Raw genomic sequence first — 72,089 nt, forward strand, 5'->3', positions numbered from 1 at the left:
CTTCCTGCCCCGAAGGCATCAGTAAAGAATCTTGGGGTGCGCATCGAACAGAGATTAAACATGAAGGAGCAAGTGTCTCAAATGGTTAGCTCTTGCTTTCATGTATTAAGCCTTTTGAGGCGCGTGTTTCCGTTTCTTTCTGATCACACACGGAAGACCCTTGTCCAGTCTCTTGTCATAAGTCGACTTGACTATTGTAATGCCCTACTGATATAGGCCAATGAGGCTGCACTGGATCGTTTGTAGGTAGCGCAGAACACAGCAGCGTGTCTGGTATTGAATGCCCCCCACAGATCTCTGTCGAACTTGCTATTGCAGAAACTGTACTGGCTCCCGGTGCGCAAGCGAATATCATTTAACGTCTGCTGCATTACTCACAAGACAGTATATTGCAACGGGCCAATATATTTGACGGAGAAGCTGTGTCATTACACTCCCCTTAGAGACCTGCGATCCAGCTCAAAACCACTTGTTAAAGTTCCACGCATCCACAAAGCTAGGACCGGGGGGAAGGCATTTTCATACCTTGCCCCTCGGAACTGGAATTCGCTTCCGTTAACACTGAGGCAATGCACAGACTACCTCCACTTTAGAAAGTCCTTGAAAACATTTTTATTCTAGTTGTCTCTCTTAGCAACGTCTTCTTTCCCTACTTGTCTGCAAGCGCGGAGATACCCCTTCGTGGGTGATTCAGGCGCTGTATAAGCAAATAATTAAAAAATAAATATTTATTCATACTCCTATGCTGGAGTGGCGTACGTTGGAGCAGCCCACTCCGCTTCCGCTTCTGGGGGGGACAACACAGCTACATTACCGAGATCTTCCCCACTGCCTGAGGTAACATGGTTGCGTCCACTGTGCACTACACTAAAAGTATCAATAATATATCTCCACATGGAGAGGTTTGCGCTTTGCATAGTGAGGTCTGTGCAGCACATGAGCGTTACACTTTGCATTGTGTGCTTTATCAGTGATGGGTGACTTGCCTCCTTCATATATAGTTGGTTGCTCATCTCCCAACATTCAGCTATTGTGTGGCTGAGGGGCATGGTGTTTTGGGAAGGTCCGTTGTTCTGTTTTGTGCTGCCTCGGTGGTAGTAGGGGGGGTGGTCTGGGGGGAGGTTCTGGTGGTGGTGGGGCTGGGTGTTGTGGCGTTGTTGGGTGCCGGAGCTGCATGATCAGTAGCTGTATCACGTGTTGGTCTTTAGATGTGGCTGTGAGTTGGGTCTAATTCACGGAGTAGATAGTCAACCTCCTTACACCAGTTAAAGGTTGAAGTTAATTTGTTACTCCTAACTCAGCTTATCGCCTGCTTTTTGGATCGCATTGCAGATTTGGCTGGTTGTTGAAAATATGGGGAAGTGGTGTTTTCGTGTTTTTTTTCCACAGGAGCGTTAGATGTGGCTCTTGTTTGTGGTTATTTTGTTGGTGTAAAGTATTGATGGAAGAGTGGTGAGATTTGCAGTTTTCACCAAGTTGAGAATGGGATGATAATTAAAAAACACAGAAAAAAAGATAGGTTTAATGAACGTTCTAAATAGAAATTAGCGTTTAAAAAACCTTTGAAATTCACTGAAAAAACCATAGGTTTCAGGCACGTTATAGTTAGAAATTAGCATTTAAAAAACCTTGGAAATTCACTCAAAAAACCATAGGTTTCAGGGACGTTATAGTTACTTGGACATTTGACTCATATAAAACCAGAGAAATTCGCCTGTTATAGTTAGTTGCGCTAACTATAACTCGCGCCCCCGCAATGCACTGCTGATGATGTCACATATTACATCACTCATGACATGGTCAGTGACATCACTCATGACATCACTGATGACATCTCAAATGACATCACTGATGACATCACTGGTGACATCATCCACGTGAAAATCAAATGCACCTGATCAGACCCTAATATAACACTTGATACACCCAGTCTAAAATACAGACTATAATTTTCGAAACCGTGAACACAGCAATACCAGTTAGTGCATATCCACTCTCTAATTTGTAGGTCTACACACATCCATTCATTCACCTATACACTCACTCATTCATACAGTCAGCCATCAATACAGCATTATCGTATCCAGTCACATATCTATACAGACACTCACACACTGCCTCTCATTCTTAGAGTTATGCACACACCTAGTCAGTAATGTAAATAATCAATAACACTTTTATTTACTCACCTGTACAGTTATACATATACCACATCACTTATTTAAACATATACTAACACATACTTACACTCTAATACAATAACTAATACAAGGACACACTGATCCATACAGACACTCTCACAACCACTCACCCTCACATATAGTCATTTATACAGTCCAACATTCATATATACTGCCTTTCACATATGGAGTTACTCACATGTACCACTGAGGCATCCATTCACTCACCGAGACACTCATACACACACTCACTCAGCCATACAGACCTTCACAGATACAGACTTGAACACATATACCTAGTGAATGAGCCACTCACACATCTATTTCTTTCTTTATTTATAACATTTATTAAGCGCTACTGTTACCCGAGGGTGTCCTGGCGCTGTGTGAAATCTACCCAAGGCTCAACACCGAAGTGAAATTATTCTGTAAACAACCAGGTTTTCAAAGCTTTGCGAAAAGTCAACCGGTCGGTCAACCCTTTGAGGTGTAATGGAAGATTATTCCAGGCTTTGGCTGCATTCACTACAAAGCTTCTTCCACTCCAGGAGGCCTTTTTTACCAAAGGCACATAGACCTGCTTAGCTGCAGATGAGCGTAGTGATCTAGTAGGAGTGTACCAAAATAGCCGCTCTTTTAAGTAAGCTGACCCTGTTCCATGAATCGCCTTGTGAACCAGACACAAAGCCTTAAACTGGGTACGCTTTCTAACTGGCAGCCAATGAAGCCTCCGTATCTCCTTAGAGATTGATGCATATTTAGGGGTACCTGACACTAACCTAGCGGCAGCATTCTGCAGGAGTTGCAACCTATTAATTATTCCTTTCTGGATATTGAGATCCAGGCTGTTACAATAATCCAGCCTAGACATAGTAAGTGCTGTAACGACTGTTTGGTGACACTTTACAGGTAAGAGCGGGATACTTTTCTTACAGGACCTAAGAGCAAAGGACGTAGCGGAAGACACTGAATTTACTTGGTCTCTAAAACTGAGCTTATGATCCACCCACACTCCTAAGTTTTTTACCTTCTTGTTTTGTGCGGGGAGAGGACCCAAGGTGTCTGGCCACCATTCAGGGTTCCAAACAGTAGGATCGTTACCAAAGCATACTACCTCCGTCTTACTGGAGTTCAATTTGAGGCAGTTTTGGGCCATCCAAATCCCTATGGCGTTCATACAGTCCCTAAATCGATTCGCCGTACTCCGCCACTCATCTGTTTGTAATGAGACGACGATTTGAGTGTTGTCCACGTAAGAAGTCAAACTAAATCCGAATGACTGAAAGAGGGGCGCCAAACAAGACATATAAACATTAAATAATGTCGGGCTTAGAGAGGACCCCTGTGGGACCCTACAAGGTAAAGAAAAGGACCTGGATGAATATTCCCCTAAAGACACTAACTGACTCCGATTTGTGAGAAAGGATTTCAGAAGTCTCCATGCAGAGTCCTGAACTCCGATCTCCCGCAGCCGGTCCATCAACAAATCGTGGTGGCCTGTATCAAATGCTGCCGAGAGATCTAACATGATCAGAGCAGCCTTGCCCCTTTTATCTAAAATGGTTCAGATCTCTCCAGTAGATTTCAAAAGAGCCGATTCAGTGCTGTGGCCTACTCTAAAGCCATGCTGGGGTAGGGTCCAATGCTTGCGTCTTCTCCAGAAAGAAACTAAGTTGCTTATTTAAATTCCTCTCAACAATTTTTGCAGGTAAAGGAAGTCTGGATATAGGCCTGACTCTGTTGGGGTCTTTTACATCTAGATTCGTTTTTTTTTAAAAGAGGCAAGATAGAGGTTTTTTTCCATTCTAATGGGAAGTATCCTTCTAAATACAAAGTATTAAAAATGGGGGTCAAAACTCGAGAGATCGGTTCTGCCGCTAATTTTATTATTAGTGTCGGACAAGGGTCAGAAGGGGAGCCAGATTTAACCCACATAAGAAGATTAAAAGTGTCAGTAACTGTAAGCTGGGCAAATTGATCCAGATGAGCTTCCTTTTCTGAAATTAGGTCATCCGTATTGCCCAGCGTCCTCTTGGATTTAGCATGAGAGAAAGTGGAAAAAATGGCATTCACTTTCTCATAAACAAAATTAGCCAATTTGTCACAAAGTTCCTGACTTGGTATGGAAGTAATAGCCACAGGAGTAGCCAGACTGGTGACTGTGTTAAATAATTCCCTTGCTGAGTTTTTTGCGTTATTGATCTTAATGGAAAAGAATGTTGCCTTAGCATTATGGATCAGCTGTTTCTACTTAGCAAGTCCACATTTGTATTCCTCCTTATCACAATCCATATAATTATTTCTCCATTTTCTCTCCAATTGTTTGCAGATCAATTTTTGATCCCTTAAATCCTGTGAATACCAAGGGGCGGAGGGTACCTGTCTTGTAAAATGGCACATTTTACTAGGAGCTAGTTTTTGACCTGCTTCTTCTAACCAGCTGGAATAAAACCGCGTAGCCTCATCAAGGTTACTAGGGGGCAAGATTAGGGTCTTGTTGAAGACCTCGGAGAGATCTCCAGCCGTTAATTTGTTCCATGCTCTTATCAACAGTTTAGTTTTCATTGGCTTCTGAGAATGACGCTCAGGGATAGTAAGGTTCAATAGAACCGCTTTGTGGTCAGACCAGAGTAGCGGAAGGATAGACTTAACTTGCAATTGTGGGTTGTTAGAAAAGATCCCATCAAGTGTGTGTCCTGCCTGATGGGTCACACCAGTCACAAGTTGCTCTAGGTTATTGCCCTTCATCAAATCTAACAATTTGGCTGTGTCCATCTATGAAGAGAGTCGCACCCCCCACCCACCCACGCAGACACTCAGGTACTCATACAGGTACTCAGACAAGCAATGAATAGCTCATATATATCCTCATTTAGTTGCTAACCAAACCATGGAACTGCTTACACACCAACTAACAACCTAAACTGTGTGAATGTCTATATCAGTCGCTAACACATGCATTAAGCAAGACACAATTAATTAGTCAGTTATACAGTTAGTCACATACCTACTTAATCATCCATCCTGAGTCTTATACACTCATTCATTCTTCAATACACCTTGGCATATATATATTTAAAAAACATATTTAAACTTTACAGAAACACACATTCACTGGGTGATGTCATCAGTGATGTCATTTGAGATGTCATTTGAGATGTCATCAGTGATGTCACTGACCATGTCATGAGTGATGTAATATGTGACGTCATCAGCAGTGCATTGCGGGGGCGCGAGTTATAGTTAGCTCAACTAACTATAACAGGCGAATTTCTCTGGTTTTATATGAGTCAAATGTCCAAGTAACTATAACGTTCCCTGAAACCTATGGTTTTTTCAGTGAATTTCTAACGTTTTTAAAATGCTAATTTCTAACTATAACGTGCCTGAAACCTATGTTTTTTTTCAGTGTGTGTGTATATATATATATATATATGTGTGTATATATATATATATATTATCTACTGGCGGTCGCCAGTAGATAGTTATAGTTAGGACCGTGTTTCCATAGGAAATCCGCAACATTCTATTTCGAATAACTTTGGCGCCGGTTGACGAATCCTTGCAAAATTTTCAAAATAGGTGGGGCGCTCCGCTCCGCTCCTACCCTGAAAGTCTCGGGGTGATTCGTCAAGCGGGGGCGGAGAAAAAAGGGGGGTCCCAAAACACGTTTTCCCCATGCATTTTTCCATAGGGACCTTTAGTCCAAGGTACAGCCCGAACGGCAGAACAGAATTACTTGAAATTTGGCAGAGGTAGTCCTCAGGTCAGGGAAGTGCCTTTTGTAGGTCTGGTGTCCATCTGTTCAGTAGTTCCTGAGAAAATCAAAAGTAAAATCATATATATATGTGGGCGGAGTCTAACCACACATCTCATCCTGAGATCTGATTGGCTGTCAGCACTTCATCCAAGAAGTGTTGGCAGCCATCTTGGGACCAATATACATGATAGCACCTCATTAAAAAGCATTGCAGTTAATAGAAGGTTTTAAGACTTTAGTTACATTTTAAATCATTTGTTGATGGTACCATACTCATTTTAGGAATTGTGGTATGTTCTAAGGTGATTTCACCATGTGAAAAAGCCTTCTGCTGGGATATCATGATTGAGAGAAAAATATTTTCTCGTGCTTTTCCCACAGAGGTTTGGAAGGTGATCTATAAGCTAAACTGAGAGCATATTTTCTGTAAATTCACATTATCTTTCTCAGTCATGTAAGAATGAAGTCTGACATTCTCAGTAAAACATGTACATCCAACAAGGGCAGAGACTGTCAGTTGATTCCTTTGTGTTCTACTGCAGCTTCCCAGAGTGTTCCAAAGAACAACTAGAGCGCTAACAGTCCTACTTATGATAAACGTATGGCACACCTGAAGCCATCTTGCTTGGATTAAAGTGGCAACTCTTAAAACATTTAATTTAAAAAGGAACAACATGAGGGGGTTCATTTTTCCATAAAAAGTATGATTAGTGCTGCAGAAAGAAAAATTAGGGCACATTTTGAGTGACTTCTCAAATCCTCTTCTATTTCATTAAAAAATTCTGACATGCAGACTGAAACATGCACTTTCAATATCAGCAGCAGTTTTCCCTGGTGAGCAGTAGCTTTACTACAGTGATCTAATGAGCAAAAAGAGTGCTAACATTCTGAATTTATGGCAAATGTGTGACACATCTATATGCCTTCTTGATGGAATCAAAGTAAAAAACTGAAAGTATTTCCGACTGAGGAGACTACAGTAAATGAGGAAATTAGGAAACTTCATAACAAATAAGTCTCCCAAGATGGCCACCAGAGACAAAAGACCCCAAATGTAGCCCAAATATCACCCAGATGTAGCCCAAGTATAGCCCAATGACAGAATATCCCAGAGTGTTCTTAAAAACAACTAGAGCGCTTACTGTCTCCATTATGACAAAAGTATGGCACACCTGAAGCCATCTTGATTGGAATAAACTGGTAACACTTAAAACATTTAATTTAAAAAGGAACACAATGAGGGGGTTCATTTTGCCATAGAAATTATGATTAATGCTGAAGAAAGAAAATGAGGGCACATTTTGAGTGACTTCTCAAATCCTCTTCTATTTCATGAAAAAATTCTGACCTGCAGACTGAAACATGCACTTTTAATACCAGGAGCAGACTTCCATAGTGAACACTAGTTTTACTACAGTGATCTAATGAGCAACTAGAGTGCCAACATTCAGAATTTATGGCAAATGTGTGACATATCTGAATACCTTCATGATGGAATCAAAGTAAAAAACTGAAAGCATTTCCTACTGAGGAGAGTGCAGTACATGAGGAAATTAGGAAACTTCATAACAAATAAATCTCCCAAAATGGCCACCGGAGACAAAAGAGCCCAAATGTAGCCCAAAATCACCCAGATGTAGCCCAAATATAGCCCAATGACAGAAGTGTGCAAAACACTTATTATTTTGTGTTTTTGCAGTGTTATATAGTGCAGACTTGTCAGGTATTAGAGTGCTTTACACGAGCATTGGTTACATCACACAAGAACAAATTCATTTGGGTTGTAGACATGGGGAGACTAAGTGATTTGACCAGAATCACAGAATGTCGAGCTGAAGCAGAAACTCCAACCTGGTCCCCAGTTGCAAAGTCTGCAGTTCTGGAAGTAACACCACATCCTCTCCCCTAAGTGCAACATTTAATCAAGTGGTCAACTGGATAAAAAAACATAAAGATAACAAATAATTTAAAAGTGCTTTGTCGCTATTTGAAAACTCAGAAAATATGTCCTTATTTTAGTCTTTTAGAGCACTAACTATAATTTTGATGCCAATAAGACACTCTCATATATGTAATTTCTAAAGGAAATGCTCTAGGTATTACAGTTTTGATTACATCAAGATGACGTCAGGCGTTCCACACTTTTGTAATAAATATAGAATGTTAGCAATCTAGTTGTTCATTAGGATACTGTTGAGAGGCAGAGGCCAGGGGCACGGACTCTGAAAATTGAAGGCAGGTAGGAGGGTGCAAGGCAGCAATTTAACCACACTGAGCAGGCAGGAAGGGCCGTGGCAGCACGACAGACTATGGAGGGCAGTGGAAAGGGGGGCAGGGGCAACAAACCAACAATACAGGACTTGCAAGAGAGGCTGTGGCAATGTAATAGACCATTGTGGGCAGAAGGAAGAGGCAATGGTAGTACAACCATACATGCCAACAGACCCGATTCAGCCAGGAAACGTCCAATGTTTTTAAGCTCAAATGGGCTTTATTTGATCTGTCTCCTGTCTACAATCTCCTCTTTTTCAATGTAACTCAAAGGGGAAAATCAATACCCCAGTTTTTTTTCAAAATCTCCCTCTTACCAAGTTCAAAATGTTCGCAAGTATGGTACATTGGATCATGGAAGGAAATGGGGTAGGGACATGGACTTGGATAACAGAGGACAGGAGGGACATGGAGAGGTGCACCAAACTGACCCTGCAGGGCAGGCATCAGGGTTTGCAGCAGCACAATACACCACACAGGGCATGTGGGACGGGAGTGCAGCACAACAATCCATAGAAAGCAAGAGGGAGGGGACAGGACCATGCACATGGACAACAGAGAACAGAGGGGCAAGAGGCAATGGTAGCTAGCTGACCATAATGGACAGACAGGAGAGAAAGCTGCAGCATAACAGACCATAAAGGGCAGGAGGGACGGATCAGGGGCATTACAATGGAACAGACAAGCCAGGAGGCAGGGAGTAGGGGTCTGCACATGTAAACAGAGGGCTGGGGGCAAGGGGGCAGGGCAGGAGCAGCAAGATAGCCATGGAGGTCAGGCAGGATGGGCACTAGAAGCAAGACACACCATGAAGAGCAACAGTGAGACTGTGATGGCATACACACAGACCATGGAGGGAAGGTGGGAGGGGGTCAGGGGTAGCTAACTGACCACACAGGGAAGGTGGGAGGGGCCATGGCAGCACAGAAGACCATGCATGGCAAGTGGGAGGGTTAGTGGCAGCACAATGGCTATGATGGGCAAGAAGGAGGGTGAAGGGGCATGCACAAAGGACGATGGAGGATAGAAGGGAGGGTCAGGACCTGTGCAAAGACAAGAAAGTTCAGGGGAAGGGGCCTCACAACAGACCACACGGGGCAGGCAGGAGGAGCAGTTGCAGCACAACAGACCAGGGAGGGCAGAAGGGTGTGGCAGTACAATGGACCATGTGGACAGGAGGAAGAGGATAGGGGCATGGCATGTGGACAGGCAGGGTGGAGGTGGCAGGGACAGGTTACAGTCATCTGACAATGCTAGGCAGGTGGGAGGGGAGTGGCAGCTCAATAGAACACTCAGAGTAGATAGGAGTGGCAGGTCCATGGAACATGGTGGGCAAAAAGGATGGAGCAGGGGCATGCACAAAGACATCGGAGGGCAGGGGGAAGGAGAATAGGGGCAGCAAGCTAAGCACAGAGTTTAAGCAGGAGGTCAATGATGGGACATAGAATTGGGCAATGGAGGGCAGGAGGAGTGGACTGGTACATCATACTAAATTGAGGGCAGTGGCAGCACATCAGACCATGCATGGCAGGAGAGGAGGGAGGAGGCTAGTCCATGGATTCACACAACAGAGGATAGGGAGGAGGGGGATGGGGCAGCAAGCTAACTGTTCAGAGAAGGCGGGTATTAGGAACTTTATGGTTGTTAAAACGTGTGTCTGTGCGAACTACTTAATATAAGTATGCAGCATAATCTCACTTTTATTCAGGAAGAAGAGGACGTTTGTGACAGTGACTCCGGGCTCACTTGGCAGAAACACCCCCTGACCCTCCACCCCCTATCGCAAAATGTAATGCCCGTGAAAAGGGTAGGTGAACACAGTGTTATATAGAACATTGTCCTGAGAGCACGATTGAAAATGAAAACTAGATATAGTGTATGGTATAAACTATGCACCAAAAAGTGTGATATAAGATGAAACGGGCGTGAAATATAATATGCAATACATTGTGTGCAATGACAGATTCATTGGAGAGCGCGAGATAGCACAGGCACTAGCGCGTGCTATGCGATATGCGCCTTGGAGTGTAATATGCACAGGGCAGTGTTGTGTAACCTAACTAGTCTCTAAAGTTGTAATATAAAATATGTGCTGGGGAGTGTAACGTTGCATATGCACTGTGACAAAGATATGGATCCCAGATTGTAATATGTATGGCATAGCACTGTGCGTTATAACATAGGCATCGAGGAAGGCACGTTAGATGGGGCAATATAACCCGTGCGAAGACAAGTGTGGCATGACATATTCACGGGGTGGTGTTACAGTGCACATGGGCTAGAGAGTGTCATAGCATATGCACTAGCTAGTGGAATACAACACAGAGGTGTGTGGCACTCAGCAGGCAATGGTGGGTGTAACACAGCATTGGGCTCTGCCAGGAGCGCGCTGTGACTCAAGTGATGTTCGTCCCCTTTCCAGAGAGTAAAATAAAAAGTATTACACATCCGGCAGTGGATGTGTGTTTTATTAATCGTGAGGGGGGTTTCTTGCATAGTTTTGGTCGAATTTTTGTCGAATCCCCTTTGAATGGCTTGGTGTGCATGTGTATTAAATGTGCCCGTCAATAGCTACCCATGTTTGTATAAATAAACGACAAGGGTGTCTACCGGGATTAGGCACGGTAGGGCATCAGACATGTCAGAACTTCACTAGTGGTGTAAATACATTCCACGTGGATTCATTGTATGCATAGTTGCCTTTTATGTTTAAAACGTTTTTATTGAAACAAAACAAACCATGGGGGAGGGGGATAGGAGGTTAGGGTACACTTAATACAATCAAAGAAAAAAGGTGCAACTCAAGAGGGTTAGCGATGGATAGCTCGATGGGCCAGGGGAAAAGCACAATAAATGAAAGGCTAGAAATGCAAACTGTGGAATCCCTGCGTGCATATCCAACACCCCAAATCTGAGCAATGAAAGCCAGCAGCAACTCGACAAAGCACAATCCACCCCCCCCATCCCCCATCCCCCCAGTAAAGAAAGGAAGGAAAAAAAAAAAAAAACACAATACCCCACCCCCCCGTCCTATGGTCCCGCGTCAGATTAGTCCTCACCAAGAAGCCCCGCACCCCACCCCCCCCCCCCCCGGAGGCCCCTGTCTCACATGTAATCTAGTCCGCCGGGATCACCGGCGGCGTCAGCCTGAGAAGCCTAAGATACCTCGGACAGGTGAGCTCCCGGAATTCGGTGGACAGCAGCGCTAGAAAGGGTTGCCACAGCTCTTCAAATTGGTCTATTTCCCCCGCCACCGTGAGCGACAGCTTCTCCATTCCCAGCACATGCCAAAGCCTATGCAACCAACCCGTGATGGAGGGGACAGTGTCGGTGCGCCAGTGGATAAGGATGTTCTGGACCGCAGACCCCAGCGCAATCGCGATCTGCCTGCCCCTGCGGGACTTCAGTGGGTACATTAGGTCATTGGGGAGGCCCAGCAGGACATACGCCGGGAAGCGCGGCAGCTCTATCCCAAAGTGCTTATCCACCTCATCCAAAACTTCCTTCCAGTAAGCGGTCAGCACGGGGCAATCCCAAAGAATGTGTGAGAGGGTACCCTCCTGCCCGCAGCCCCGCCAGCACCCCTTGTCAGTGTGTTTATGCATTTCATACAGTCGCTCCGGGGTGTAATACCAATAAGTGGACACCTTAGTGAAGGTCTCCGTGAGGCCCGTGTGATATGCAGAGTGCCGCGCCCGATACGCAATTTTGTCCCATTCCTTGTGGCTGAGTGTCCTACCCAATTCCCTGTGCCAGCGCTCCCTCCCCGGATTGTAATAGTGAAACGGCGGGGGTTGTAGGTACTTGTACAGATCGGTAATTAGCTTAGCGTCGGAGGTCCGGGTAGCCAGCCACCTCTCATACGGTGTAATTTGACGAGCAGCGGTGTCACGCACCTGGGGCTGGAGGGCCCAATGCCGAACCTGCATGTAGCGCAATCTGTCCAGCTCCGTCAGGCCGAACTCCTGGCGGAGTTGCTGAAACGGAATCACTCCCTCCGGGCCATAGATCTGGAAGAGCGCCCTGCAGCCCGCCTGCACCCAATGGGAGAAAACTCCCGGCTCCATCCCTGGGGAGAAGTCCGGGTTGCCCGCTATGGGTGTGAACGGTGAAGGGAAGGTGGTGAGGCCCCGAGCCTCACAGACTGCGTCCCACACCCGCAGGGGGACCCGCGTAATAAAAGAAGCGTAAAGGTTAGGGGGGCGGTGCGCGCGACGCAAGAATGGAACCTCTTGTAAAGTGCGGCCCGCCACTGCCTGGTCTTGAAAGAGCCAGTGTTTGTCGGACTCCCACCTGCTCCACTCCACCAAATATCGCAGCTGTGCCGCCTGAAAGTACTTACGGAGGTCTGGAATACCGAGGCCCCCCGCCTCCGGAGCAAGCGTGGAGAGGACCCTCTTCATTCGTGGCTTGCGGCCCTGCCAGACAAAGCGGGAGATGTCAGCCTGCATTTGTCGTATCCAGCCCACCGGGGGCTGGAGAGGGAGGGCCCGAAAAAGATACAGTATCTGGGGCAACACCGTCATCTTAACCGCCGCGATTCGCCCCAACCAGGACAGTAGGCCTTTACTCCAGCGACCAAGCTCCTCCTTGATCTTCCTGCTGAGGGAGGCATAGTTAGCCGTAACCATCTCCGGTAATGTGGGCGCCAGCAGAATCCCCAAGTATGGCACCGTGGAGGAGGACCACTGCATGGGGAAGAGTCGCTGAAGGTCCCTCCTGGTGTCCGCAGCCAGGGACACGTCTAACGCCACCGACTTGCTCATATTCATTTTGAAGCCGGCCACACAGGCAAAGGCGCCTAGTTCCTGGAGGCAAGCAGGCAGCGACCTCCTAGGGTCGTCCAAGGTCAACAGGACATCGTCCGCGTAGAGACTGACAGTGTGGACATACTGGCCCATCCGGACCCCAACCGCATCCGGGTTATCGCGAATCCTCTGAGCAAACGGCTCCATGTAGAGGGCAAACAAGAGCGGCGAGAGGGGGCAGCCCTGCCTCGTGCCGCGTTCGATGGCAAATCCACCAGAGCTGCACCCGTTGACCCGCACCGACGCTGAAGGATGCTTATAACAGTTGAATACCATGGTGCGGAACTTATCCCCGATTCCCAATTTCTTGAGAACCAGCTCGAGATACGGCCAGTGAACTCTGTCGAAGGCCTTCTCCGCGTCGACGGACAGCAACATCCGCTCCCCCGGGATCCGCGAGGCCTTCTCCAGAACATGCGCCACCCGCTTGGTATTGTCAACCGTCTGTCTCCCGGGTACAAAGCCTGCCTGGTCCGCCTCCACCAATCCGGGGAGGTGTGGACCCAGCCTGGACGCTAGAATCCCTGTGTACAACTTGAGGTCGACATTTAAGAGCGAGATGGGTCGATACGAACCGCAGAGGGCCCGGTCCTTCCCAGGTTTCGGAATTACCGCGACCGTCGCTCTCAGGAGATCCGGTGGGATGGCTCCCGATTCGGAAAAGGAATTAAATAGCCGAGTAAGGACAGGGGCCACAGCCGTGCAAAAAGTCTTATAAAACAAAGACGTGTACCCGTCCGGGCCCGGGGCCTTACCATGCTTCAGCCGCGCGATAGCGGAAATCACCTCCTCAACATGGATATCCCGCTCTAGGTGGTCCGCCTGAGCCGGATCCAGCACCGGAAGGGTCACCGACTCCAAGTAGCCTTCGGCGTCCCGTGGCGAGGAGGGTTCCTCCGCATACAGCGCCTCGTAGAAGCCGCGGAAAGATTCCGCTACCGCTGAGTCCCCGGAGACTACCACCCCGTCCGCGCCCACCAGTTCCCTCACGACGCCACGCTGCTGCGTGACCCGGAGCCGGTGTGCTAGAAGCTTGCCACATTTGTCCCCCCCAGTGTAGAAGGCATGTTTCAAGCGCAAGGCGGCATACTCCGCCCTATCAAGATCCAATGCCGACAGGAGCTTCCTCGCAGCCTTCAACTGCCTCCACACCCTTGGCGCCCCCGTGCGGCGGTGGACCTGCTCAAGCTCCCGGACCTGAACGGTCAGCTCGTCCCTCTTCCGTTGCCGCTCCCTATTTTCGGCTGCGGAGATAGAGATAAATTCCCCCCGGAGGACTGCCTTCAGTGCCGCCCACTGTGTCGCCTGCGAAGTGTCGGTGTTGCTGTTGTGAGTTAGGTAGTCCTGTATGACCTCCCCAATACGCTGCACGACAGACTTTTTGTGTAAAAGGGTATCCCGGAGGCGCCACACCCCCCGAGAGGGGGAGGCCGCCGGCCACTGGAAAACGCCGGTGACTGGTGAATGGTCAGACAAGGTCAGGACCCCGATGTCCGCCGCCGTGGCAGCGGCATGCATCGGTCCACTCACCAGAAGGTAGTCCAGCCGTGAGTAGGTTCGATGTGCGTGTGAAAAGTAAGAGTAGTCCCTATCCGTGGGGTGCATGGAACGCCAAAGGTCGTGTAAGTCCATTTCCGCAATCCGGGCCTTCACAGCCTGGGACAGTTCCCCCGTCTGCGGGAGGCGCTGCGCCGATCTGTCCATCACAGAATCGAAGACAATATTAAGGTCTCCCCCCAAAATGACGTGGCGGTCGGGGGAAGCAGTGACATCCACCAACACGGAGTCTAGGAAACGCTCTTGGGCTATAAACGGAGCCGACCGTAAACGCTATGCCCCCTAAGCGCATGCGATACGCAAGAAGCCTCCCCTTCTGTTCAGCACATTTATACAAAACCTCCCCCCTAAAGGAGCTCGCTAGAAGAATAGCTACCCCCGCCGTCTTGTTCGCTGCCGAGGAGAAGAACTGGGTAGGGAACTTAGCAGAGCGCAGCCTATGGCAGTCCCGGGACAATAAGTGGGTCTCCTGTAAAAGGCAAATGTCCGCCTGCGTCCCCTCCAGCAAAGATAAGATCGCTCTGCGCTTCACGGGGTTATTCAGACCCTGAACATTAAGGGTCACTACCTTTAGGGCCGACATTCCTCTCGGGGATCGGGAGCGCCATGCAATGGGCAGGGGATCAGCGGGTGGGGCGCGCGGGGCAGCCGCACAGGACAAGCCATAACATACCAAGCGTGGGCATGGACAACATCGGACGGGACCTCCCCAACCCCAGAACAACCCCTACACCCCCCCAAAACACATCGTGGACGTCCAGCCACTCACCTCCAGCCGCTCCCCCCCAACCCCCCCGCCCCGCACCCAGCATTTAAAGAAGCTAAAGGCATCTCCCCCCGGAGTGAGTATTAGGCCGTCAAGGCCACGCCGGTGGAGCCGGCCGAGTCCCTGGCCGCCGCCCTCAAAGCGTCGGCCATGTCCGCCCTGATGGTAGGGGAATCAGGACGCCCTGCGCTGGCCGCTGATCGTCGCCTCGCCGACCTCCGCCGGCTCCGTCTCTCCGAGGCCCTCCACGACGGTGTAGCTCCTTCCTCCTCCTCCGCCGCCGTAAGCCCCAAGACTCCACAAATGTCCTGCAAGGAGCGTAGCTGGTGTAGCACCCCGTTCCATCGAAAGATCAGGCGGAAGGGATGACCCCAAGAGTACGGCGTCTCGTGTTCTCGCAAAAAGTCAGTGGCAATCCTGAAGGACCTGCGTTTCTGCAGCGTGATGGCGGAGAGGTCCTGGTAAAGCGCCACCGGCCGTTCCCGGAAAGTCAGGGGCTGTTTCCTGTGGGCCTCAGTCATGATGCGTTCCTTCAGCGGGAAATCGGGCAGGAAGGCCAGAATGTCCGGTGGAGGTGCCGATGATTGGCGCTGCCGGCCAACCCTATGTGCCCTATCAATGCGAATGGGGAAGTCCGCAGCTTCCCCCAGGATCTCTCGGAACAGGTCCCGCAGGTAGCTCCCCAGATCGGACCCCTCGTCTGCAGTCGGCACACCACGCACTCGAATGTTGTTCCTCCGTGATCTGTTCTCAAGGTCCTCAGAGTGGGCCTGGAGCTCAACACACTGCTCCCGGAGGCGGAGAACGTCCTGTTGAAGGTGGACTATCTCCTCCTCCCGGCGTTGGGCCTCCGTCTCCACCGTTTCAACGCGCTCGCCAAGGCCCTCCACTTCCCTGCGCACTTCCCGGACCTCGCTGGCCACCTCCCGCTTCAGTGTCTGGAAGTCCTCCCTGAGGGAGCTCAACAGTTCCTCCATAAAGGTCCTCGTGACGGGTGGTTCCCCCCCAGTCACGTCCGCCGAGGCCTGGGAGGTCCCCGGCGAAGGCTGTGTTCTGTCCCGTAGTTGCTGGGCCCTGCCAAGCATGTCCGGCAGGGTGCGGTCCCCCTTCTTCGAGCCTCCTCTTCCAGACATCGCAAGCACTACGGTCGGGCACTGGTCCAGCCGCCCCAGGGATGCCCAGCTGCTGGCAAGCACTCGACGTGGCTGTCCCCACCACAAGCAGGGTCGCTGCGTCACAGGTGACAAAATGGCGGCCCAGCCCGGTCACCGCCAGCCGCGGGTGCCCATCCGAGACAGGAATGGAAGCTACAGTGGGGGGCTCCTCATCAGCACATCCCCAAAAAAGTCAGCCCGGCAGCAGCGGCGGTCACATACATCCGCCAGCAAGGGCTCCGGCGAAGGCCAGCACCACTGATCCCACGGGGACAATATGGCGGCAGGGCGAGGCAGGGCAGAGCGACCAGGCCCGACGACACCACCGGGGCCCCCAAAACGCACAGCAATCAAATAGGTTCCACCGCCGGTTTCAGTCTGTCACACGCAGGGGCCCAGATGGTCCGACCCCAACAGAGAGTCCGCCGTACTTCGGCCAAGGGACAGGGGCCTACACAGTGCGAAGTGTCGCCGACACAGGTCTGAGTGCCAAAGCACCCGTCCCAAGTCTTCCGCACCGTCGGGTCCCCTCCCGCAAGGCTCCTTCACCCTCCGTCGAGCGACGGGCCAGATTCCCTCCAGATCGCAATTTTCAGCACCAGGCCCAGCCGAGGCGCCCGGACAGCACTCCGATACGCTCCGCCTCTCAGGCCCTCCTTCGAGCTCGAGCTCGATCGGACTTTTTGGGGGCCTTCCCCGAGGCGATCAGAACCAAAACGGCAACAACGTGCGCACCAGGTGCTCCGCCACGCTCCTCTTCCACGCTGAGCCTCAGCGGGGGAGAAAAGCATAAGAAAAGGGCTCAAGCTTGGCCGGGCCGGAGGAGCTACGGGAGGAAGCGTCCGCTCACCCCGCCATCTTGGCCACGCCCTCCGCATAGTTGCCTTTTAATGAATATCACGCAAATCGTCATGGTGATAGGTACGTACGGTTTGTCCAGCATGTCCTAGGTGTGTCTATAAATATATATTTTTTTAAAATAATAAAAAACAGTGGCGGCCCTGGGGATTGGGGTCAAAAAAATATAATTAGGAGACAGGCCCTGGGGGATGGGGTCATCAGGGCCAATAAATTAGAATAAGAAGGGCAACCACACAGCCCCCCTTCTTAAAAAAATAAAATAAATAAAAGACTGGCATCGTGCCGGAGGCGACGCCCCCTCCTTGCAGCACTCTGCAAACGCGCCCCCTGGCGAGTTGTAAGTTGGGGAATTAATTCCTCTTCAATACTGAGGGGCCCTGAGGGCCAACAAGCCCAACAGGCATCTCCAGTATGCGCCAGGGAGCTGCGCTGCAGACAGGTGTTCTGAGGCCAAGCCCCTTTTTACACCTCTCTGCAACGCAGCTCTGTGGCGCTTACTGGAGGTACCTAGTGGTCTAGTTTGACCCTAGGGACCCTTAGGATTCAAGGGGACTTAATCTCTCAACTTAGAACAGCCACAGGGCGCGTTTACACAGTGGTGAAGGGAGGGGACGGGGCCTGAGGTGACGTGTGCAAACACGCACTATGGCACGTTTTAAATTGGGGATATAATTTCCCTTTAATACTGAGGGCCCCTGGGGGCTAACTAGCCCACCAAGTGCTTCCAGTAAGCGCCACTGAGCTGCATTGCAGAGAGGTGGTCCAGGCCGTGCCACTTTTTACACCTCTCTGCAACGCAGCTCTGTGGCACTTACTGGAGGTACCTTGTGGGCTAGTTGGACACTAGGGACCCTCAGGATTCAAATGAACTTAATCTCCCAACTAAAAACGGACACAGGGCGTGTTTACACAGGGCGTGTTTACACAGTGGTGAAGGGAGGGGACGGGGCCTGAGTTAACGTGTGCAAAAACGCCCTGTGGCCTGTTTTAAGAGGTAGTTTTAATCCCCCTGCCCTATTATATACTAGGGGCTTACAGAGGAGGTCATGCTAATCACAGGGGGACCCCAACGCATAATGTTCCCTAGTGTATGTAGGTGTTTTCACTGTATTCTAAGTGTCTTTTAACATAGCACTGGCTCTAGGACTGGTTAGTCAGACTCAGTTACCACCAGTATCCGTCTGAAAAAGTTGAGGGTACAGGATGATTTTGCAACAAGGCTTCTTTCTGCTCTTCTTTTTGTTCTTTCTGCACGTTATCCTTCTTCCTGCACTTTTCTTCGTCTTTGAGGACTTCTGTTGCTTCTTTCTGCACTTTTTTTTTCTTTCTGTGCATTTTTTCTTCTTTCTTCACATGTCCTATCTCTGTAGGCATAGTTAGAAATTAGCATTTAAAAAACCTTTGAAATTCACAGAAAAAACCATAGGTTTCAGGCACGTTATAGTTAGGAATTAGCATTTAAAAAACCTCAGAAGTTCACTGAAAAAATCATAGGTTTCAGGGGTGTTATAGTTAGCTGGACTTTTCACTTGTACAAAACCATTGAAATTCCCCCGTTATAGTTAGTTCAGCTAACTATAACTCGCGCGCCCGCAATGCACTGCTGATGACGTCACATATTACATCACTCATGACATGGTCAGTGACATCACTCATGACATCACTGATGACATCTCAAATGACATCACTGATGACATCACTGATGACATCATCCAGTGAATGTGTGTTTTTCTGAAAATTAAATATGTTTTATATATGTATATCTCAAGGTCGATGGAAGAATAAATGGGTATATAAGTGTCTAAATGGATGATTTGTTTTTGAAAAATTGATTGTGTAACTGATTGATTAAGTGTATCATAGTGAATACATGGCTTAGTGAGTAATGTTTAAATATGTAAATATCTGTATCAGTCTCTCACTTTGTGTATAAGTGGCTGCATGGGTTGGTGAGTATCTACATGGGTGTCTATATAGGTTATTAGTTGGTTTTTTGAGTATCAGTCTGAGTGTCTGCATGGTTCGGTGGGGGGTATTACGTAGTGCATAGTTGCATGAATGAGTGACTCACTGTTTGTATGTGTTGAAGACAGCATGTGTGCAGGACTGTATGGGTGGATGAGTGTGTGTATGGGTGTGTTAGTGAGTGAATGACTGTCTCAATAGTGTCTTTATGAGTAACTACATATGTTTTAAACTAGTATATGTGACTATTGGTGTATATAAGTGAGTATATGTGAGAGTGAGAGATTGAAAGAGTTCCTGTATGAATAAGTATGTGTTTCTATAAGTGATTGTTTAAAAGACTAAGTATGTGTAAGTTTCCGTAGAAGTAAGTGTGGTGGTGTGTGTATAACTGTATATGCAAATAAATGTATGTTTGATTCTTTATTAGCATGAGTGACTATGTGTGTGAGTAACTCTATGGATGAGTGGCATTGTGTAACAGGATGTATAGGTGTATGAGTACATATGATGAGTGAGTACATGTATGAGTGACTGTATAGGACTGTTGGTGAATGAGTGGATGTGTATGTGGATCTTAGAATTACTGAAGAGGTTGTTGTAACTGGTATTGGTATGTCCATTGTTTTGAAAATTGTAGTCTCTATTTTTGAATGTGTGTATCAAAGGTTATATTAGGGTGAGAGGAGGTCTGCCACTCTATCACAAGGATGATGTCATCAGTGATGTCATCAGTGATGTCATTTGAGATGTCATCAGTGATGTCATGAGTGATGTCACTGACCATGTCATGAGTGATATAATATGTGACGTCATCAGCAGTGCATTGCGGGCGCGCAAGTTATAGTTAGCTGAACTAACTATAACGGGGGAATTTCAATGGTTTTGTACAAGTGAAAAGTCCAGCTAACTATAACACCCCTGAAACCTATGATTTTTTCAGTGAACTTCTGAGGTTTTTTAAATGCTAATTCCTAACTATAACGTGCCTGAAACCTATGGTTTTTTCTGTGAATATATATATATATATATATATATATATATATGTTTGCCATGTTGTATCCAAAAACGAAAGAGCACTCCACTGCGGGCCACTTGTTACAAAGCTTTATTCATTTGCAGGAGCAAAGCCGTTTGAAGTTGTCAGACATTCAGTGCCTAACGCGTTTCGAGTCTCCTGACTCTTGATCACAGGCTTGTAGCGGCATCACAGAGCAAGAAGCATATATATTTATATGTATTTCCATAGGAAAAGTGCTGTTTGACTTGCTTATAACTTTGGCTCTATATGACAAATCTTCACAAAATGTTCCCAAAAAAGTGGCACGGTTTGTTTAGTTCTGCAGGGAAAGTGTCGGAGTGATCTGTCAAGTGGAGGCCGAGAAAAAGGGAGAGGGCAAACAATGTCAGTTTCCCATGCAATTTCTCATAGGGATTTTGAACATGAACATGACTACAGCCCAACCTACTGGATGGAATTACACCAAATGTGCCAGAGAGGTCCAGAAAGAGCCCTTTTTGTGATTTGATGTTAATCCATTCACTAGTTGCAGAAAAAATAAAACTGTATATCTAGGGATGCGGACCCTCCACGGATCCCCCGGGTTGGATTTGTGAAGTCATGCACCACCATCAACGCCGAGATTGGCTGAGCACAACATAACCAGGAGTTTGTGGCTGCCATTTTCAGTATCGGAGAACGGTCCCAGGGTCTTAAACGTTTTCTGCAAAAATTATTAAAGGGGGCAGGGTAGAGGTACCCTGACCCATGTGTGTGTTAGAGGAGTGTCAGAGGGGCATATGTTGGGTACAAAATTGAGTTATGTCAGGGTTTCTTTTTGCACTTCAGGAATCCGTGGATGTCCCACGAGGCTCAACGTGGCCCCCATGTACATTTGTGACAGATCAGAGAATTGTGACACACTTTGGAGAAAAAACACTTTAAGGCCCACTCAGATACCCTCACAGGTACCATCACACCCATTGAGAGACATGCACAGGCAGTCACACATTCACACACAGAGCAATGCAGGCACTCTCAAACCTACTCCCAGACCCACATAGACACTCACTCACACACTCACAGGCCACCACAGACACTCAGTCACCCACTCACAAACCTACTTACACCCACTCACAGAACCTCTCAGAAACACACAGGCCCACTCACACACCCACACAGACACTCACTCACGAACATAGACACTCACAGATCCACAGAGGCACCCACAGAACCACACAGCGACTCAGACACCCACTCACTGACCTATACATCCACTTACACACCTACTCTCAAAGGTTACAGGTGACAGTTAGAAAATACAATTTAAAAAAAGTAGAAACTCACTAAAAAACCAAAGGTTACAGGGACGTTATAATTAGGAAATAACATAAAAAAATTGTTGAATTCACTAAAAAAACTGAAGGGCACAGGGACGTTGCAGTTAGGCTCAGCTTTCACACACACACAAAACCATAGAAATTCAGCAGTTATAGTTACCTGAGCTAACTATAATTTATGCCCCCCTCAATGCACTGCTTATGAACTCAAGTATTACATCACTCATGACATGGTCAGTGACATTACTGATGACATCTCAAAGTGAATACCACTTATGAGTGGTAGTAGGTAAGGAAAAATAGTAATACGTTTAAGATTTTTTTTTTAAAGTACTGTGTACGGTGGTACTACTGGTAGTACCAAAAACAACCCTTAAAAATGTTTTAATGTGAAAATACAATATAAGTCAGTATATTTTGAAAATATGGTGTGCTAAAGTGTATTTTCAAATGTCAACATATTTTTAAATATGCTGAAATAAGTATACAGAGTAAGGTGCTAATTGCTAAATATTACTGCACTACTAAAAAAACGAATGTCGTTCTGCGTCGAGTGCTAACAAAAATATAGAACATTTTTGAAACAAAAATGGTAATCTTAGAAAATAGTTTTTGGGCTGGGTACTGCTGTAGTATAATGCTACTACCTATTTATTAAAAAAAATAATTAAGAAAGTTATAAATATTTGGCACTACCTATTACAACTTTAGCAAAGTGTTACTAAGTAGGGCAAAAATACCAAAGCAAATACTTACCTATATATTGGAAGGCATAATGCAGAACATGGCCAAACTGTACCTAAAAACAAAATGGGTTCCTTTCACTTTTGTAAAGGCAGTCATTAGCCAATCAGCTAATGATTTCTGATCACTATATACCATGGTAGTACAGTGAAATAAACCCATTTAAAACAAATAAATTGCAAACTGATCTCACAAAGTTAAAATTATGTAAAACGTATAAATTAGTTACACTACTTACCTGCGCTACTCAAAATAAGACTCTGCACACCATCATATGTAATCAGGCCTGGTTTAAGAAAAATCTGAGTAACAGATTTTGAAATACGCAAAAGAATTTAATTTTTTGTACAATACATGGAATTTAAGCACCTCTTTGGACCCCCACAACATTACATATTAGAATATATATTTAGCAAATAAAAGATTGACATCTTTAGACACCATTTTATGCTACATTTTCTTTCAGTCACACACTCCACTTTTCGATATTTACAGTATGCTACTCCACTTAACAATGCTACAGTATATGCCACTTCATTGTACGCTAATACACTGTACCTTACTCCACCCTACTCCACCTAACTGCCAGTTGCCATTTAAATGCATACCACTAGACTTTACGCTATCATACTGTTCCCCACTATATTCTAACAATGCCACTTTGCTTGATCCCCTAAACTATGCTGCTCGCATCTCAACACTATCCCACTGCACCCAATGGCAATTTACACTATTCTAATAGATGCTATTCCACTATGGCCCACTTGATGCTTCACCACTGGAGTGTACGCTATTCCACTGTCCGCTACTACACTGTATGCCACTCCATTATCCTTAAATGCACTGCACGCCACTGGACTATACCCCATTCAACTGTATCTTATTTCACTTTAGAAGGCTAGATTCTGTGCTACTCCACTAAACCACACAACTATACGTCACTACACTCTACACTTCCATAATTAACCCTATTTAGTTGTACTACACTGTTCTGTACACTACGCCATTATATGGCTCTCCACTGTACATCTGCCCCCTGACCCAGCCGCTCCCATCTCCCTGCCTCTGCTCCCGCCCCCCTCCCCTACATATGGCAACGGCTGCGGGAGGAGCGCGCATGAATCCTTGACCTACGGGCCAAGGCCAGCACTCTCCCCAGCAGCTCAGCCTGGTTGACGACCGCACTAACATCTGAGTCCTCCACCGAGCAGGGCTTGAGCCAGCAGCCCGTCAGTGCGCAGCAGGTTCGCTGTAGGCTCTCCCGGTATTTTTCCCCAGGTTTCCACTGTTATTTCTTTTTCTTTTTTATTATTGTCTCTGCTTAGTGTGCCCATAGTTGTTGTTCTGCTTCTCCCCTGTTCCTGCCGCTGCTGCCCCTGCGGCTGCTGCTGTCCTGCCACCAACCCAGCCGCTCCTGCCTCTGCCCTCCCCTTACATATGGTGATCACTGCGCGGTCGCACACAGCGGGCGTGCCACTGGTGCGCCGAAGGCAAAGCCCGTCCGTGCCTGGACTGCACCCAGCGCCAGACCCCTGGCCCCCACGAGAGACTCGACACCAGACGCCTCTACGATGCCAACTTCCTCCACGATCTCAACGCGGCCGATCTTCCAACTGTTTCCAGGCCACCCGAAGGTCACCAACGGACCCTTCTCCTGCCGAAGCTGCAGCTTCACCAGCCACCGAACACCTGCATGCCCTGCCCCATCCACCAGGGCAGAGCGCAACCATCTCAGATGCATACTACTCAACACCGGCTCCGTCCACAAGCATGCCATCGAACTCTGAGACCTACTCGACTCAGCCTCCCCAGACGTCACCTTCCTGACGGAGACCTGGATGAACCCCTCCTCGGCGCCCGACATTGCCATAGCCATCCCGGACGGCTACAAGATCACTCGAAGGGACCGCACCAACAGACCAGGAGGAGGGATGCCATCGTCCACAGGAATACCATCAGAATCTCGACCAGCACCGAAGACACCTCCAGCGCCGCCGTACACCTGCACTTCCAGATCCACACCGACCCCAACACCACCCTCAGAGGAACCCTCATTTACAGACCCCCCAGACCACGACCACAGTTCAGCGACTCCATCTCCGACATCGACAGCACACACGCCCTTGCCTCCACAGACTACATCCTCCTCGGAAACCTAAACTTCCACCTCGAGAAGGCCAACAACAGCAACTTCATCACCCTGCTCAAAAACCTTACCAACCTCAGACTCAAACAGCTCGTCATGACTCCCACCCACTCCACCGGACACACGCCCGACCCCATCGCCAGCAACCGCATGACCTTCAGCCACACCACCGAGCTCCACTGGACCGACCATCGTTGTGTCCACTTAACCTTCTAGAAACCCACCACCACCCGCAATGGATCCCCCATCGCATCTGGTGCAAGGTCACCAAAGACCAGCTAATCACCACCCTCACCCGAGACCCACCAACCTACACCACTGACACCGACACAGCCACCTGCAACCTCAGGCAATGGATAGAGGACTGCACCAATACTCTTGCCCCAATCAAGGAACCCTCAAACAAACGCACCGACAAAAAGGTCAGCTGGTTCACCACCGACCTCCAGGAAACCAAGCGGACCTGCCGAAGACTAAAGAAAAAGTGGTGCCATGAACATACACAGGACAACCACGCAGCCTTCAAGAACGCCAGCCGCAAGCACCACCAACTCATTCGAGCCACCAAAAAGTCCACCTTCAAGGAACGCATTGACAACAACACGCACACCAGCAAAGAGCTCTTCAACATTGTGAAGGATCTCTCCAACCCCTGCTCCTGCTCCAACGACATCCCGCAGTCACAAGACCAGTGAGACTCCCTAGCCACCTTCTTTCACCGCAAGATTGCAGACATCCACGACAGCTTCAACTCCCTGAACCCTCCGGACAACCACCGATGCCGCAGACTCACCGCCCCCAACCACACCAACCCCCTCCTCTCCTGGACCCATGTCAACAATGACGACACCATCAGAATCATGAACACCATCCACTCCGGCTCACCATCAGACCCCTGCCCTCATCACATCTTCAACAAAGCGAGCTCCATCATCGCACCCCAACTCCAGGAGACCATCAACAGCTCCTTCGAGACTGCCACCTTCCCGGAAAGCTGGAAGCACGCGGAGATCAACGCCCTACTCAAGAAACCCAAAGCATACCCAAAGGACTTCAAGAACTTCCGGACCAATTCCCTGCTCCCATTCCCAGTGAAAGTCATTGAGAAGATCGTCAACAGACAACTGACCCGCTTCCTCGAGGAGAACAACACCCTGGACCCATCCAATCCAGTTTCCGCAGCAACCACAGTAACCACAGCACCAAAACTACCCTCATTGCTGCCACCGACGACATCAGGACCCTGCTGCTTAGCGGCGAAACCGCAGCCCTCATCCTCCTGGACCTCTCGGCCGCCTTCGACACCGTCTGCGACCACACCCTACGTACACGCCTCCATGTCGCAGGGATCCGCGACAAAGCCCTGGACTGGATCACCTCCTTCCTCACCGACAGAACCCAGAGGGTCTGCCTCCCACCATTCAGATCCGAAGCCACCAAGATCACCTGTGGCGTACCCCAAGGATCATCCCTCAGACCAACCCTTTTCAATGTCACTGCACCCCCTCTCCCCTCAGTACTTTGAGACCCTCGCGGGTGAGTGGTGCGCTATACAAATGATTGATTGATTGATCTGAGCACTTCAAGCAACTAAAGTACACATTATTACACTACACAATACTAAATTATATGGTACTCCACTGTATTGCACTACAGTTTATGCTACTCCAGTATACACTATTGCACTGGACCTCATTGATCTTGTCCCTTCTGTAGTTTACGCCTACTGCTCGGCAGCACTCCACTGCACGCCACTCATTTTTACGCTACTTAACTTTTCAACAGTACACTGTACAACACTCCACTTTATGTAAGCCCAGTGTACACCCTTATGTTCTCTTTAAATGAAACAATAGTTGTGACAAACTCATGCATACCTGTCTGAGCTCCAGGTCTGGATAGGATTTCAAATGATCTACACAAGGCGAATCCTGAATTGTGGGGTCCTTATATGAATTTACTATCAAATACAATCCTCTCCGGCATTGATATTCCTACTTCATGGAAATTACTCGAGATTATTCCACTTTAAAAGAAGGGGGATTGGTCTAACCCAGGAAATAATAGGCCTAGAATTCTGATTGACTCTCTACAAATGATCTATTGCAAACAGGTATTGGTACTTTTTGAGGACTGGATTAAAGAAGAGGATGTCCAGTCCGATTTGCAGGCGGGCTTTAGAGCCAATGTCAGTACTATTAACCAGGTCTTCCATTTTCCATGGATTTACTCGAAAGAGCTAATAATGAACAGGGGCAAACTCTTTGTTGCCTTTGTTGATTTATGCACAGCCTTTGATAAGGTCCTCTGGGGTAACCTTTGGAGGTTGTTGGACGCAATAGGCTTCCCTGCTCCTCTTCTGAACATTCTGGTGAGATTGCATACTAATAATTTTGCCCAAGTAGGATGGGGGGAGCATTGGCAAGTGACCAAACCCATCAGGGTAAATCATGGGGTTAGGCAGGGGTGAGATCTCGCCCCTACCCTGTTCACATTATACACTAATGGGGTGATAGAGTACTTGAATAGGGATAGGTGTGATGCACCAAAACATGGGGGGGGGGAGGGTGCTGGCTCTTCTCTTTGTAGATGACACCCTGTTGATATCTAAGTCACCCCAAGGGCTCCAGTAGTTACCAAACACTTACAATACCTTTTGCGATGAGCGGGCCTTGGAGCTTAATAGCTCCAAGACTAAGTGTATGTTTTTCTAAAATCGAAAGGTGACCTACTGCAAGAGACGTTTGCTAGTTGGTGATACCCCTATAGATCTGATGGACGACTTTGACTCTTTAAGCATAATACTTACAATGAATTCGAGCCTAATTTGAGCTTGGCACCGCATCTCGAAAAGACACATGTGTCCTTAATCCAGCAGACAACAAATTTAGCTAAAATTTACAGAAGGACAACTTCTAGAAGGGTGTTCCCAGTCCTTGAGATCCATAACACCAAGGCTTTGGGGTAGGTGATGAATGGAGCTAAATTTTGGGGTTGTATGAATACACACAGCCTAACAGTGAAGCATAGGTTTTTAAGATTCTTACCTAACCTTCCATTGAGTACTCCTTTGATCCCTGTCAAACTGGACCTGGCTCAAAGAACATTCTTCCTTAAAATTAAAGAAAGACTCCTCACCTTCTGGCATTGACTGTAGTCCACCTCAGCTATTCAAACCTACCAGGTGGGCCTAAGGAACCTTATGGCATCCCAATGTGTTGAACAAATCTTCTGGTTTTGAGCCATTAAGGTACTCCTTCAGAAATTGGGGTTAGAATCCTATTGGTCTTCACCCGAAAATCTGTGCAAGATCCCTCGAGGATCAAAAAAAGTAATTGGGAGTTCGTAGCTGTTGAATCTGTGACAAGGTGTAAATGAAGGCTCTCATTTGCCTTTATTGATATAAAACCATGCATGCATATGAGCCGACTATCGATGAAATAGTTCCTGCCACACCACAAAAATGGTACCTTCTATTTAGATACAGAACTTTACACATTGAAGAGTTTACCACTAAGTGGCAAGAGAAGGATGTAGCCGATGACTAGTGTGCAGTATGTCAAGGGGGCTCCGAAACATTGACACACATGATATTATTTTGTTCATTTTATCATAACCACAGGGTAAAGTAGATTGCTCTTCGATGCAGGACTCTGGACACCAGGCAGTATTTAGAGGCATTCAGAATATTGTGCACCAATACAAGTATTTCGGTGGTCTTTGGTGTGGCTAAATACTTTATGGCCCTATGGATTAGGTGTACCAAGAATATATAAGGTAGGTACTAAATGATACTGGGACAGTGTGCAGGCGAATTGTGAGCATCCTTTTGATCCAATGTTTAGTCTGAGCGCAGTGGGGGAGGTGACGAGTTTTACTAGCTAGCAACGCATTGGTCACTTAAAAAGGAAATGATCTGTTTATTATTGTCGCAAGAATGGCCTGTGACACTGTCAACTCAAAACTACACTGTTTATTGGAATAGTGAACATCCTTCTGATCCAATGTTAAGTCTGAACTAAATGGGGGAGGTGAAAATTTTGACTAGCCACAAATTCATTGGTCACTTTAAAAGTAATTGTAGTCCATTTATAATTCTCACAAGAATGGCCTGTGACACTGTTAACTCAAAACTATACTGTGTTGGGCATCCTCTTAGAGCTATTATATTGTATGATGCCATCAAGGTTCACCTGTCTCAGTGTTGTCATGAATCATTTATCGGCAGGGGCCTTCCTTTTGAACAGGTTTTACCCAAAATGTGTTTTGCTGCTGGTTTTTATCTTTGATATGGCTATTTGAGATTTTATCATACTGTACTTTTAATGTAATTTGATTGATTTGAATGTGTATTATTTATTCATGTGCGACAACCTTAGTGATTGAATTGAAGTTTATGGACTGAACTATATATCACTTCAGTGTACCCCACTCCAGTGTACACTATTTCAGTTTACCTCACTGCACTGTACGACACTCCACTACATGCCCCTCCACTGTGTGCTATTTCAGTACACAATATTCCAATATATTCCCCTACACTGAACAACCCTCCAGTGTACAGCACTATACTGTATGCCACTACAGTGTAAGTGAATATATTCTACAATATTTACACATTGTGAAATCCACTTTATCACACTCTAGTGTAGGCTATCCCACTGTATACCACTACCCTGTACACCACAACAATCTGCCACTCGAGTATACGCACTCTATTGAATATGAATTTACTGTACGCCACTCCACTGTATGCGACTCACTCAACGCCACTCCACTGTATGCAATTCCACTATACGCTACTCCAGTAAAACTAGTTCCACTTTACTCCACCATACCAGTATATACTGCACCAATGTACACTTTACAAAACTATTCACCACTATATTGTACCACACTCCAGTTAATAGCACTCCACTCCATTAAACTAAAGAGTATGAATATTAAAACATTTTTAATAAGCTTATTAACACTACTAAAATGTACCAATACAAACAAAGGTTAAACATAAGTTATAGTTAGGAAAAACTTTATTTATGTTTGATATACAAAGCCAAATTAAACTCCACAAACATTAGAAACTCTAAAATAATAGTTATCTGTTAATTTCATGATATCTGCAACACTTACGTACTTATTTCTATCCTACTCGTGCTAACTACACTTTAAACTAAGCAGCTGATGGCAGCCCTGAAAACCCACCCTCATTTGGCATTGAAGTTAAGGAGGCAAGAAGCAGTATTTATCAATCTTAGAGGAGAAGAGATTAGGAATAAAGCATGGGAAGATCTTGCAAGTGGCAAAGAAGTCCAGGGACAATTCAAAGTTCTGGGAAGTTGTCAACTGGCTCTTTATTGTATAGCTAGATGCACCCAAAATTGAATATTTAATCACAGTGGATTCCTGGGTGACTCATTTTACAAAACAAGTGTCACCAGAAAATCTGCCCACTAACATAGACTTAGACCACAACTCAAATATTCAGTACCCTCATGATTTTCCAAGTCCTATTAATATCCATGAAGTGACTTTAGCCATTCCAAAAATGTATCTCCAGGAAGGCTCCTGACCCGACGGTGTCCCATCTAATATTTCTAAATCTAATATTATTATGTGGGTCCCCTTGTTAACAAAGGATTTTAGATCTGTTGTGTCAGGCCCCATTCCTGATTCCTGGAGAATGGCTTTAGTCTCTATCTTTAAAAAGGGGGATAGATTCCAGCCGACAAGCTGATTTTTTTTTGGACTCTAGCACAAGGTTTCTGGGTCGAGTTCTATTGGACACGACGCAGGACTAGAAGATTGGGCTGGTGAAAATAATGTTTTGTCTGAAGCTCAATTTGAGTTTAAACCTGCATTGCCACTGTGAAACAGTGCCTAAACCTCTATTTCATAGCAGGGAAATATGGATGTGTGAAGGAATCATGCATGTGTTTACCATGCATGCCGGCTTCACATGGTCTTAACCACGCAAGTCCTAACCACGCACCCTTCTCAAAACCAACCCCCATAATAACTTCCCTGCCCACAAACCCTAAAAACTACCCCGCTCTCCCCTAAACCCTAAAAATTACCCGACCCAGAGCCCTAAAACCTACCGTGCACTCCAGCCCTAAAAAGTATCCTGATCCCAGCCTCCCACCCTGAGCCCTAAAACGGCCCCTGCCCTGAGCCCTAAAACTACCCCCTTCCTCCTGAAAACCACCCCTCCCATGAACCCTAAAAACGACCCTGCCCCCCAGCCCTACAAACTACCCCGCCGTCCCAAATCCTTGAAAACTACCCCACCTCCCCAAAAACCCGGCCCCAGCCCCACTCACCTCACCACGCCCTCTCCCGATCCTTCCTGCTTCTGCCCAGCAGCAGCTAGACCATGCACTGCCTTAAACACGCATATGTGTAGTGAAGGTATATGTGGCGTTAAGGCAATCGTGGTAGCACTTGCGTTTTTGGAACACTCATGGCTCTGCCCACATTGTTCCGGCTGTTTCCTGGGAAATATGTCAGGGCTAATGTGGATTCCTTATATCTGCCCTTTATCGATTTATCAAGTGCCTTTGACTTAGTGCACCATTCCAAGCTATGGAATACGATGGATAGGATGGGTGTAGAGAAATAACTCCTCATCCTTATAAGGTGCTTAAACCAGGCTCTCACAGTGAGGGTTTGTTATAATGTCTCAGGTGAATGCTCCCTTCATATCAGCTCAACCAGTGGCGATAGACAAGGGTGTAGTTTGGATCCTTTCTTTTTATTTCCTGGGATTAATAAATATTTCGTAGAAAATGGAAAGATATGCCACGTATGGGAAATAAATCAATACCCATCTCATTACCCTCACGGTGCGGTGCTTGTTGCCTGCAGGGCAAATAGCCTACGTGTCCTCTTGTTGCCGTACTCGGTTGGCATGTTTGGCGGTGTCGGGTGAAATTTGTGGAGAATGATTACCAAGCGTTATTAATACCGGCCAGACTGAGAAAATTTGAGAACTTAATAGGAGCTTTTGGGACTAATGCCGCCTATACAGAAGCCCTATGTGGTCCCGAATTATCACCACAGATTAAAGGACTTTACACGGAAGAGTTAGCCTTGAGGAAGTCGCGGTACTATATCCCTTTGCGCAACGAAACACGTGTTGGCTGTTGGAAGCTGTTGTGAAGGCCTACGTGAATAAACACTAAAGAAGAGAGAAAGGATTATATTTGTGTCTTAATTTGTTACACATTGTCAACTGTGTTGTGTTTACTAAACGTGAAAACGTTATCTTTAATTTACGTCTGCTGGGGAATGATTTCTTGTTCTTAACTTATATGAACGACTTGTACTTGCAGGTTGATTTCTCAAAATCCTATATTATGACTTGTGACTGTCCAAGTATAAAGCACAAGGGTTATGTCATGCGGAGACACATTTAGTAAAGGTAACATCTTTTAATTATTTAGGAATCCTTTGCCACACATCTTTAGCTGGACTGCACTATTAACTTCAAGAATGCAACATTTTAATAGGAATATCGAGCCCATATTTAGATTTGCACATAGGTTAAAGCTCAAAGCAATTAAAGAAATGCTAGGCCTACAGAAAAGCAAATGCACTTCGGCAGGGGTATATGGTGCTGTTCTATGGGGCTCCTGCAATGCGTGGGCCCTTCAATCTGCTGAAAATCACTTTGTTTAGACTATTTGTCAGTTTCTGGGGGTACTGCCACTTTTATATGTCATGATGAACTTGGAATGTCATACTTTGAGGTTTTGATTGGGCTTGCACCACTATTATTGTGGATCAAATGTTTAGGGAACCCAAGAGGCTGGCTTTGTTAGAACCTGATTACTGATTGTTTGTCACTTTATAGGGTAGATATGATCCCCTGGTTCTCTTATTTGATGGAATCTTTGAGACTCTAGGCCTCTCGAAATTACACAAAAAAACATAAATCTATGCTTAAGCATAATTACCTGGTTAAACAGCTTTATTTAAACCACTGTGTAAATTTACTCCTATAGAAGGCCCAGTTTAAGGAAACTATTGTCATGTCCTCGTTAGTGTCAACAACGACGAGCCAGAAACCCTGTTTAGAATGGACAGGGCCGGCTCTAGTGCTGTTGGCGCTCGGAGCGACAATCACTTTTGTTGCCCCCACATCCAATGACCGCCTCCTCAGATTCCCTCACACCACCTGCAAAAGTGCCCCTTATCTGTCCTATCATGAGATATTGCATATACAGAGTCCCCCCTGAGGTCACAGCGCCCCCTCCACAGATCAGCGCCCAGTGCGGCTGCACCAGTGGCACTGCCCTAAAACTGGCGCCAAGAATGGATCATAAACTCTGCTTACCGCTACTACCTCACACCTTTTAGGTTAGGCACATTGCACTTTAAATTCTCTTTTCCTCAGTCAGGGGTCAGGCAATATTATCTACCCTGAGCTGTTGTGCTAACGTTTCCAGGCAAAGCTCAAGTCACTTTATATTATTCTGCTCTTTCTACTCAGTCCCTCGGACTTTATTTGGGGTTCCCATCTTACAAAAGACAAAACTGAGACATCACAAGGATGGGCTTGTGCTCCTGCAGTGCCTAGGATTGTTAGACATTTGCTATGCAATTTTAGACTTCATTAGATTGCCTTTTATTATTAAGAAACGTTATAAATTGTAAACAGTTCTGATATATATCCCTTGTGAATTGTGCTTGAGCATTTTAATTCACACTGTAGGAGACTGTGTTTGCTGAAATGCTATTTTTTTGTGTATGTTAGTTTTGATGGTCTGCTTTTATGACTTCGGCCGCCAAATAAAGATATTTTGAGTGAGTGAGTTACCAAATATGTACACAACATTAAATTCTGAACTATGTTTCTCACATTACACTGAATTTTGTAACTTTTACAGCTTTTAATTTTGAACTCTTAACCCGTTTTCTTTGCCTGAGACGGCCTTCATCTCCTCTTACCCTTGAAGCTATTTCCTTATAGTCAGCCGTTCCATTCTCTTTCTATGAGTATCACAAAGGAACACGCAGTTCAGATGAAGGTCCTGTGCTTCCCAGAAATTGTCCACTTGGTATTCCATGGTCACTCCAATCCTGTGAAAGGGCTCTATCTATGCTGGAAAGGGAGGAGATGCAATGGACTAGTTAAGCTCATTCTATGTGGGTCTCAACATAATAGAAGAAAATAATTCCTATTGCAAGTTTGTATTTGTATTTTAGGTGAAGAAATAGGAACCCATTAGATCTACTAGGTTAAACTTAAAGTGTGCTACTGCTGTTTTTAGGTTTCGCCTGCACAGCTTATTAAATCTATTGTATTTATAATATATAAACTTTAAAGGGGCTTACATCTCACCCCCTTGCTTTCCTTACTTTTCATTTGTTCCTGTGCTTGCAACTTACTTTTCCTCCATTTCTATTGGCTGTAACATACTGTTTCCTGTTGTTTCTTGTGAACTTCTCTCATCAGCTTCCTGGCACCAAGTAATGTTTCCGTTGCTTCTGAGGTCTTTGGCACAACATCAACATTGCTGGCTGTGAAGTGTCCTCTCATTACTGGAAAGTCACCCCTTCCTTAGCACTCCCCCCGAACCCCTTTAAACAAACAATGAATCTTCAGTTCTTAATGTACAGTTGTGTGATTTATTTCTTCAGGATATTTTATTTTCATAAAAAGAAACTGTGAAAAATGTCATCCCGCATACATCCAGGAAGTCACAATGACGTAGGCACCATGTGATAACAGCGTCTCATTTGTGGTTGTTCTTCTAATAGCAATCTTGAACAGCAGCTCTTAAGAGTGCAATCTGTGACTCAAAAATGTGTGTGATTTTTAAAGGAACGTTAAGGTTGATGACTTGCACGGCAACAAAATAACCGTAAAAGAGTTGTAAATCTTAAACTTACGCTATGGACCCTGCAGGGTGTAAGCAATTTACTGTTCAACTTAAAACAGGTCATGTTGCTTTTTTGTGTGCAGGGACCACATTGTAATCCACTACTCGAGATCAACAAGTCCATTTTGCCATCAGGTGCTTAAATGTGGACATTTATCATTTGTTTTTCGTTTAAGGGCTTTATCATATAAATGCTTCATTTTACACATACATTTCTTTGAAGGTTTTTGGCAGGTATCTAGTAGTATGTAGCAGCTGTTATAATATCTAATCACTTTCATAGCACATCATCTTATTGTTTACATGTTCCTATCAACGCTCAAAACCCGTTGTAACTGTACCAGGTTTCTTACCAAGTTAGTTTTAATGTTAACAGCGGATATTTCCTTCACTTCATGGTTAGTTTGTTGTTTGCAGTGTTACTTTCCCATACATTGAAGGGAAATGCCCTTGCTTCTTGGGGACACAGGGGTGGGGGTCTTTCTTTTATGTTCATCACAGTGACGTCTTTCGTATGGGTGTGAGCTCATTTATTTAAGCACAGACACAAATTCAAGCACATTGCTTGTACTGTTGCAAAAGCACTCAATTCCTAGGCACATCTCATCCAGGTAATCTGTGTTCACTTTACACATGTTCATTGTACGGGCTTTCAGCTTCAGAAAATTTTCTAATACAGTATTTGATGTTAGGTTTATGCTTCACTATCATTTCGCTGGTTACTTGGTGATACGATCTCTACAGCCCTTGTGTTTTGACATTAGTGGGTTTTGACCAACAGTAACATGTATTAGTTTTCTTGCACAGCACATGTTAGGGTGATTTAATTGGGAGGATGGGTGGGGGAGATCTTAATCAGTATCGGGTTTTATTATTTAATGTTTGTTACTGACAGGTTTGGTTTACACCTTTGAGCCTGGACAGATTCTTCTGGTTCCTCATTAAATAAAAGTGTGTGGTGTGAGTACAATGAGCCCTTCGTTTAAAGCAAGATGCATGCTGGGTATTGTAGTGTCTGTTATGTTAGACGCATGTTTAACATAATGGGGTTCTGTGGTCACATTCTCCTTTTGGCTTTTCGAAGAGCAGCAGGTCCTGGTCTTGTTAACTAAATCTCCCCTGCACAACGATTGCGCTATAATCAACAGCCCAGGCCGCGTCACATGCACACAGACCCATTGAAAACTGCTTTATTCCTTTAACTATTCAGCAACTTGTTTTTTTATCCATCTCAACGGAGACTATTGGACCTAATTGTTTATCTAGCATGGAACGTTTGTAGGTGTGCAACAACGCTTAATTTTATTATAACAGCATTATGGCAAATTCGTGATTACATTAACATAGTTTGCCAGAAAGCATTGCCTTTCTCCAGGGCACAAGTCCTAAAAAAAAAGAAGTGGGGGGACTAACCTAATTATTCAGTATGCAAGTGGCATCACGGCGCGTGACATCGCAGCGCGTGAGGTGTATGACATCACAGGGTATGACATCACTGGAAGTGGCATCACAAGAAGTGACATCAGATCTTAAGCCCTCACATATATGTTTAACGTCTATCATGAGTACATTTGAGCACATTTCGGGTATATTTGCAAACCCTTCTGATTTAGGCAGAAGATTGCGATTCTCCTATTAACATGACCAGAGAATCTGGATTTCATTAAAGACACGGAGGCTATCATTATGCATTAATCCTTTTAATGCGTCACACAGACAGCCGCACTACATCATAAACAAGAAAAGTTCTAGAATGCAGAGAGTAGAGTACAAGTGGCTTGAGGCACAAACAGACTGCCTCTTTTAAATGCAAACAAGTAGATAAAGTCCAGGATGAACCAGGAGATGAAGGCAACAAGAGGTCCGGAGCGAAGAAGGCTGGAGAATGGAGATTATCCAGAAATATCTAAAAAAGAGAATAAATGTCAAAATACCAAATAGAAAACAAACGAAAAAAGCAAGGCATCAACTGATATCAACATATCAAAATGCAGATTATAAACATACAAAACGTCAATGAAAAACCTTAAAGGGTGTGGCTAAGGGCGGGATAATGATAGCCTCCGTGTCTTTAATGAAATCCAGATTCTCTGGTCATGTTAAAAGGAGAATCGCAATTTCATTACAAGACCGGAGGCTACATTATGCATGTTGGTAGCCACGAAGTACCACATCAGACATATGTTCCACAGGCTTACAGTAATGATGAGCAAAGGTTGAAGCATTAGACCAATCAGCAGCCTTAAGAATATCATCCAATTTGCCGCCAGACCAGAAGGATTTGCTTGCCATAGCGCCTCTGAGAGAATGAGCTTGGAATTTAGAGAGATCAATACCGGCCAGATTCATAACAGACTTGATCCATCTAGCTATGGAGGAGGAAGAAATTGGTCTAAAGGGTTTGACAAAAGATAATAGGAGTTGTTTAGCATCTAAAGGACGAAGATCTTTCATTCTCAAGTCATATTCTCTCATGCAGTCTATGACGCACAATTTCTTGCAAAGGTCGAAACGAGGATAATAAATCGAATCAGACATAGTCTTAGTCCTTCTGAACAAGTCAAATTTAACTCCAAACATATCATAGGATCTATAAGAAATATCAAGGCATCTTGACAGGAGATTAAACAAAGAAGAGTAGCGAGCTTAAGCGATAAGTACTTCCTGTTAAGATGGGCGTTATCTGGCCAAGAGGAGAAAAGATCCAGGATAGCTTTCACGTCCCACATGCACTGGTACCTAGGTTTAGGAGGTCTTTTGAGTCTAATACTTTTCATAACTCTACAAACAATATTGTTCTTACCTACCGTCTTACCGTTGACAAGGGAATGACCAGCAGAGATGGCTGATCTATAGCAGTTAATTGACCTATAGGCTAAACCTCTATCGAATTGTTCGACAAGGAAATTAACTACGTTGACGATAGGAGCCTCCAAGGGATCCAAATTCCTTTCCATGCACCAACAAACCCATTTCTTCCAGACGTTGTTATATCTGTAGTGTGTTCCAGGTGCCCAAGATTCTCCGAGGAGAGAGAAAGCTGACGTCGAAAGGCCAGACAGCTCGTTTGATTGCCTGACACTTTCCAAGCAAGAAGGTTCAAATTCCCCGAAAGGATTAGGTGGTGATCTTCTCCGCCCGCGTTGGTGAGAAGACCCTTGCCCGCAGAAATGAGGAAGGGAATGTCGCAAGAAAGTTCGAGGGTGGTCGGGAGCCATGCCTGAGACGGCCAGAATGGAGTTATCAGAATCAGGGAACACTGTTCCGATCTGACTTTCTGAAGGACTCTCTGAATCATGGCAAAGGGAGGAAAAGCGTAACCCTGAAGGTCCGACCAACATTGAAGAAAAGCGTTTACTGCCAGAGCACCCGGGTCTGGCATCCAGCTGAAATATTTCGGGAGTTGGAACGACAGTCTGCTGGCAAACAGGTCCACATCTATTGGACCCCAAAAGAGGGAGAGTGTATTGAATATGTTCGCATTGAGTTTCCAGTCGGTTCTGTCTGAGAGGAATCTTGAGTTCCAGTCTGCTGAGATATTCGACTTCCCAGGGAGATATTCTGCCTTCAGAGAAATCTTGTGTTCTAAGCAGAACATCTAGAGTTTTTTGGCTAAAGCTGACAAGTCCGCTGATTTCGTACCGCCGAGGCGATTGATATAAGATACTGCGGAAACGTTGTCCATTTTGAGGAGAACGGACCTGCCCTGGAGAGATTGTTTGAAGCTCATTAGGGCGTATAAACCGGCGGTAAGCTCCAGGAAATTTATGTGGTGGGAAGACTCCGCAAGCGACCATGCGCCACCAGTGTCCTGGTCGAGGAGACGAGCGCCCCAACCGTGCAGGCTGGCGTCTGATTCCAGGATGAATTCCAGAGCAGAGCCAAAAATCGCTCTCCCGTTCCAGGCGTCGAGATTCTCTAGCCACCATGAAAGTTCTGATCTGCCTTCTACGTCTAAGGTCACAAAGTCCTCGTACCAGAGACCAGAATTGAGAGCTTTCCTTTTTAATCTCTGAAGAGCACGGTAGTTCAGAGGGCCCGGGAAGATAGCTTGAATGCTGGAAAAGAGGAGGCCAATAAGGCGGGCTAATTCTCTTAAGGTTAAGGAGTCTTTCTTTAAGACATACCTGATTTCCTTCCTGATTTTTGCGATCTTTTTGGTAGGGAGAAGGAGGAGACAACGGGAGGTATCCACCGTGAATCCGAGAAACTCTAGAGATTTCGAGGGAATGAGGATAGACTTCTCTCTGTTTAGAATAAAGCCGAGGCTCTCGATAAGATGTATGGAGACATTTAGGTCTCTCTGAATTTGGGAAAAGGATTGGGACATTATGAGGATGTCGTCTAGGTAAATAATAAGACGAATACCCCTCTCTCTGAGGAAAGAAACGATAGTCCTCATAATTTTGGTAAAGCACCAGGGAGCGGAGGAAAGTCCGAAGGGAAGAGCTTGGAATTGATAAAGAAGACCTTTCCAGCTGAATTGTAGAAAACACTGGTGTTCCGGCGCCATAGGAATGGTAAAGTAAGCATCCTTGAGATCTAGTTTCACTAACCAATCACCTTCTAAAAGAAGATCCCTTAGGAGATGAATACCCTCCATTTTGAAATGTCTGTAAATTAAGTATTTGTTCACCTCCCGAAGGTTTATTACTGGTCTCCAACCCTTGTCCTTCTTTTGAACTAAGAAAAGGGTACTGATAAACGTTTTTAGGGACCAGGGCACCTCTATAATAGCTCCTTTCGTGAGCATAGAAGAGATTTCCTCTTCGACAATTTTTTCGTGATCGAGTGAAAGAGTTAGGGGTTTGGGGGAACGAGATTGGAAAGGAGTCTCTAAAAAGTCTATTTTGAAACCCTGGACGGTTTCGAGAACCCAGGGGTCTTGAGTTAGTGAAGCCCAAACGTGGTAGAAATGCTTCAGTCTGCCCCCGACTTGGGAAGAAGAGGAAAGAGGAAGAGGAAGACTTACTTGGGAGGTTGGAGGAGTTTGGATTTCCTCGGGACCTGAAGCCTCTGTTGCGTGGTCCTCTTGCTCGATGAGGGAAGAATTGCTGATTTGAGGGGTAGAAGCCTCTACCGGAACCTCTGTAGGACGAGAAGGGCCGCTGGTTACCTCGGCCGGAAGAACGGCCCCTTCTTCCAGCCTGTCCAAAAAGGCCTGTGTTAAAAACACGTCTCATATTCGATTGGGCCCTATCAAGGGCGGTAAAGGTAGCAACATATTTTCCAATTGATTTGATGACGTCCTCGCCAAAGAGAAGACCTTTAGGGTTGTCTGACGGTTCCTTCACAGCCAAGTCACTAAGCTTGGGGTTGATCTTGGAGAGGATGGTCCTCCTCCTTTCGGTGTTTAAGCTCGAATTGGCATTCCCGAGAAAGACAATTGCTCTTTGACTCCACCCACGGATGAGATTGATGTCAAGAGGGGTTCTGGAAATGTGAGACTCCTCAGCCAGGTCAAGGATTCTGGTGAGGGGGCCTAGGACATCCAAAAGACGGTCCTGGCAACCCTTAAGAGCTCTCTCCAGACCTCTTCTAGGGTCTTTGCCTAGCTTAAATAGGAATTTAATCAAGTCCGGATCAAGGTTGGGGGTTTGGGAGACCTTTTCGTGAATAGTAGGTCTCGGGCACTCTGATCTGAGAGTATTCCTGGTCTCTCTTTCCAGTGAATTCCTTATCCATCTTTTAATAAACTTTGAAACATGTTCTTGAGGGAACCATTTAGAACTGTTAGGGTGGGAAAGAGTTAAGGGAGAGAACATTTCTTCTCCCAGAGGATTCAGAATAATATTGTCGGAAGAGGAGGGAGATTCTCCTTCAACAGGAAGGTTAAAGTCTAAGTCTTGGTTCGGGTCATCTAAATCCAAGACAAATTCGTCAAGGGGATTATCAAAGTGTTCTTCCTCTGAATCAGAGTCTGTATCTGCGACATCCTTAGAAGCATAGCGGCTTGAACCGCGAAGGCTATTAGTCAAAGTTGTGCCGCTATGGACACCGGTCAGGTTCGTGCCGCGAAGGGCAGCGTTCTCATTTGAGGCGCGAGGGCCTCCCAACTTAAATGAGGTGCTAGGACCTCCCATGTCCACTGAGGTGCCACGACCTCCCATAAGACCTTCCATGTCAACAGAGGTGCCACGACCTCCGATAGCAAAGGAATGTTCGCAGTTCTTGATTTTTTTACTCTTTTTACCTTCGGTAACAAACTCGATGGAACGACCATCTGGATCGGAGGGAAAGGGTCTTTTGGCAGACATCACCTCTTTAAGAGTTGAAAGCATGCAGGCACGCATTTCTTTTTGCAGGAATTCTTTAAAGTTGCCACTATTATGGAGGGGAGAACTGGCTGTGGCATCGTCAGAGTCAAGGTCTGACATTGTGTGGGGGGGAATAATTAAGGTAACTCCAATTGAGTAAAATGTATTTAAACAAGGTAATAGGTAGAGGTCAGAATTATTAGATTTTTTATTTTATTTTTGTAATTTTTTATTTTAGTTAATTATTTTGAGACTCCCCTTCTTTTTTTTTTTTTTTTTTTTTTAAATAATAATTTAGGGTGGCAAGGATATATCTAAATAAATAATAATTTAGGGTGATATCTAAATAAGTATAATCTGGGATTAATGGGGGAAAATCAGAGTAAAAAAAAAAAAACGGCCCTCGAGTAAAGTTTTCTGAATTGACGAAGGATTCGTTACAAAAAAAGCATTCGCCGGCAGCAGCTGACCCGAGTGGAGTAACTGACGCGCTCCCTCGAGGTCAGCTGTTGCCAAGGAAGCGTCAAGTTAGAGGAAGGAGCCCTGGGGGGTGGCATCGCAGCGTGCACCGTTGCCAGGGTGCATTTCTTAAAGATAGTAACGCGCTCGCACGGACCGGGCGAGCGCGAGGAAACGATGCAAGGGGCGAGGTAGCGGATTATAAGGGTAAGAATTGAATTAGTAGTTATATTAATCGGCGAGTTGAACATTGGTAAAGGGATAGGATAGGTGAAGAAAAACGGAGACTTGCGCGCGAGTGTTAATTAGATCGGCAACCTTAATAGGAAGCCAGTGTAAGGAGTGAGGAGGGGGGGGAGAAAGCCCATGGGTATGGAGTACGAGGAGGTCGATATTAATTAAATTGTAACAAGCATAGGTTATGGCAGTAAAAAATGTATAAGTAAGAGAGGAGAGCAGAAAAGGGACAAATCATAGAAAACGAGCTTACTCCTACTCAGGATAAACGTTCAGAAATACCATCTCAGGATAAACATTGAGAAAAAAAAGCATTTTAAGGCAATAAATAAGGAGATAATAAAAGCGCTACTTATCTGCCTGTGAGCCGCATTTAAAAGAGGCAGTCTGTTTGTGCCTCATGCCACTTGTACTCTACTCTCTGCATTCTAGAACTTTTCTTGTTTATGATGTAGTGCAGCTGTCTGTGTGACGCATTAAAAGGATTAATGCATAATGTAGCCTCCGGTCTTGTAATGAAATTCACACTTTTGTAAGCTTCATGTAAACCAATGTTGTCTTTTGTCAGCGTAAAGCTTCCTCTAACCATAGTGCTTTAAAAGAAAAAATGGTGATATTTAAATTATTACAACGCCTCCTCAAGGGTAGTAAGGGTATATAAATGCTATTTATTTTGTGCAAATACTGGGAAAGACTAACACATCTGACATTCTTACAGGGCGTGCATATCTCCTAAACAGAGTGAAAAGCTGCATCTCTTAAGTATGTGTGAAGTGCGAACAATGTGTGAGCTTTTTTTTCCCCTGTGCTGCATTTGCATCTTGGTATGAGGCTCCTGACCCCTTGACCCACAAGGTAGGTCGCTCCACCTCCGCACAGCTCCGCCTGTGTGTCCCTGCCCCAGCTGCCACTGCTGAGGATCGTAAGTTTGTTCATCTGCCGCCTACTGTTCTACTGTACTGCCTGCATCATCTTGTGTCTGTGACCGCTGTTGTCTGTCTTCCCCCGCTGCCTGCACGTGGTCCTTGCCCGTTTTCTTTACTTCTGTATCCCTCGCTGCCCCCGTGTCTCTGCTCGGTTTTCCTTTCTGTACCCCTCGCTGCCCCGTGTCTCTCTGCCCGGTTTTTCCCTTCTGTTCCCCTCGCCGCCCCGAGGCCCTCTGCCTGGTTTTTCCCTTCTGTACCCCTCGCTGCCCCCGTGCCTCTCTGCCCGCCTCTGCCTTCTGCTTACCAGCTGCCCCGTATTTCTGTGTACTTTTTGTCTTCTGTGCCACTCGTTTTGTATTGATTTCTGTGTCCTTTTTGCCTTCTGTGCCACTCGTTTTTGTATTGATTTCTGTGCCCTTTGCTTTCTGTGCCACTCGTTTCCCCCTCGTTTTTGTGCCCCTTTTGCCTTCTGTGCCACTCGTTTTTGTATCGATTTCTGTGCCCTTTTGCCCTCTTCTGTGCCCTTTTTCCTTCTGTTCCCTCCGTTGTCCCTCACCGCTCCCGCCGCTGTGTCCCCTGCGGCCCAGCCCCCCTGACTGCCCACTGCCCATTCGCTGCCCACCTCCCAGCTGCTCCTCCCTCCCACCTCCCCATATATGCCGGCCGCTGCGCGGTGAGGAGAGCGACCCTTGACCCACCACGTAGGTCGCTCCCCCTCCGCACAGCTCCGCCTGTGTGTCCCTGCCCCAGCTGCCGCTGCTGAGGATCGTAAGTTTGTTCATCTGCCGCCTACTGTTCTACTGTACTGCCCGCATCTTCTTGTTGTGTCTGTGACCGCTGTTGTCTGTCTTCCACCGCTGGCTGCACGTGGTCCTTGCCCGTTTTCTTTACTTCTGTACCCCTCGCTGCCCCGTGTCCCTCTGCCCGGTTTTTCCCTTCTGTTCCCCTCGCCGCCCGAGGCCCTCTGCCTGGCTTTTCCCTTCTGTTCCCCTCCTGCCCCCGTACCTCTCTGCCCGCCTCTGCCTTCTGCTTACCAGCTGCCCCGTATTTCTGTGTACTTTTTGTCTTCTGTACCACTCGATTTGTATTGATTTCTGTGTCCTTTTTGCCTTCTGTGCCACTCGTTTTTGTATCGATTTCTGGGCCCTTTGCTTTCTGTGCCACTCGTTTCCCCCTCGTTTTTGTGCCCCTTTTGCCTTCTGTGCCACTCGTTATTGTATCGATTTCTGTGCCCTGTGCTTCCTGTGCCACTCGTTTCCCCCTCGTTTTTGTGCCCCTTTTGCATTCTGTGCTGCTAGTTTTTGTATCGATTTCTGTGCCCTTTTGCCCTCTTCCGTGCCCTTTTTCCTTCTGTTCCCTCCGTCGTCCCTCACAGCTCCCACCGCTGTGTCACCTGCGGCCCTGCCCCCTGACTGCCCATTAGCTGCCCCCCGCCTCCCAGCTGCTCCTCCCTCCCACCTCCCCGTATATGCCAGCTGCTGCGCGACCACGCCGAAGGCACGCCTAAGGCACGCCTAAGGCAAGCCTGTCTGCCCCCGTCCGCGCCTGGACCATGCCCAGCGCCAGAACCCCTGGCTCCCGCTCCGATGCCAGCACACTCCACGCTCTCAACCCCGGACAGACCCACACCTTCTTCAAGGCCGCACCAAAACGCACACACGGCCCCTTCACCTGTCGGAATAGCAGCGACACCAGCCTCAGAACCGACGAACCACCCGCCAAGAATGACTGCACCCACCTGCGATGCATACTACTGAACACCCACTCCGCTCGCAAACACGCCGTCGAGCTCTTGTACCTGCTCGACACAACAGCCCCGGACGTCGACTTCTTGACAGAGACCTGGTTGAACGACTCCTCTGCACCCGACATCACCATAGCCATCCCAGACGGCTACAGGATCACCCGCAGAGACCACACCAACGGAGTCGGAGGAGGAATCACCATTTTCCACAAGAACAGCATCAGGGTCGCGACCGGCACCGACGACGCACCTAGCACCACCGAACACATGCACTTCCAGATCCACACAGACCCCAACTCCACCCTCAGAGGCACCCTCGTCTACCGACCCCCTGGACCCCGCCCCCAGTTCAGCGACTCCATCGCCGACTTAATCAGCACGCACGCCCTGACCTCCACCGACTACATCCTCCTCGGAGACCTGAACTTTCACCTAGAGAACAGCAACGACAACAACTCCACAACCCTGATCGATAACCTCGCCAACCCCGGACTAAAGCAACTCGTCACAACGCCCACCCACTCCGCCTGCCACATGCTTGACCCCGTCTTCTACTCAAGCCTGCACGTCTCCGTCAGCCACACCACGAACTCCTCTGGACCGACCACCACTGCATCCACTTCACCTTCCAGAAACCCACCACACACCACCACACCCAACAGATCCCCGCCGCTGCTGGAGCAAAATCACCGAAGATCAACTACATGCTAACCTCGCTCTCAGCCCACCCACTGAACCCTCCAACACCGACAACGCTGCCCACAGCCTTAGCCGCTGGATCAAAGACTGCGCCAACACCCTCGCCCTGCTGAAAAAAAACCCCACAAAGACACCAGCAAGAGGGGCCAGCTGGTTCACCCCAGAACTCCTAGCCTCCAAGCTAGCCTGCCGGAAACTAGAGATGAATAGCGAACAAACTACGGACAAATGCGCAGCACACAAGGATGCCATCTGCAACCACCACCCCCTCATCAGGGCTGCCAAGAAAACCTCGTTCAAAGACCGCTTCGACAACAACGCACACAATAGCAAAGAGCTCTTCAACATCGTGAAGGAACTCTCCAACCCCAGCTTCAACACCAATGACCTCCCGCTGTCACAAGCCCTGTGCGACTCCCTCGCCACCTTCTTCCACCGCAAGATAGCAGACATCCCCGACAGCTTCAACACCCAGACAGACCCAACAGACAGCAACACAACAAACCCTCCGCACACCATTGACCCCCTGCTAGCCTGGGCCATCGTGAGCATCGATGACACCATCAAGACCATGAGCACAATCCACTCCGGCTCTCCGTCAGATCCCTTCCCGCACCACATCTTCAACAAAGCAAGCTGCTCCATCGCACCCCACCTGCGCAACATCATCAATCTCTCCCTCGAGACAGTGACCTTCCCAGAGAGCTGGAAACATGCCGAGATCAATGCCCTACTGAAAAAACCTAAGGCTGACCCGAGAGACCTCAAGAACTTCTGGCCCTTCTCGCTGCTCCCCTTCAAGGTCATCGAGAAAATCGTTAACAGACAGCTAACCCGATACCTCGAACAAAACAAAATCCTGGACCCTTCCCAGTCAGGGTTCCGCAGCAACCACAGCACAGAGACCGCCCTCATCGCCGCCACCGACGACATCAGGACCCTGCTGGACAACGGCGAGACCGCAGCACTAATCCTCCTAGACCTCTCTGCCGCCTTCGACACCGTCTGCCACCGCACACTATGCGCACGCCTCCACGCCGCAGGGATCCGAGACAAGGCGCTGGAATGGACCACCTCCTTCCTATCTGGCAGAACCCAGAGCGTCCGCCTCTCCCCATTCTGGTCTGAATCCTCCGAGATCATCTGCGGCATACCCCAGGGAACCTCCCTCAGCCCGACACTGTTCAACATTTACATGGCCCCGCTCGTACACGTCGCACGACAGCACGACCGCAACATAATCTCCTATGCTGACGACACTCAACTGATCCTCTCCCTCACCAAGGACCCCATCACCACCAAAGCCAACCTCCACGAAGGAATGAAGGCCGTTGCCGACTGGATGAAGACCAGCCGTCTGAAGCTGAACTCGGACAAGACGGAGGTCCTCATCCTCGGCTCCAACCCTTTAGCCTGGAACGACTCCTGGTGGCCGACGACACTGGGAGCAGCCCCGACACCCACCGACCACGCACGCAACCTGGGAATCATCCTCGACTCAACGCTCTCAATGACCAAGCAGGTGAACGCTGTCTCCTCCTCCTGCTTCAACACCCTCCGCATGCTCTGCAAGATCTACAGATGGATCCTGACAGATACAAGAAAGACAGTCACCCAGGCCCTCGTCAGCAGCAGACTCGACTACGGAAACGCCCTCTACCCGGGAGCCCCGACCAAGTTTATCAAACGACTACAACGCATCCAAAATGCCTCGGCACGACTGATCCTCGACGTACAACACCATGGCCATATTGCCCCCCACCTGAGGGACCTGCACTGGCTCCCCGTCAGCAAGAGGATATCCTTCAAGCTCCTCATCCATGCACACAAGGCACTCCACAAGACCGGCCCAGCCTACATCAACAGACAGCTCTCCCTCTACATCCTCAACCACCAGCTACGCTCCGCCGACCTCTCACTCGCCACCGTCCCGCGCATCCGAAGAACAACCACCAGCGGGAGATCCTTCTCCCACCTCGCCGCCAAGACATGGAACACCCTCCCACTGAGCCTACGACAGACCCAAGACCGGCTGATCTTCAGGAGGATGCTCAAGACCTGGCTGTTCGATCAGTAGCGGCACCCCCCAGCGCATTGAGACCCTCGCGGGTATGTAGTGCGCTTTACAAATCGCTGATTGATTGATTGACTGCTCCCAGTCAGGAGACTCCAACAAAAGGAGGCCTGATGACCCCTCGGATTCTGCCTTTGTTACGGGCCCAGCAGGAGTTTGAAATAAGAGAGCCCCATCCCCGCCTCCACGTTGTTACAGATCGAAAGCAGACAACAATGTGCAGGCGCTGCTGAAAGTGTCCAGGTGTTTGGAAATTACACCGGGATGAATTCAGCATCTTTTTTAGAGGGGCCCAACTTCTTGGCAGGGTGGACGGCATCCACCCTGTGAAAAATGTGGGTGAACGCCGTCCACCCGCATGCGCCCCCGACTCCTGCCCTGCCTTTCTCAATAAACTAGTCTTAAACTTTAACGGACTTTCAACAACTTACATTGCACAACTGCTCAATAAGCAACAACTTACAACAAAAAACAGCTTATTATTAATCACACAGACAAAACCTTATGCATTTACCAATGCTTATTTTCGCTTTTGCTTTTCCATATACAGCTTCACTAACCTGTTTTACTAAATAGATCTCTGTTGCTGAAATAACATAAAGGGTATACATAATCATATGTGTAAGCATAAACATAAGCACTGCTTGATATCGGGATTCCCCAACAATGCAGTAAAAAAGAAAAAAGAATGACCATTATTATATACATTTTTTCGAGGAGTGGGTGCTAATGTATGCAAAGGGGCAACTATTAGCCCAAATTTGAATTCATAAAATACTTTGAACCACTAACTTCTCTTTATCGCGCAGGTTCTGCCTCCATCAAATGTTTGGTATTTGATTTCCCTAATTTAAAAAATGACATTACAAATTTCTCCTCAAAAAGTGACCCCTCATATTTCCTAATATGTAATGTGAAACCCTAGATTAAGTACAATAAACCAGAAATACAATACATACTTTTTTACACCAAACCTCCCCATGTTCCCTAGTATCACTGTCAAACAGCTAACCACTATGACACTGTTTCAAAGTCGGTGCCACTTCGACAACAAAAGGTCCAATCCAAGCCAGAAAAACTGAACCATAGTAATACAGGAATATCATAATACAGGAAAGCACAGGATAGGTACAACTAAAGTGGGGCACCAGGACCAGGGGACCTGTCCATGGGCAGTTCTGCTATGTAGCTCTGTTCACGTGTGTGCATGAACTAAGAGCTTCATAAGATAAAAAGAAACACAGGGCAGCTGCAGAAAAACTCATTTGGACTTACATTAATTTTAAATTATGGAAGGATAAACTTGGAGAGAAGGCTGAATTTTAATGAAACCAAAATTTAGAAGTTACCTCTCATTGAAATCTCCTCCCTATTATGAACTATATTTGTTGTCAGTCACGCATGATGAGCACCGTAGGATGTTAATACGGTTTCTGTTGGATTTGATAAGAAACCTTTTAGGCTGCGGAGAGGAGTTTCGTAATCAGTATCCCTACGGTTGGAATAACTTATACCCACAGGACGACCTACATGTGTTGATATTCTGTATGTGTTATGAACTATCACGAAAGGCGTTTATTTTTCTACTTTTTAAAGATTTGGGTTTTATTCAGGTTCGTCCAGCAATATAATATGTGAACATTTTCCACAGTGACTACATGACATTTTTGATTGCGTGGTTTTTATCAACTGTTGTGAACAGTCATATTTCTTACAACAACTCAAGAGCTAGGTAGTTGAAGACTTTTAATGCCAGGAGGTATCACTTAGCACTTTATCCTGGTCTTTACTACTCGCTCACGGACCTCTTGAGGTTTTTGTCATCGGGTTTTAGAACTTTTATTGTTTTTATGAGCTGTAGAGGTTTGTTTGTGTTTTTCTTTTTCTTGTACGTACCGCAGTATTGTTTTTCATTGTGATATGTATACACATTTTAATGTTCTTATATGGTTTTTCTTAAAGCTGAATAAATATTTATAACTGACTGACTAATGCATTGGCCAGGGAAAAGTGAAATAACCCCCACCCTACTACTCAGTAAAAAAGACCAGGAAGGTGCTCAAACCCCAAAATGGGTGTCCAAATCAGATTCCATTCATCTGCCGCACAGATGGCATTTTTGTACATCTAAATCTACATTTGGTGTGCAAAAATGTCATCCAATGCGCCAGCACCAGCATTTTGACATAGGTATCCCAAATACTAAGTGTTACCTCTAGTATGCCAGTATTTTTTCACAGGTGCCTGTCATGCTACAAATTATCTGCAGTATGCTAGTGATAGCATTTTGTAATGGGTGCCTCTGTAAGTCAATAAATCCCTTCAGTGTATCAGGGCCACGGCAGACTCAAAAGGATAATACCACATTCTTAGTCACTCTTACTTATATTAACTCACTTTTTCTCACCCTGCACACTCACTGTCACTTGCATCCATTCATATCACTCACTCTCTTGTACCCGCTCTTTCTATACCTCACTCACTATTACTCTGATTTACTCATAGTTTGTCAATCACTCACTCATATTTACTCTTACTCTAATTTTTTATTTCACTTACTCTGTCACTCTGACTCATTCATTCACATTCAGTCACTCTTACTCAGGTTCACCCTTACTCTCACTCATACTATCTCACTCATACACTTGCACCCACTCTCACTCTGACACCCTCATTCTCACTCAGTTACACTCACTCTCACTCCTTTTCACTCTTTAACACCCCCACAATTATTTTGAATCAATCATTCTATCTCCGTGTCACACACTTCCAGTCATTCTTACTGTTCCTCATTCATACTCACTTACACTCAATGTCGCTCATTCTCACTCACTACCAATGTCACTCACTTCCACTCATGCACACATATACACACACACTTAGGCTCTCTCCCACACAGAAAGCCTATCAGGTTTGATTTTTTTAGCTGGTGTTTACAAGTTGAAAGGGGTGTCCCGATCCTGGGGCCATATCAGATAGAAATGTGCTACACTGTTCATTCTATTAATTTTAAGAACAATGGTCCTTAGCATAAACTAAATTGAAAAAAACTGTTGCAACATAGACTACAATGAGACCTATGTGTATTCCTCCTAAGTCCAGCCGGACAAAGGAACATTTATTCTAAAGTTTTTTAAAAATAGAAATAGGGAAATGAAGAGTAATCAAACAAGGGCACAATCCTGTACCAAGTTTTCAAAAGGAGAAAAGAAAGTCAGATTAAAGTGGAAGGAAATAACAGGCAAAAGGTTTTAGGAGCAAACAAGGGGGCTTACAAAACAATAATCAACTTAAGTAAGCACAGCCCAGCAGAAACCACAAAACATTTTCACAGTGGATAAAATTGTGGTACTGTTATAGAAAGTCGACGACGTTTCGATCCCTAGCTCCTAGTACAGTGGGATCATCATCAGGACTAAAATTTGAGAAGGAGTTGCCTGGTATAAATTGACAATGCCTGTTGACATAAATGAGGGAAGAAAGGGGAAGAAAACAAACAAAACAAAATTGTTCAGCAGTTCAATTTTTGACGTACAAAGAAACAACAGTTGTGAGGTCCGAGGACGTGCCTCATGCATATGGTGAGTATTGGCGCTTTTAGAACAGTGAACGTTTCGTGAGCGTGGGTGTGGAGGGAACATCCCTTAGGTAGTGCTAGGTGCCGCCGCTGAAAAAGCTTTGAGTGCGAGGCTGAAACTCTGGTGAGTCGTGAAGGTAGTGGTTAGCGTGTGTGGCCAGGTAGAGTTCATGTGGCTAGATGCTGATCATGCCCGGAGCTTCTGAGGTGAAATCATGCCTTTGGATTGTACATCAAGAGAATTTGATTAAGACTTGGCCGGAAAAGATATTCGTCCATGGCAAGGTTTTTGGCTTGTAAGGTGAAATTTCTGATGCGAAAAAGGTGCCTTTCATATAACACGCAGTTACATTAAAACAATTACCTACGAGTGTCGGCGGGAGAAGCTATTCGCACTCGCGGCAAGGCTTGATTGAGCAGGGCGGTCAGATGCTGAAGGCGAACACTATGAAAGGGAAGGAGGAGGGACGTTTGAAGGATGTGGTACAAGGGGAGATGCAAAAGCCGAGAGTGAGAAGTATAACGGCTTACCGTTGGAACAGCACGAATTGTGTTCTGATGGGGCGGTTTTTTGGACGCGATCATCCGCGTGAGAAATGGGCGGCAGCAACAATGGCTAGGTCTTGTATAAGGGAACAGAGCTACAATGGGAGGGAAGAAAGGCCAAGGGAATAGTGAGGGACGGGAGATAAAAATGGTGGTGTCAGATCTGGAGAGCAAGTTAGATAGGCTTACCTGCGATAGTTGGCTCAGTGGGGAAAAGGTGAAAACACGTCCAGAGGATACAGCAGGCGGCAGCTACAGTGGCTGTCCGTTTGTAGATACGAGCTGAATTGGGAGGGAGGAGCTCGTTAGTGGACGGTAGGGGTGGAATAATATAGAGGATACTGCTCGGGTAAGCGCTTACCTCAAAGGAGTCTCAGCAGGACGTGGGTGGGCATCCGATTTGGCCTTCGATGGGGACTGGGCTGGGAGGCATTGGTGCAGTTTAAAACAACGCGAGAGAGTAAAGATAGTGGTAGGACTGCGCGTAGGACCGTGCAAGGGAGTGAAAATAGTGGTAGGACTGTGCCAGGAAGGAAAACATTGGCCCTGGTTGCGGGGGACATTGTGAAGTGGGGAAAAAGTGAAGGTGACTGTATAAAACAATGCGGTTATACTTAATATAATCAACATGAGTTAAATACATGAACTGGTGATTTGAAACAGGAACCAAATTAAATTGACAACAAGATTATTCGGTTGGGCTAAAGCTGTAGCTTTGATGAAAAGGCGATTAACATGAGCGCCAAATTAGGACATCATGAGCAACCATGAATAAACATGGTAAACCGGAATTTGAACAGATTTCAAAAGTGTTCAGTCTTGGTTTATAGGAAGTGTGATTACTGGAAGGGAAAGTTCATTGTTATTTGAAAGGTTCTTAAAGCAGTGTTGTCCAATCTTCTGTCCTGTTCAGGCCATTACGAATTGAGTCATAGGTGATGATAGATTTAAGTTCTTCTCGGTTCAGTAGTTGGGCAATGTTGCCTCCACGCTGTGGTAGTTTCAGGACTTTTAAAACTGTCCAGCGAATTTCGTCTTCATTGTGATTGGCCTCTGTAAAGTGGTCGACAAGGTGCGCATTTGGAGTCCTGCATCGTATTCTGCTTCTGTGTTGGCAGATTCTTGTTTTTACTTTCTGTGTGGTTTGCCCAATGTAGATTTTCTGACATGGGCAATGGATGAGGTAGATTACATTTGCTGTATTACAGTTGGAGAAAGAGTGGCTGAGTGAAGTAATGTTATTGAAAGTGAAACTTTTGCCCTCAATGGTAAATGCACAAACATTACAACAACCACATTTGAAATGACCAATGATGGGGGAAAGGCTCCAAACAGCATCAAGAGTAGGAGCATTGACAGGAGAAGGCAAAGAAGCTCGGATAAGATGATCCTTCAAATTTTTGTTCTTTTTAAATGCGAACAAAGGTTTCTCTAATACTAGATTACCTACATTCAAGATTGGCCAATGATGGAGTATCATCTTCCTCAATTTGTTTGAGACTGGAGAGAATGTTGTCACACATGCTAATCTTTGTGTTTCTTTTTTGGGTTTGGGGGTCAGCAGGATTTCCCTTGGGCAATACCATGCGCGTTTTGAAGCATTTTTCACTATTTTTCTAGGGTAACCTCTAGCTTTCAATTTCGCAGAAAGATAGTTTGCCTCTCTGAAATAGTCAGTTTTGCAAGAGCAATTCCTCCTAATTCGTAGGAATTGGGAGTAGGGCAATGAGTCCCTAAGGGCCCTAGGGTGATTGCTAGTGTAATTCAACAATGTGTTTCGCTCTGTGGGTTTTCGGTATAGGCGTGTAAGAAGTTCTTAGACCTCACAATTTTCCACCAGGAAGGTGAATTTGCCTTCTCCTGTCAATGCTCCTACTCTTGATGCTGTTTGGGGCCTTTCCCCCATCATTGGTCATTTCAAATGTGGTTGTTGTAATGTTTGTGCATTTACCATTGAGGGCAAAAGTTTCACTTTCAATAACATTACTTCACTCAGCCACTCTTTCTCCAACTGTAATACAGCAAATGTAATCTACCTCATCCATTGCCCATGTCAGAAAATCTACATTGGGCAAACCACACAGAAAGTAAAAACAAGAATCTGCCAACACAGAAGCAGAATACGATGCAGGACTCCAAATGCGCCCCTTGTCGACCACTTTACAGAGGCCAATCACAATGAAGACGAAATTCGCTGGACAGTTTTAAAAGTCCTGAAACTACCACAGCGTGGAGGCAACATTGCCTAACTACTGAACCGAGAAGAACTTAAATCTATCATCACCTATGACTCAATTCGTAATGGCCTGAGCAGGACAGAAGATTGGACAACACTGCTTTAAGAACCTTTCAAATAACAATGAACTTTCCCTTCCAGTAATCACACTTCCTATACACCAAGACTGAACACTTTTGAAATCTGTTCAAATTCCGGTTTACCATGTTTATTCATGTTTATTCATGGTTGCTCATGATGTCCTAATTTGGCGCTCATGTTAATCGCCTTTTCATCAAAGCTACAGCTTTAGCCCAACCGAATAATCCTGTTGTCAATTTAATTTGGTTCCTGTTTCAAATCACCAGTTCATGTATTTAACTCATGTTGATTATATTAAGTATAACCGCATTGTTTTATACAGTCACCTTCACTTTTTCCCCACTTCACAATGTCCCCCGCAACCAGGGCCGATGTTTTCCTTCCTGGCACAGTCCTACCACTATGTTCACTCCCTTGCACGGTCCTACGCGCAGTCCTACCACTATCTTTACTCTCTCGCGTTGTTTTAAACTGCACCAATGCCTCCCAGCCCAGTCCCCATCGAAGGCCAAATCGGATGCCCACCCACATCCTGCTTAGACTCATTTGAGGTAAGCGCTTACCCGAGCAGTATCCTCTATATTATTCCACCCCTACCGTCCACTAACAAGCTCCTCCCTCCCAATTCAGCTCATATCTACAAACGGACAGCCACTGTAGCTGCCGCCTGCTGTATCCTCTGGACGTGTTTTCACCTTTTCCCCACTGAGCCAACTATCGCAGGTAAGCCTATCTAACTTGCTCTCCAGGTCTGACACCACCGTTTTTATCTCCCGTCCCTCACTATTCCCTTGGCCTTTCTTCCCTCCCATTGTAGCTCTGTTCCCTTATACAAGACCTAGCCATTGTTGCTGCTGCCCATTTCTCACGCGGAGGATCGCGTCCAAAAAACCGCCCCATCGGAACACAATTCGTGCTGTTCCAACGGTAAGCCGTTATACTTCTCACTCTCGGCTTTTGCATCTCCCCTTGTGCCACATCCTTCAAAGGTCCCTCCTCCTTCCCTTTCATAGTGTTCGCCTTCAGCATCTGACCGCCCTGCTCAATCAAGCCTTGCCGCGAGTGCGAATAGCTTCTCCCGCCGACACTCGTAGGTAATTGTTTTAATGTAACTGCGTGTTATGTGAAAGGCACCTTTTTCGCATCAGAAATTTCACCTTACAAGCCAAAAACCTTGCCAAGGATGAATATATTTTCCGGCCAAGTCCTAATCAAATTCTCTTGATGTACAATCCAAAGGCATGATTTCACCTTAGAAGCTCCGGGCATGATCAGCATCTAGCCACATGAACTCTACCTGGCCACGCACGCTAACCACTACCTTCACGACTCACCAGAGTTTCAGCCTCGCACTCAAAGCTTTTTCAGCGGCGGCGCCTAGCACTACCTAAAGGATGTTCCCTCCACACCGGCGCTCACGAAACGTTCACTGTTCTAAAAGCGCCAATACTCACCATATGCATGAGGCACGTCCTCGGACCTCACAACTGTTGTTTCTTTGTACGTCAAAAATTGAACTGCTGAACAATTTTGTTTTGTTTGTTTTCTTCCCCTTTCTTCCCTCATTTATGTCAACAGGCATTGTCAATTTATACCAGGCAACTCCTTCTCAAATTTTAGTCCTGATGATGATCCCACTGTACTAGGAGCTAGGGATCGAAACGTCGTCGACTTTCTATAACAGTACCACAATTTTATCCACTGTGAAAATGTTTTGTGGTTCCTGCTGGGCTGTGCTTACTTAAGTTGATTATTGTTTTGTAAGCCCCCTTGTTTGCTCCTAAAACCTTTTGCCTGTTATTTCCTTCCACTTTAATCTGACTTTCTTTTCTCCTTTTGAAAACTTGGTACAGGATTGTGCCCTTGTTTGAGTACTCTTCATTTCCCTATTTCTATTTTTAAAAAACTTTAGAATAAATGTTCCTTTGTCCGGCTGGACTTAGGAGGAATACACAAAGGTCTCATTGTAGTCTATGTTGCAACAGTTTTTTTCAATTTAGTTTATGCTAAGGACCATTGTTCTTAAAATTACATGATATACCCGTGGTCCTAAGCTACCTCTATCGGGTCCCCCTTGTTAACTATATCGACACTGTTCATTCTGGCATCATGAAGGGGTTATGTAAATAAACAAGGAGTAACCGAACCACAGGAAAGCCAAGAACGGACTCAGTCTTTGTTATGTTATGTTATTTTAATTTATTCAGCGCACAGCTACTCGGAAGTGTCCCGGCGCTAGCAACAGAAAGGCGGCCCCAAAACACAGATGTCCATTAAAACAACAGAGTCTTCAAAGACTTCCTGAACAGACGAGGATCAGAAATGACCCTCAAAGTCAGGGGAAGCGAATTCCAGGCAAGGCAGGCTCTACGGGCAAAAGAGTTGCCCCCCAGCCGTTGACGCTTACATTTTGGCACCTGCATCAGCAGCAGTGAGGACGACCTCAGCTGTCTCCTAGGAATGTAGAAGGTGAATTTGTCCTGCAAATAAGAGGGGCCTAATCCATAGAGGGCCTGTTGCAAAATTGACAGCATTTTGAATTTCAGTCGTGTTTCATCTGGAAGCCAATGAAGTGACCGAAGCTGCGCCCGTACACTATGCCTGGAGGACAGCCCCCCCTAGAAGTCTGGCGGCCGAATTTTGGACCACTTGCAATTTCTTTATAAGGTAGCCCGGGCTGCCCGCCAGGAGGGCATTCGCGTAATCCAGGCGGGAGAGAACCAGTGCGCGCACCACCGTCTCTCTGGCCTTATATGGCAGCAAGGGGAGAAACTTCTTCAAACTCTTCATCAGCCCAAAGCGTGTGCCGGCCAGTTTTTATACATGCGATGCAAAGTTCAAGTTCTCGTCAAACCAGACGCCGAGATTTTTGACGGCCCCATTAATCTCGGGGGGACATGGAAAGCCCGAGGGCCAGAGTCTTGCTCTGAACTCAGGAGAAAAGGAACCAAACAGCAGGACCTCCGACTTTGCCTCGTTACATTTCAGCTGTGCATTAGCCAACCACTGAAAGACCGAGGACAGACACTGATGAGGTCTAGCCACCGAGTCGTCTTCCTTATTCCAAGTGAACAGCAGCTGGGTGTCATCAGCATAAGCCATTACTTTAGCCCCCAGTGACTCCGCCAGAAAAATCAGCGGAGTCACATAGATGTTAAATAGCAGAGGGCTAAGTGACGACCCCTGTGGTACCCCCGCGGTAACCCTCAAGAGGACCGAGGCACACGGAGGGAGCCAGACCTCCTGCATCCTTCCCTCCAAAAAGGAGCTGATCCAAAGCAGCGCCCTCCCAGATACTCCAATATCCAGGAGGCGGTCAAGGAGCATGGGGCACCGTGTCGAACGCCGCCGAGAGATCTAGCAATATCAATGCTGCTCTCCCACCAGCATCCAGGCACTCCCGGATCGACTCCGAAACTTCCAACAGTTCCGATTCGGTACTGTAAGAGGCACGGAATCCAGATTGCACCGGGTGAAGCACACCTGCTCCCTCCACGAAGTTAGTCAGTTGGAACGTGACCGCCTTCTCGCATACTTTGGCCAAACTAGGCAAAAGCGAGATGGGACGATAGTTTTCTGGGAGCAAAGGATCAAGGGATGGCTTTTTAAGTAGCGGCAGAATTAAAGCTTGTTTCCATGCCATAGGCACATACGCTTCCCGTAATGATTGGTTAACCAGGAGATTCACCTCTAAGTTGGTGGTGTCAGCCACATCGGAGAGAAGACTAGCCACGCACGGGTCGTTAGGCAAGCCAGACTTGAGGGCTTTAAGCATTCTAAGAGAACCTGTCAAGTCAATGGGACTAAAATCAGAGAAGCTGGAGATCAAAGGTGCCCTAGGCAGAAGAGGCGCCTGCTCAGGGCTGCCAGACCTCACCGAGGACCAAAATGTCTCCTGGATGCTGATTATTTTATCCCTAAAAAAAGATGCCAAGGTATTACACCAGACTTCCGAGGCAGGGGCTACCGCCACCTGGGCGCTAGGGGCTAGGAAACTCTGCACTATGGCAAAGATCTCTTTAGAGTTGTTCTTAGCGCGTTCAATACGGGCTGCGTAATACAGACCCTTGGCCTCCCCTATCGCTCCATAGTAAAGTTTTAGTTTAGATCTAAGAATCTCTTTATCACGGTGCTGATATCCACCGGAACGCCAGGTCCTCTCCGCAACTTTGCAGACGTGCTTCAGATTCCACAGCATGGGAGTGAACCATGGCTTAGAAGGGGCATCTCTTCTCAGCCTTGGCAGACCTGCTGCCGACACCGAAGCAACTGAACCTGCAATCCAATCAGCAAATTGGGTGACATTCTCCTCCAAGCCTGTCCCGAAAGTAGGCCGTGAGGCATCAAGCGCAAGGCTGAGCTGAATAGGATCTACCTTCCTGGAGATGGGCGGGCGTTTGCAGTTGGACTGCCTCAATGATTTTTGCAAAGCCCAAGAGAAAAAGATGGGAAAGTGATCTGACCACACCACTGGACGCGGCTTCATAACTAATGTGGGGAAATTAGTGCAAATTATGTCCAGAGTCTTTGGCCCGAGGAGAACCCCATTACTGATAAGGGGGTACGACAATCGCTGAAAATACAAGATCTTGTGAGAAGTAAACCTTGAAGAAAAGGACTGGAGAGTGGAAATACTGGTAGATTATGACTAGCCCATGATACATCTAAGTCAAATTTGCAGTCCCCATGAGTTACCACTAGCAAAAGGCACATTTCATATTCGGTGATGTAAAACCTTTGTTTGTTTTGTTCCAAAACAAATGACTGGCATGATGATTTTTCTCCTTCATTGAGTCTTTTAAAATATTATCAATCTCTTTTGCTATTGTTCTCAGTTTCTTTAAATATATGTGACAGTATAATACGACATCTATTTGTAATACAACAAACAAATGATGGACGGAATGCTGACAATTCAGACATTCTCCCCCAGTCAAGAGATCTGGGTTAAATCCATCGTTCTTTTGCCCACTACGCCACCCCAGTTTAGACATGGCCATATGCAAATCAGTCTTGACCCTGTGCCTCATGGGAACAGTCCAGCCCGAACTGCCAAGCCATGTCTTCCCTGGACTGGAATCAAGCATCCTAGGACCGGTTTCTGGCTATCAGCCGTCATCAGCCAGGATAGCTTGACTCCAGTGGCGTAGTGAGCACGGGTCCCACGTCTGGGAATACCCATCCCACTTAGGGCGAAAAGCGTTACAACAAACAAAGGATGGACGGAATGCTGACAATGCAGACATTCTCCCCCAGTCAAGAGATCTGGGTTAAATCCATCGTTCTTTTGCCCACTACGCCACCCCAGTTTAGACATGGCCATATGCAAATCAGTCTTGACCCTGTGCCTCATGGGAACAGTCCAGCCCGAACTGCCAAGCCATGTCTTCCCTGGACTGGAATCAAGCATCCTAGGACCGGTTTCTGGCTATCAGCCGTCATCAGCCAGGATAGCTTGACTCCAGTGGCGTAGTGAGCACGGGTCCCACGTCTGGGAATACCCATCCCACTTAGGGCGAAAAGCGTTACAACAAACAAATGATGGACGGAATGCTGACAATGCAGACATTCTCCCCCAGTCAAGAGATCTGGGTTAAATCCATCGTTCTTTTGCCCACTACGCCACCCCAGTTTAGACATGGCCATATGGGCAAAAGAACGATGGATTTAACCCAGATCTCTTGACTGGGGGAGAATGTCTGCATTGTCAGCATTCCGTCCATCATTTGTTTGTTGTACCGCTTTTCGCCCTAAGTGGGATGGGTATTCCCAGACGTGGGACCCGTGCTCATTGCGCCACTGGAGTCAAGCTATCCTGGCTGATGACGGCTGATAGCCAGAAACCGGTCCTAGGATGCTTGATTCCGGTCCAGGGAAGACATGGTTTGGCAGTTCGGGCTGGACTGTTCCCATGAGGCACAGGGTCAAGACTGATTTGCATATGACCATGTCTAAACTGGGGTGGCGTAGTGGGCAAAAGAACGATGGATTTAACCCAGATCTCTTGACTGGGGGAGAATGTCTGCATTGTCAGCATTCCGTCCATCATTTGTTTGTTGTATATCTATTTGTAATAGTTCCCGTGTGTACATAAATGAAAAAAGTGGTTCTTTTATGACATGCTATAAGCTACACTATGTGTTGAAATGAATGGGTCCCGCTTTCTCTCTCTGCCGCATATTGACCTGCTCACCTGCTCATTTGCTGCCATCTCCAGTCCAAGGCAACCGCAACGCTTGGGTCTATTGCTCCTGCTTGCTTCCAACTGCAGTAATGGTCCGAGGGGACTGCAACACCCAGCCTGCCTTGCGTGCGCACGGCCATTATCATCATCAGGAAGCGACAGGAGGCGTTTTAAAAGCGGCTGCGGGCTCCCGCAGCGCAGGACGCACGCGGGCAAAGGGCAGGCCCGTCAGAGCCCGGAGGTGGCTGGACTACCCATCTGACATTTGGTCATTTTTTTGGTTATAAGTTGCAGCATGCAGGTTTTATAGTGCATTTCTGACTTAAACATCTAGTATTTGTGTTTACTTGTGTGGTTCCGTGCAAGATCTAGTGTTTTAAAGCTCTATCATGAGCAAACGGAAAGGAGCTGTGGGAACTTTGGACGCATTTTTAGTTAGGGCAGAGTCGTTATTGACTCACGAAATTGGAATAACTGAACGGCGCCTTTCCTTGGATCCAGTTAGTTCGCAGAGACGTTCCTCATTGGGTATTTCTCTCCTTAATTTGGGGGATGTTGCACAAGCATGTCTGCATGAAATGCTTATAACGCCCCCAAATGTCCCTTCAAATGTGCCACTTGCCTCTCCTGTGTTAGATTTCGACCCACCTCTATGCGAGGATCCAGTAGCACCTTGTATAGTCACTAGAGCACGGTTCTCAAAACCTCACGAAGTATGAAAGGCGATGGAACTGCCAGTAAAAAGAAAAAGGGTTGTTGGTGCTCAAAAAGTCAAAAATACAAAGGGTCCTCATCTTGCCAATCGTAATAATAATGCATGGTTCATTGAAAACAAATTGTGTTGGCATGCAGACTGATGTGGTTTCCTTATTTTCCACACAAACCCATGATAACACTGTGGATGCTTACATCACTACGCATGCTATCGCTGAGTACCTAGTATTGGGAAATGGGTTAACTCGTGTACATGAATTAATTGACAAGAAATTGACCCTTCTATGGGAAAAAGTGGATCAAATGGATATTGCCATAAATAATCTAAGTAGTACAAACGTCAATCAGCAATCTAACGTTGCAGAGGGAGTGGGTTCTAAAACAGTAGTAAATGGCAATTTAAATGATAAAAAAAAATTAGATGGTAATGCCAAGGATTACTCCGTGAAGATGAATACTAATGCTAGGATAGATAAAATGCAGGAAGTATCTAAAAGCTTAAGTACGAATTTGGTAGGTCTTAATAATGTTCCTTTGTAAATATAGATTTAGAAAGTGCATCAAGTACTTTGACAAGCAACCACCTGAAGGCCAATACTGATATTTTGAGCCTACCTCCAGCCAGGTGTCCATATGTTTTAGTTTTGGCCGGTGTTCCTGTTTTGAAGGCGGACCAGAGGGAGACGTGGGTTGATTTACGTAATAAAACCTTGGACTGGCTAACAAAACATAAAAGATTCCATCCGTATGCCATAAAGGAGATTTTGATGGGTTGGTCCATTTCCCAAAGGTATTAATGGCGATTGCATCTTGATTAAGTTTCGCAGGCCACAGATGGTTCGTTGGCTATTAACCTCTTCGGTGCCCGTGACGAGCTGGACTCGTCATGGGCCGCGGTGGCGCTGTGCCCATGACGAGTCCAGCTCGTCACAAACCCCGCCCGCTAATGCAACGGCCGGCACAGGGCGGGGAAAGGGGCGGGCACCGAAGGGGTTAAATTCTCGTGAGACAACTTATACTCAAAGTACTAGTAATTGTGCCCTTCCTTTGGAATACTTTTATAAAGCTCCACTGGGGTCTGTTGTAAATAAATTTGTTTCAATTCCTTTGTGTAATAGATTTCAGGCTCCAACAGGTTAAGATGATTAAGACTGACAACCACCTGTACCACAATATAATTTGTATTCCCTGGTTGGCCTTCAGGCTTCTCCATTCACTTTCTTAACTGACATTCAAGATAATCGGTTAGTTCTGGACAAGGCTAAAGCAAATTTTGATTTATGCACTTTTAATAAAAATATAGGAGGAGCACAATCCAGTATTGGTAATCAGGTTGGGATACGCTTGGTAAAAGAAATAGAAATAGATTTGCTTCATGATACATTAAATATACCATTAGTGCCTCGACCTGGTGAGAATGTGGTTATAGTTGAGGAGAGCCAGATATCGCAATATAATAGAATAGATTACTTGAACCATGACCCTAATTGCGATAATCATTGCCAGCATACTACAGGGCAAAGAAATAAGATGGATATAGTTAAATGTCAGGATATAGTTAAATGTCAGGAAAATTTAGGGCAAAGGAATGCAATGGAATTAGCATTTAATCAGCAAGATAGGGACCCGCATTATGACTGTGTTCATGGAATATAGCAGGGTTAAAAAGAAACTTAGGGGATGGGGAGTGGCGGAAGGACATTGGGAAAAGTGATATAGTTCTTTTGCAGGAAACGTGGGCCCTGGAAATACCCTATAAGGTAGGATTCAAAATATATAGTGTTAATGCTATTCCTTTGGTCAGAGGGATGCCCTCGGGAGGTCTTGACATATGGGTAAAAATTATCCTTTGTATTGATATAATTCAGTTGGATTTTCCATCCAAGGATATAGTTGGAGTGAAGATCTGATTACAGGATAAAACTGAATTATTCGTAGTAAATATCTATAGTAGACCAAGGGTAGCTAGCAAAGAATCTGGGTGATAGAACATTTAGATCAATTCTTATGTTCAATTGATCCAAGGGCAATGGTAATTGTGGGGGGTGATTTTAATTGCAAATTTGAGCCGGTTGTAGGACTTGAAAGTATCTTAGAGGAAGAAGATATGGCAAATAACATTCCCCTATTGGAAAGCAGTCCAGTAGTACCCTGCACAGTTGCCGTTGCGCAGTTAATAAGATTAGGTTCAGGACATGGACTCCGAGCTTGCAATGACCGATTGCCCTCTGATAGTCCGAATGCTGCCACATTTAGTAGGAGTAACTGTAAGAGTAGCATTGACTATATATTGGTATCTATTGGCCTTTGGCCAATTTTTCTTGATATGGTAGTAGAGAGTAGAACTGATAGTGATCATTATCCCCTATGTTTGACATTAACAGCTCACATCTTTGAACCAGTATCCTTGAATAATGAAGATACTAACCTCAGTGTTATTGAACCATTATTAAGCAATAACCGTAGGACCTTAAAATGGCCTTCAATGGGGGGAAATGATGAGGCCATGAAGCGAATTTACAATATCTTTGTAGATATTATTTTTCCGTACATAGATTTGCCAGTGTCAGAGTTTCCAATTATGAACATACATCATGCATTGGTAGATGCACTGACTCCCATTTTGAGCAGGATTCCTAAAGAATGTAAAAAGGGGAAAATTGAAATAAGTAATCTAGAGGATCCCTGGTATAATAAAGAGTGCCGTGAGGCATAAAAGGAACTCATTTTGGCTACAAAAACTAGAAATGTAGAGACCTTAAGGGAGAAAAGAAACAAGTATAAGAGATTACTATTACAAACTAAGAAACATTGGGATGATAACATATGGACTGAATTGATTAGTGCAGCCAAAGCCAAGGACCACTCTGGTTTTTGGCGACTAAGCTCTAAGGGTAATAAGGCGGGAAGATGTAGCAAGGGCCTTTTCTTGGATGCTAAAACTTGGTTCAGCCACTTTTCCCGCCTTTACTCAATATCCAGGAGTGATATAGAATTTAATATACAAGATTATGTATTAATCCCAACTACAGCCCCCCCAAAAAAACAGGAAAAGCACCAGGCCCAGATAAGCTACCAAGAGATCTATTGAGGCATGATAAAGAGGTTTTGGGGCACTTATATTAATTGTTTGTGTAATTCAGTCACTGCTGGTGCACCAATACCAGAATCATGGAAAGGGGCTGAAATTACAACCATTTTTAAGAAAGGAAATCACCAAGACCCTTTGCATTATGGACCGATTAGCTTAATAGATGTTTTACAAAAAATATATGCTCGACAAATTTTTATGAAATTAAATGATTGGATTGAGGAGAATAGTATTTTATCAAAATATCAGGCTGGGTTTAGAGCCAAAACTAGCACAATTGAACAGGTCTTTAGATTCCTTTGCATGAGTTGGAAATATACAGTCTTAAAGCAGGGACATCTGTATATCGCCTTTGTAGACTTGAAGGCCGCCTTCGACCTCATCCCTAGAAATCTTCTCTGGAAATCCCTACAAAATCAAGGGGTACCGGGGGGAATACTCAGGCAAATTATAAGATTACATGAGAAAAATTTTGCAAAAGTTAGGTGGGGTCCGAGAGGTGAGCTTACGGAGCCAATTCAAGTAAACAGGGGCGTAAGGCGGGGATGTGTGTTGGCACCCACCCTATTTTCATCTTCTATTGGGCTGCGAACAAGATTCTCCGAAGTTAGGGGGGGGGGGTACCAGTACCTGCACTTTTATTTGCAGATGATACTATTTTAATATCGCAAACCCCAAAAGGTTTACAATGTTTAATAGACAATTTTGATGTATATTGTGAAACTAAAGGCCTGTAAATAAATTCTAGCAAAACAAAATATATGGCAGTAAATCCTCATAAGTCTTTTAAAAAGAATAAAACAGTAAAAAATCAGAGGCTAGAATATGTGCATAATGTTAATTATTTAGGTATAACCTTGGACACTAAAATGACTTGGAAACCGCAATTGGAGAAAAGTAACATTATTTTTCTCCAAAACACTCTACAGATAGTAAAGAAACATGAGAGTAGTATGTCAAAAGCGGTATCCCCTGCCCTTGAGGTATACAAGTATAGGGCACAATCAGCATCTCTTCATGGGGCGGAGCTATGGGGGCCTTCAAGCAATAATACGTTTATGGTAGGTGAAAAAAAGTTTTTGTAGGAAATTATTACGCCTTCCAATGCGTACACCACTAATACCTATTGTGATGGACTTAAATGTGCGCCGTATGGATCACCAGGTAATCTTAAGAACACTATTATTTTGGGTGCGACTCTGGTCAACAGCAGAGCTTGTACATTATAAAGAAGGGCTTGAGGAAATTGTAAAACGAAATCATGCTATGGGTTTGCTGTGGCTCAAGCATGTCAAGTGTTGGTTCCATAAATTAGGGTTGAGTCATTTTTGGGAGGAACCTGCTCAACTGTCTCTGGCCTCTAAGAAAATATTAAAATCAACTTTCTAGGCCTATATGCAAGATAGTGTGTCCCATAACTCAACTGCTGGTACATTAACAACTCAGTTTCGTTTAATGAAGTCAACATGGAGCTTTGAGCCATTTTTGGATGAGGTGCAGCCACAGCTGGCAAAATCGCTCTATATGAAATTTCGATAAGGTGTTTTGCAAATTAATTCAAACACATCAAAATGGGCCCGTAATGAAGGGGAAGAAAATATCAAACACTGAGTATTGTGCTAATTCGATGCAAAAGAAAATGACCTACATTTGGTATTCTTCTGTCAAGCTTATGCAAAATCTAGGAAAAAAATGGATTAAACCCATTTGTCAGTTATCGGGTACTAGGTCTTGCTATGAAGCGAAAAGAATACTAAGAACCGATACTTCACAAAAGGTTGTTTTTAGTGTTAGTAGGTATTTGTTTGATGTAGGCTTAGTAAGAGTAAAGGAAGGCTTGAAATTTTAATGTACCATATTTGGAATGTTGATAATATATTAGTTCTGCACTTGCATTTTATGCACTATACTTGGATCATTGTTATCATACTTGTTTCTGCATTTGCACTTTACTAAATAATAAGAAAATTGTGGAAGGCCAAGCCAAGCTTATATGTTGCACTTAAAGCATTTGCACTTTCTAACAAGTGATTCCCTAATTAGGAAGTTTTAATTAAAATATGCTTGATAGACTTTCTTTATGTTCAGGTTAATACAATGTATTTTGTCCTAATCCCTCAATATGTTTTAATTATTTAAATTATTTAAATTTTAATTGCTCTTATTTTTTAAATGGGTGAGAAAGGTCAGTATTTAAAATATGTATTTCAATACTTGTGCAATGGTCTAGCGATACCTTTGGAATGTTTTAATGTTTTGCTGTGTAAATTGTAATGTATATCTTTTGTGGTTTTTTAAACCGAAATAAAGATTAAATTGAAATTGAAAGCCTGTCACCTGCACACATGCCCAGCATGGGTTCAAAAACATGTTTTAACTTACCTCAGCTGCCAGTGAATGTTCCATTCCTGCATCTGGTGCTCCAGGTGGATCCCCAAAGCCCATACGTGCCAGTAGTCGCAAAGGCAGTGGCAGGTATTGTAACTGGGAAGCCAGGGTTTGCAGCTGTGACCCTTGGCACCCCTAAATGATATCCATGCTCCTTTGATCCCTAAATGAATAAACAGGGCGATTTAGAAATAAGCAGTGGTTACAACTAAAGGTGCATAAATTACCAAATGTATAGTTTTAAGAGTAAAATAAATATTATTGTCTAGTGTGGGCATCCCAGGTCAGTCTGTTCTCTCCACGCCCAGATTCTACACCTGTTCCTTTACTCCACAAATTAGACAAGAATTCGCAAGCCAATAGATCTGGCATTGAATGCCAGCCTTTATGGCTTTCTGGCTGCTTGTTTTTTCATGCTTTTGTAACATTTTATTGTTGTAGGTGCTGCTGCTTCCTTGCAATATATACAAAATGAATAAAAGCATAAATATATTAGTCTAACAAATGACACATTATCATAGTAGCCCCAGGCACAAAAAGGAAATTATTTATAAATGAATGAAGTAATACTTTATTGACACTGCAATCTGTTAAAAGAGATACATATGAAACAATATGTTTCTCCTAAAATGAGGCTATAAAACAACATAAAAGTTAAAATACAACTTTCAATTTTACGCACTCATCAAAAAACACAGTTCTACCAAAGATTATTTGTGGAATCTCAGGTAATAATAGCACATTACTTTAAAAGAACTGGTTAAAAAACACACAGGTGAATACGTAACATAAAGATACAATCTGATGAAATGCACTCATTCATACTTTTCTCCTTAGAGCCCACCACCAGAAACCTCTATTAAAGAGCAAATGATTAGCTACAGTTGGATTGGAAAAATATGGATTTAAGGCAGTTCGAAATTTAAAAAAAATCATAGTGCCTATTAAAATCAGGCAGATTGGCCACATATAGGAATAAATCGCCCTCTGCCCATGTGTGGCTGAACAGAATGTAGCAAAAACCAAAGGAAATGATGGACGGAGTGTTGAACATTGCAAGCACTCACCCCCAGTCAACTGATCTGGGTTTAATCCATCACCGTTCTTTAGCCCACTCTGCCACCCCAGTTCAGACATGGCCATATGCAAATCAGTCTGACCCTGTGCCTCATGGGAACAGTCCAGCCCGAACTGCCAAGCCATGTCTTCCCTGGACCGGAAACAAGCTTCCTAGGACCGGTTTCTGGCATTTCAGCCGTCTTCAGCCAGGCTTGCTTGAATCCAGTGGCAAAGTGAGCAAGGGACTCACGTCTGAGCATACCCTGCCAACTTGAGCAAAAATATATTAGTCTAAAAAATGACACATTGTCATAGTAGCCCCCGGCACAAAAAGGAAATTATTTGTAAATGAATGAAGTAACACTTTATTGACACTGCAATCTGTTAAAAGAGATACATATGAAACAGTATGTCTCTCCTAAAATGAGGCTATATAACATAAAAGTTAAATTACAACTTTCAATTTTTTCGCACTCATCAAACAACACAGTTCTTTCTACCAAAGGTTATTTGTGGAATCTCAGGTAATAATAGTACATTACTTTAAAAGAACTGGTTAAAAACACACAGGTGAATATGTAACATAAAGCTACAATCTGATGAAATGCACTCATTCATCGTTTCCCCTTAGAGCCCACCACCAGAAACCTCTATTAAAGAGCAAATGATTAGCTACAGTTGGATTGGATAAATACGGATTTTTCCTATTAAAATCAGGCAGATTGGCCACATATAGGAATAATTCGCCCTCTGCCCAGGTGTGGCTGAACAGAATGTATGACTGCTAATAAGTTTCATACTGACAAGCCCATATTTTCAAGGTATTTTTAATGTTCAATTTTAAATCATATTTTGGACACTTGAAGGATATTCCTGTTATTATTTAATTTATAGCTTCCGTTCACTGCACACATCTAAATGTTCAACATTTTTTGCCCAATGTAGTTTACTGCTTACTTTTCTTTAAAGCAGTGTAGTGCTATTTTATTATCAGGTGACAACAACATCCTTTTCCAATATCTCAAAGACTATAAAGTCGTCTAATCCCGCCAACCAAACGACTTGTACCATTGCTCTTTAGGGTAGTGACAACATTGTTTCAAGCTATGATTCTCTGTAGACTCCCAGACTACCTCACACTTTTTAGGGTAGGTACATTGCACTTTAAATTCTCTTTTCCTCAGTCAGGGGTCGGGCAATATTATCTACCCTGAGCTGTTGTGCTAACGTTTCCAGGCAAAGCTCAAGTCACTTTATATTATTCTTCTCTTTCTACTCAGTCCCTCTGAATTTATTTTGGGTTCCCATCTTACAAAAGACAAAACTGAGACATCACAAGGATGGGCTTGTGCTCCTGCAGTGCCTAGGATTGTTAGGCATTTGCTATGCAATTTTAGACTTCATTAGAGTGCCTTTGATTATTAAGAAACGTTATAAATTTTAAACAGTTCTGATATATGTCCCTTGTGAGTTGTGTTTGAGCATTTTACTTCACACTGTAGGAGACTGTGTTTGCTGAAATGCTATTTTTTTTTGTATGTTAGTGTTGATGGTCTGCTTTTATGGCTTCGGCCAAATAAAGATATTTTGAGTGAGTGAGATCGGAACTATGTTTCTCACATTACACCGAATTTTGTAACTTTTACAGCTTTTAATTTTGAACTCTTAACCCATTTTCTTTGCCTGAAACGACCTTCATCTCCTCTTACCCTTGAAACTATTTCCTTCTAGTCAGCCGTTCCATTCTCTTTCTATGAGTATCACAAAGGAACAAGCACTCAGCCAGTTCAGATGAAGGTCCTGTGCTTCCCAGAAATTGTCCACTTGATATTCCATGGTCACTCCAATCCTGTGAAAGGGCTCTATCTATGCTGGAAGGGGAGGAGATGCAATGGACTAGTTAAGCTAATTGTATGTGGGTCACTCTCAACATAATAGAAGAAAGTAATTCCTATTGCAAGTTTGGATTTGTAATTAAGGTGAAGAAATAGGAACCCTCTAGATCTCCTAGGCTAAACTTCCAATGTGCTACTGCGGTTTTTAGGTTTCGCCTGCACAGCTTATTAAATCTATTGTATTTAATATAAAACTTTAAAGGGGCTTACATCCCGCCCCCTTGCTTTCCTTACTTTTCATTGGTGCCTGTGCTTGCAACTTACTTTTCCTCCATTTCTATTGGCTGTAGCATACTGTTTCCTGTTGTACCTTGTGCGCTTCTCTCATCGGTTTCCCGGCACCAAGTAATGTTTTCTGAGGTCTTTGGCACAACATCAACATTGCTGGCTGTGAAGTGTCCTCTCATTACTGGAATGTCCCTTCCTTAGCACTCCCCCGAACCCCTTTAAACAAACAATGAATCTTCAGTTCAAATGTTCAGTTGTGTGATTTATTTCTTAAGGGTATTTTATTTTCATAAAAAGAAACTGTGAAAAATGTCATCCCGCATACATCCAGGAAGTCACAATGACGTAAGCGCCGTGCGATAGCAGCGTCTCATTTGTGGTTGTTATTCTAATAGCATCTTGAACAGCAGCTTTTAAGAGTGCAATCTGTGACTCAAAAATGTGTGTTATTTTAATGAAACGTTAAGGTTGATGACTAGCACGGCAACAAAATAACCGTAAAAGAGTTGTAAATCTTAAACTTACGCTACGGACACTGCATGGCTTAAGCCATTTACTGTTCAATTTAAAACAGGTCATGTTGCTTTTTTGTGTGCAGGACCCACATTGTAATACACTATTCGAGTTCAACAAGTCCATTTTGCAATCAAGCGCTTAAATAAGGACATTTAGCATTTGTTTTTCGTTTAAGGGCTTTTTCATATAAATGCTTCATTTTACACATACATTTCTTTGAACGTTTTTGGCAGGTATCTAGTGTTATGTAGCAGCTGTTATAATATCTAATCACTTTCATAGCATATCATCTTATTGTTTACATGTTCCTATCAACGATCAAAACCGGTTGTAACTGTACCAGGCTTCTCACCAAGGTAGTTTTAATGTTAACAGCGGATATTTCATTCACTTCATGTTTAATTTGTTGTTTGCAATATTCCTTTCCCATACATTGAAGGGAAATGCTCTTGCTTCTTGGGGACACAGGGGTGGGGGTCTTTCTTTTATGTTCATCCCGGTGACGTCTTTCGTATGAGTGTGAGCTCATTTATTTAAGCACAGACACAAATTCAAGCGCGTTGCTTGTACTGTTGCAACAGCACTCAATTCCTATTCACATCGTATCCAGGTAATCCAAGTTCACTTTACACATATTCATTTTACGGGCTTTCAGCTTCAGAAAATTTGGTAATACAGTATTTGATATTAGGTTTGTGCTTCACAATTGTTTCGCTGGTCAGTTGGTGATATGATCTCTAGAGCCATTGTGTTTTGACATTAGTGGGTTTTGACCAATAGTAGCAGGTATTGGTTTTCTTGCACAGCACATGTTGGGGTGGTTTAAGTGCGAGGATGGGGGTGTAGGAGAGGTTAATCAGTCTTGGGTTTTAATACTTAAGGTTTGTTACTGACAGCGTTTGGTTTACACATTTGAGCCTGGACAGATTCTTCTAGTTCCTCCTTAAATAAAAGTTTGTGGTGTGAGTACAATGAGCACTTTGTTTAAAGCAAGATGCATGCTGGGCATTGTAGTCACATGGACATCTGTTATGTTAGACGCATGTTTAACATCATGGGGTTCTGTAGTCACGTTCTCCTTTTGGCTTTTCAAAGTGGAGCAGATCCTGGTCTTGTTCACTTAATCTCCCCTGCACAACGATTGCGCTATAATCAACAGCTCAGGCCGCGTCAAATGCGTAACACAAACCCATTGAAACTGCTTTATTCCTTTAACTGTTCAGCAAATTGATTTCTTATCCATCACTACAGAGACGATTGGACCTAATTGTTTATCTAGCATGAAAAGTGTGTCGGTGCGCAGCAGTGCTTTATTTTATTATAACAGCATTATGGTAAATTTGTGATTACATGAACACAGTTTGCAAGAAAGCATTGCCTTTCTCAATAAACTAGTCATAACACTTTATTATTAATCACATAGACAAAACCTTATGCATTTACCAATGCTTATTTTCACTCTTGCTTTTCCATATAACGCGTCACAAACCTGTTTTACGAAATAGATCTCTGTAGCTAAAATAACATAAAGGGTATACATAATCATATGTGTAAGTATAAACATGAGCACTGCTTGATATCAGGTTTCCCTGACAATACAGTAAAAAAAAAAGCACAAAAAGAATGACCATTATTATAAACATTTTTTCGAGGAGTGGGTGCTAATGTATGAAAAGGGGCAACTATTAGCCCAAATTTGAATTCATAAAAATACTTTGAACCACTAACTTCTTCTTGCGCAGGTTCTGTCTCCGTCAAATGTTTGGTATTTAATTTCCCTAATTTGCAAACATGCATTACATATTTCTCCTTAAAAAGTGATCCCTCATATTCCCTAATATGTAATCAGAAACCCTAGGTTAGTACAATAAACCAGAAATACAATACATACTTTTTTACACCAAACCTCCCCATGTTCCCTAGTATCATTGTCAAACAGCTAACCGCTATGACACTGCTTCAAAGTCTGTGCCACTTCGACAAAAAGAGGTCCAATCCAAGCCAGAAAAACTGAACCATAGTAATACAGGAATATCGTAATACAGGAAAGCACAGGATAGGTACAACTAAAGTGGGGCACCACGACCAGGGGACTTTCCATGGGCAGTTCTGCTATGTAGCTCTGTTCATGTGTGTGCATGAACTAAGAGCTTCACATGTCAAGATAGAAATAAACACAGGGCAGATGCAGAAAAACTCCTTTGGACTCAAATTAATGTTACATTATGGAAGGATACACCCACAGGGAACTAACATTTATTTTAAATTATGGAAGGATACACTTAGAGAGAAGGCGGAGGCAGAGGCAAGATGGCAGCCGCGTATCGGCTGACGGGCTGAGCGCTCCCAGAACTTCTCTCCCCCCTGTGGTAACCTAATATGCTGTGAACCCGTCTCTCTACAAGACTTACCGGTAGTCTTCTGGGGTATGCTGCTGTTGACGGCTGTCACTCGGGCCACTGTACGGCGATACCTCGGCTTGAGCTGGCGTCTCTCCGTGCCTCGGCTTGTAACGCGAGGCAGCTACGGTGTCGAGGGCGGAGCAAGCAAATCCAACCGATCCCGAAGCTGAGCTGCAATGCCCCCAAAAGCAGCCAGAGGTAGGACACGCACCCCGACTGAAGCAGCACCTGCGGAGAGAGCTGGAACGCTGCACCAAAGTACAAAGAATGGCACTACAGAGAAGGTTGGATGGGCAGCAGAGAGAGAACAACAAAGGAGGGCGGATGTGAACAATGTTGA

This window comes from Triturus cristatus, chromosome 5_2, assembly GCF_964204655.1.
Source record: "Triturus cristatus chromosome 5_2, aTriCri1.1, whole genome shotgun sequence".
Taxonomy (NCBI): domain Eukaryota; kingdom Metazoa; phylum Chordata; class Amphibia; order Caudata; family Salamandridae; genus Triturus; species Triturus cristatus.